Raw genomic sequence first — 70323 nt, forward strand, 5'->3', positions numbered from 1 at the left:
TGGGGGAAAAGAGGAGCGTGAACAGAGAAACTGGCGGTAAGATTACAGTACAGAAAACAAATCATTTTGGTACTTGTTGTGCTGACTGTACATTGTGTGTTGAAACAACACGATCGAAAGGCTAAAGCACGCGGGTCCTGCTTCGAGTCGGAGAGGACAGAGATCAATGGATCATAAATGAAGGACTTCAATCATTTCAAGAACTGCTATTCCTCTGTGTAAAGTAACGGTGAGCCTGAGGACAATGAAGGGGAAATTTTCGAGAGTAATTTCTACTCCTCAGAGTAAGGCCAAGGAGTGATTTTAGAATTGTGTGCAACTAGGGCTGCAGGGCAAAAAAAAGTGCATTTCACAAAAATTAACCGCAGCAATGACACCGGAGGATTTTCTTTTACACAATAAAAATAACATTGCTGGTGAAAACTGTACTTGCTGCATTGACACCGACTACCATCTTTCAAAATCTGTTTTTCTAATAGAATCGTTTGATCTAATGATTAAAGTATAATTTCGAGTAGGGACCATATTGCTCCTGGCAACGCTACAGATACAACATAATGAAGCTCTTGTTTAGAAGGGAGGGGGTGTATTAAAAAGAAACATGATGACTACAAATACAGCCCATGTCGGCCAACCAAATCAACGCTGCATCACAAAGGTTATTTGTGACTCAAAAGTAAAGCAGAATATACAGATCAGATCAAGACGCAAAATTTGTATTGAGAAAGACACTGGTGATGTGCTTGGGTAGTTACTCCTAGCCAATTATTTGAATGCCTAATTCTTCCGCAGTCTTTTCTATGTTGTCAGCCGAGGTTCCCTCAACCTCCATATTAGTCTCTGCATCGGATACCTCGCTTGTATGTGGTGCATTGGTCAGAACATAGTAAACGGTTTCATTTTCTCCGTGCTCGTTTGTCCGATTGACCACCCGGATGATGGGATTTTTATTCAGGTCGGAGGAGTCCAAAGGCGATTGTTGGAGATGTTCTCCACCAGCAACCTCACCATGACTGGCGTGTTCCGTGTATTCGGTTGTGCAATAGTTCAGAGGGTCGGGGCTGTGTTTGTCTGTGCCATGTTCCTCACTGTTTGATTCCTCCACTGGCTCCAGTATAATCCCTCTTAGGTTAGCTTCTGACAAAACCAAACTCTCTGACATGCTGTCCAAGCGGCCTTCCTGCTTTTCCCGGTCTTTCATTAGTTGCTCGGTCAGTTCGACACTCTCGTAACGTACCAACTGCAGCCGCATGTAGCCATCTTCATGCTCTTTGTATCTGGATGAATGAACATTAATGCAAAAGGTGAGAGGGTGCCGTTTGTGCCACACATTTTTTTTCTGCTCCCTAGGTCTACCCACACCATGTGACATTCCTTGGCCAAAAGGGGAGACAGGCAAATTAATCTGCTCCTAGGCCTCTTCAAGCAAGGTACTAGGTCAGGAGAGGTATTTATCAGTCTATGGGTGAAGGGGCTGGGAAAGGCAGGGTAAAAACAAAGACGGGGAGAAAAGAAAACTAGCTTTTTTTCCTCCCTTCATCCCTGCAAGGAAATGGCTGGTAATAGTTAAGACCTAATGAGCTGCTATGTGGGACACGGCAGATGTGAACCCAAGGGAAGTGCATTAACGTGCTGTGCCACTATGCCACAAACATGACCCATGTCAAGAGAATGCCTTTCTGAGTGAGATCGTAAACGATCAGGAGCAGCTGAATGTTTGTCCCAAACATGTCCATGGGTTTAATGTTCTTTTGTGGACGTACTGGTCAGGACCCAACATCAGGTCCTGGGCCTAATACATCGGTCCAGTGCAATACTGCATTTCTGTCGCAAGACGTCCCAAGTGAACAAAGAGCTTCCACCAGTGAGTAGTCAAAAAATAGGTCCTTTTTTTCCCAATTGACCAATCAGACTTTCGGCACATTATCTCCATGTTCCAGCCTTGCATCTCACACTTGTGAAATTTCAAAATAGTTTTCCCCTTCAATCTAACTGGACTTGCACCTCTTCTGCCAAGAGGGTAGGCAAGCTGACTTGATCAGTTGCAAAGAGGCACGAAGGTACTGCCCAGATTGGGTGACCCTCCTTCCAATTCCCTTCATCTCTTCTCCCCACCAGGCAAGGAGATGTCAGCTTCTGCTCACCCACAAAATCAGTAAAGAATAATATCAAGAACTGATCAGAACACAGCAGAACTGAAACTATGCCCGTTGACTGATTACAATGGGTATTGGTGCCCTAAAACTCAGCATCACTCGTGAAACATCCAAATCCTGTGGCTGGTCTATCACATACTCTACTTAGTACAGATTGTAAGAATGGTTGAGGGCAACTGAAGGGAAGGGGGAGAAAATAGGATTTTTTCCTCCCCGGTGACACAACTCTGACCCCTCAATATCATTAGATCATTTTCCCTGCTCCCAAATTAGTAACTGTACATAATTTAAAAAAACATGATATCACATTTTTATATTTCTTTACAGATTTTGTTCAAACCTAAAAGGGACACTTTAAAAAAAAATCTTCATTTCAAGTCTACGCCGGGGAATTTCTGCTTTAGTTGCAGCTGGTGTCGGCATCAAACAGCCTCAGGCTTTGAATAAATTAGATGCATAAGTATAGTTCCCATAACCCATCCCAAGAACATCCCATGCTCCGCCTGTGTAACCAGCTCCGTTTCCCACAGCAGCCACTCTTATATGATCTCTGAAATTGAGCCTGTTAACTCAATGCCAAGCTTTGGGCAATTTTACATCAGTGAGTTGTGCCTGTAGTAACTCATTTCATAGAGATGCATCCCATCAACCCAACGAGAAAGCAGGAAAATAGGACCGTGTAATTTCAGTCCCCGAGGGGGTTCCAAGTTCAATGCAGGTAAGAAAGGACAAATGGTCCCCCTCCTGTGCTCAAAATCTCCACATTTTTAAACCAAGAGAAAGCTGAAAGTGTGTCGACCCAGTTTCCTTGCAGTCATACGATTTTAACCTAGATCAGTAAAGATATACAACTACTTTACAGGATTCTGACACTTCATTAATTTAATAGGACCACAATAATTTTATAACACCCTATTATAAAAGCTCTCAATCTTATCACTCTGTTAGATCTGTGAAGTTTAGCTCCAGATCACATGAGCAATTACCTTTCTGAAGTGAAATTACTTCTTTAAGTAAATTCACTGCCTGTGGACATATATGTGTGCACTTAAGTTACAGTATAATTTCTAATTCAAAAGATCAGGACAAAGTCTCGATCATACTGGATAGAAAAAAAATCATTTTCAAGGACTTGTTTTTGTAAATTAATCATTTCTGGGCACAGGAGCGATGCGGTGGGGTGGGTCGGGGAGAAACAAGAGGTCAGGTGATTTGCCACAGCAAGAACAAACTCTTCCTCCCCCCACCCACCCCCCCAATTCTTGTACATTATCTAGTGGTTAGTTAGAGTGGCAGAGGACCCTGTCCTCTCAGGTAAGGAATTGTATAATGGTGCAATATGAAATAAAGAGTTAGAAAATAAAATGGAAAAATGCACAATATACCAACATACCTGAACCGTGGGTGACCTGAAGGCCACTTAAACTGATGCTTCTTCCTGAGGTGTACAGTCAGATTGTTACCTCTGGTAAAACACTTGTCACAAACATGACATTTGTATCTGGGTTCCAAATCCCCCTGCGAAGGCCAAAGTCCATAATTACACCAAATCAGAAACTTAAAATGGTAAAGCTAAACCAAATCCAGCTGCAGCCACAACTGATCTCAAAGACATAGTGTCTACTCTCAAAAGACAGAATACCTCCCATAAAGTGTTTATAACCACTACAAAAAATTAATGTCCTTTTAATTCTGTTCCTTTTTTTAAAAAAAATGAATTGCAAATGCTATTGACAATCTTGGCAATTGACTTCTGAGGAGTTACTGAGCCTATGTGAAAGAGTCAAATTAATATGCAGTTGAAGCTGACAAATCCAGCGTTAATGATGCGGTGGAAAAGAATTCTAAGAGTATCAGCGGACTGCTGTTATGAGCATGTCCTCGTAGTCTGCTTTAGAACTGTATTGACACAAGCTTGAGAACAAGCTGCTCACCTGTCCTTTCGATTGTGGATAGTGCAGGGAGAGCGGGAAAAGGTGCAAGAAAAAAAAAACCCAGAAATCCCACCCTCACCAACAACAATCACATATAACGGGTGGGTCTGGATAGATGAGTTCAGTCGTCCCCCACTCCCTCCAAAGAACTGGTTGCCATCAAGACGTCAAACTACAGAGTTTCATATAAGGCCTACGTGGTTGTCAAAAGACATCATTGGTCTAGTGCTGTGGCACTAGTTTTACATTTTGTGTAGCTGTTTTACTTGGTGTCAGCAGTGACCAAACATTGCATCACTGCAAGGGCTGCCAAACAATAATCATCTACTCTGTTTTGCCAGTAGCCCTCCTTATATAACAGACCATTCCAGATGCGATACTGTGGTTGGTATCCTTACAGGTAGACTGGCGGTGCAGCTGTTGGGCCTTACAGATTTCACTTTTAAAAAATGAAGCAATATGCTGCACTACCTTCAACTGCTTACCTCATGTACCTTCCTGTAGTGGGACTTGATGGAATATTGGGATCGTGCGCTGAACGTACAACCAGCAAACTCACAGCGATAGGTCGGATCCTCACTGTGTGTATCCAAATGCTTTCTTAGATCCACCAAGTTCTTGCAGCTGGGAGGAAACACATTCCAGCAATGACCTCTCTAAAATACTACTATTTATATTTAAGTCTCCAACCTCCCCAATTAAGTTTGAAAACCCCCAATACAAATGAAAGCACAGAATTTGAGACTTGAAATAAGAATGTTTCTTTGCTTTTTTAAAAAGCAGAAATATTGCTGAGGGGATCATGTAATACAGTGCCTTTAAGTGATGTTGGAACTGTGGCATCAGACACAGATCTGTTCTGTTCAATATCCTCAAGTGAAAATTCAGGGATTCTCCAGCCGCTTTGCATTAAAAAGACACATCCTGTTCTATTTTAATCTTTATTCTTGGGAATAGAGAGGTGATCCAAACAGAAACCTTTTCAATTAAGCTGGGGAATAGCAAGGGATTGGTCACATAACTAGGAGTATATTACAGACGAATGAACAGTGGAAGGGTGAAACTTGTAGACGAATTAGAATGGTGGGTATTATCAATAGTTGTAGTTGTAAAAGATTTTAAGTTATCCAAAACAGGACTGGAGAAAAGGTGAAAAAGGAGGTTTTGTTGTAGGTTAATCAGGATTGTTTTCTCAGTCAGTGTGTCGATACTCCAACAGGGAAGGAAGCAATGCATGACCTGATGTTGCGTAAGGCAAGGAGCAAGTAGGCAACCTGTAAGCAGGGCAGTATTTGGGAAACATTGAGCACAATATAATTAACTTTATAAGAACAGAAAAGAAAAAGTTGAGGACAAGAGTACTTTACAGGATACAATAAAATTGGAGCAAGATATAAAGAGACCTTGCCCAGATTAAATTATCTGCACTAAATGCTTAATCAAAGTTAAAAGTTGGGCAAATATAAAGAGCATAGGAAAGCTACATGAAGTGAGAATAGAAAGGCTAAAAGAAAATATAGCAGAGAAAATGTGCAAAAAAATAGCATTCAATAGACACATTACTAGCAAGAGGATAGCCCAGGTTGAGATAGGGTCAGTACGAAATGAAGGAGGCAAGCTTATAGTGGAGATTGGGGAAATGGCAGAAATACTAAATAAGTACTTTGCTTTATTTTTTTTTAAACAGAGGAGATAAAAATTGGAATTGTGGAATAACCAGTGGAGGTTACTATTTAAAGAGAAATGGCACTAAAGAAGTTATATAAACTTTTAAGATAATCAACGGTTTACACCCAAGTATCCCGAGGGAAGCTAGAGAACAAAGAGGCTCCAACAATAATGTTCGAAAAATTCTGCGAAAGGAACATTGTGTCAGAGGGGGACAAATGTGACACCCTTCTTCAAAAATAACCAAGGAAGTTATAAGCCAGTTCATCTTACTACAAAGTTGGCAACCTACCAGACCCCTCTTATGGGATGAAATTACGGAGCACTTGAAGAAACACGAGTTAACCACGTTTTATCAGCATGGATTTCTAAAAAAGGTCGTGTTTGACCAACATAAAACTCTTTGAAATGAAACAGAGAGGATAAAGGAAATGCAGTTGATGTGGTTTATACTGATTTTTGAGAATTATTTGATAAGCTACCACATAAAATACTTATGGCAAAGTTAATGGAACACAGAATTAAGGGGGACGCGGCCACATGGATAGAAGTTATTGGAGGGCAAAGGGTAGTTGTAAAAGGAATTTTCTTGGACTGGAAAGGTGTGGCGTGCGTTGTCCCACAGGGTTCCTATTGGGGCTGCTGTTACTTACAATATACATTATGATCTAGACTTAAGAATTAAGGAAATAATTTTGAAATTTGCTGATGACACCAACGATGGCAAATTGTGATGAGGATTGTGAAAGACTGAAGGAGAACATAGAAAAGCTGGTAGGATGGACAAATAGGTGGCAATTGCAGTGTATTTTAGAAGAAAGAATAGGTGAAGGAAGTACATCTTAAATGGTACCATTTTAAATGAAGTGTAGGAGCAAAGGGCCCTGCTGTGCAAATACACAGGTTATTAAAGATAGCAGCAAAACTAGGTAAAGTCATGATAAAGCAATCTGAATCCTTGGTTTTGTATGGAGATATAGAATACAGAAGCAAGGAGATAATGTTGAACAAGTACAGTTAGTTAAGCTGCAGTTGGAGCATCGTGTACAGTTTTGGGCACTCCATTATGGGAAGAATGTAAAAGCATTACAAACATTGCACATAGATTTATTAGGATGTTAGCAGGGATGAGGGGGTGAAAGTTATGAAGAGACATTTGAGAGGCTGAAGCTTTTTTCATTGTTGGCGGAGAAGATTAAGGGGTGAGTTCAAAGAGGCCTTCAAGATTATGAAGGGTTACGATAGGGTAAATTGTGATAGATTGTTTCCACTGGTTGATGAAATTGCAGCAAGAGGGTGCAAATTTAAGAGGTATGAAAGTAGATGACCACCTGACCAACAAGTAGTACAGTGTGACCAAAGACAGCCATGGAAAAACCCAAACTGACTCACACTTCCAGCCAGAGAATAATAGAGGTGGAAAAGCAGGAAGAATAGAACAAGATACAATATTTTAACTCTGAAGGGCATACCTGTATTCACAGTATTCACATCTGAATGGCTTCTCGTCGCTATGGCGGAATTTGATGTGGTTCCGCAAGGCAGAAGGTGCTGGACAGGTCATGTCACAAAACGGGCACTTGTAATAGTTCACTAAAAAAACAAACATTCAATGTTCTCTCAAACCCAGCTGAGTATTTTATGTGTGTCTTCATAATGAGGGAGTCAACTGTTTACTGAGACGCAGGATGACTGACTTTTCTTCTGTATACTAGCAGAAGGAACTATAATCACACCAACATCCTATATACAAGTCACACTTGTTTTTATCTTCAATTATTTTGCAAAGTTTTTATTTCTAATCTTGATTCAAGAGAAGTAGTGAGCATTTTGGCCGGGGGGAGGGAGTAATGTACGGTTCCTCCATCTAACTAAAAAGACGATTACAAAGACTCTGTGAAACTTGCTACTTAACTGACATCACAAAGACCATCACTCCAACCATCAAGTCAGGAAATGAGTCATAAATACCCAGCAACACCAGGATTGTAATGAACTTTCCCAACTCTGCTCCGATGTGCATGGAATATTGAAAAGGAGGTTGGTCCATAATACCCTGTATTCACCCTTAAGATTACAGTGACTAAGCAGCTCTCTCTGCTAAGGATGGGAAAACCTAAAATTGCAAAGCCCTGCAGGAAAGTGAAATATATTAAGAATCTCCAAGCAGGGAGGAGGCTGCTTAGACCGTGCTGTTTTATCATTAAAATTGAACGGAAATTATGCTGGTGAAAGTTGGTGTTTCATCCCTATAAAACTGACATCACGGGGGAAAGGGGCCAGAGTTTGTATGAAAAGGTCCCGACTGAAAAGATTAGCGACTGCACAAAACTCTACTCACCGTGATGTCGCATGTGATCCCTGAGTAGCCTTTCAGTGGCAAATCTCTTTGAACAGTGGGAGCACTGAAACCGTTGGTCTATTGAGACAAAGAAATGTGACACATGATTCTTTTAGTAATAGGTTCAGTACGATGTAAAAATAGACATTCACATGCTGCCTTTGTGAAGTTCTGTATCGAGGTCAATAGCATCAAATGGCATGCTCAACCACAACCCAGTTTGAAGTCACTGGCCTTACACCAAAGTCACATTGTAAGTTAACTTTTCCGGGCTATTACCATGCTGGGATGACAATTAATTCAATTAAGGCACCATTTAACAACTCATGATTGCTGTTCACTCCCAAAAAGGTTTGCAGTCTTTATACTGCAGTGGATGGGAGCTGCGGTATGTATATCATTTCTATGTTCTGAACAGGTTGCAGGAAACAAAGATGCCACATTTCAAATACAGGGGTCCTGTCTGGGGAAAGGATTTAAATCAGACAACTTCAAAACCAGATCCCTCGCAACACTCCAAAAGATACTTTACTTACATTCCATGGCTGTCTGTCTCCGGATGTGGTCAAAGAACTTGGTGTTGCTGGCAAACATCCCTCCACAGGTAGGACATGCCACCACTTTCTCCTGCGTGTGGCTACGTAAATGCTCCCGTAGCTTAAATTTCACTTTGAAAGTTGCTTCACAATCTAAAGACACAAAAAAGTAAATCAATCTGTGCCACTCTGCCCTACTGTCCCAGCTTGATTTGATATGGAGTTCTGGATTCACCTTTTCGATGGTTTAGTATGTTATATACCTGTGTGAAGCTCCTTCCTTTTTAAAAGGTGGAAAGGCCCAAGTTTATCCAGCTATTCCTTATCACTCAGTCCTCCCAACTTCAGCAATAATCACTACTTGGGAGAGTTTTGAAGCTGTAATTAATTTCTACATTACCCAAAACTTACCATTGTTGACTGATGGTAAAGACTGCACGATATATTTTACTGCAAGATGCATATCATGTCAAACTTTTGCCACTTTCTTGGCCGAAAAGACAGAAAAGACTCCAAACCTCAAAGCAAAGTTATGCATAGCACCAGCAGGACATTATCATCTCCTCTCATCTAATTACTAGATCTCAAAACACATCACACACATTACAATTAAGGTGACTGCAGCAGATTTCTATCCAACAGGTAACTTGATGAATCACCAATTTTAATGACAGAATTTCATATATAAATTGGATACAATCTGTCAAGGAAAGAGGGAGTCCTACAAACTGATGGCAGAAGGTTTCTTTTAAGGCTCACATAACAAAACTCAGAAAAGCCAAGATTATGTTGATCCACAACTTATATGGAAAGCCTCATCTTCCAAAAGACACTTTGTTCACATTTGGAATTAATGAAACAGGTCAGGAGTCTAGAAAAGGAGAAATCATATTTCTGAAAGTTGAAGATACAAAGCTAAATATGATTTATATAAAAATTAAATCTTTAGTATTGGACCTCAGCAATGGGCACATTCTCTCTAATAACTTCCACCCCAGCTAATTTAAGGTACACTTTTTGTTTTCTGTTTATATGATAACAATTACCATTAACTTGGACAATCACTAAAGATCATTTGAGAAGACCTTTTTCTTCTCCCCATCGAGTGAATGTGAAGCCCAGTCTCAGAGGTGAAAGGGAGTCTTTTTCAGCACGTTTGCTGCATTCTCTCTAACGGGGGCAATTTTCTACCCAGCTACCAAAGTTAAGCTACATAAGGTACTCATTCAAATCAGTCACGAAGGTTCTCTCACGATCTCTTGGCCTGTCATAATTGACTTGTGAAGGAGCCTTCACGTTAAATTTCACCTCATCACGGTCAGTTGGGGTCAGTCTGCAAAATACAGACTGTGGAATTAAGCAGAAAGCTTGTTAGGCAGCACTGGCTCCAGGAAGGACTCACCTTTCCAACAGCAGGGGATTATTAGATTAGTGTCTGTGGTTGCATCACGGTCCGAACACATTCCATGCATGTCCACATGTCTGTAGAACCATTCCGGATTGTCAAAAGTGCTCTAAGGAGAAAATAGCAGCATTCAAAAAAGTGGCACAGAACAACTGGTGTTAAATATAACATGTAATCTGTGCAAGTTTCATCTTTAGTACATAATAGGGGAAACCAGTCTGAATCAGGTCACCTCCCTTCTGGTGAGTGGACTTTCCCCAACAGTTCACAAACAATGTAGCTCCCCACCCCAGGAACGAACACGTCCATCAGTGAAGATGCTTCACAAGTAACAAAGGAGCCGGTAATTTACTGCACGGATGAATGTTTGGGATGTCATTTTCTTCCCTCACTCAACATCAAGTTTTCTGACCACAATATCTCATCTGGAGGATTATTATGCTTTAAACATTGAAACTCGATAGTACATTTTTTTTTAAAAAACCTCATGGCTAAAATTAAAGTCAACAAGAGCGTACAGAGAACCGGATAGGAAAAGTGAGATTCGGATATGAATGGGTGACTCACATCACAGTGCCCCCAGAGACAGACGAAGCTCTCCGGGATTTCTGGAATGATGTTGCGACTCTGTTGGTCCAGCAAACAGTGCTCGAGTTCGGTCTGCGCCTGCAGGGACTGTAGACCCCAGTGCTTCAGTTTCGTGTGGTAGGCGTGAAAGTAAACATGACGGATGAGGTCAGCCGAGCTCTCCACTGAGTAGAAGCCACAGTCTGCCCACAGGCACTGGTGCTCCTCTAGGAAACAAACACACAAAAGGAGAAAATCAAAGCGGCATCACCATGGACACTGGATTAGTTTTCGCTGCCAAAACACATTTTCGTTGTGTCTCATTCCACACCCAACTTTCAAAAAAAGTTTATTCTCCAGTATCCAAGTCAGTGTTATTGACCAGATATACTGACATTTACCTTATTTGAAGCTCTAAGTTGCTACTTGCTTACATTCTAAAGGGAGGAGTGGGCTGGAATAAGTTCTGCTGAATTGCCCCGTCAGTTTTATAACAGGAGATGTCGTTATACTTATGTAGTTCATTAGGTCTTTCCTGCTGTTTTGAACTGCTGGTGAATTTGATTTCGATCAGTGTAGGAGCAACACGAATTGCTGCTCCAGTGAAACCATCAATTTACAATACGATCGCCATCCTATTGCCTCTGATATTCAATGGGTGAGGGGCAAGCACAAAATCTCTGCTCCCAAACTGCCTAACCAACAGTTCGAAAGTATTAAACATTGTAACACGGGCCAGCTGAGACCATCTTAACATTACACGGATCTCCCTTTGTACCATTTGGGATTATGGGCCATTCAGAATAAAATTCCTCTTTGACTCAGCTATATTAACAATATACACGTAACAATGAAAAAGCATGTCCACACAATATACCTTGTAAAGGAAAGATATGTTAAATTTAACATGTGAATTTACCCACATTTAATGACTGAAAAACATTGAAATACTGTTTTCGGAGTGTTTCCAGTAAATAGAGTCCATTGCAGAATCGGGAAACGATTGTGTAAATTCTTAACTTTTCACAAACTCCAACTCATCCAAAGTCCCTCGGCTGTATCCTGCCCTGCATTAAATCCTACTAGCCCATCACCCCATTCTCATCATACTGCAGTGGCTCCCTGTCCCCCAGACCTTGAAGGCCTTGCCCCACCCTACCTCCTCCAGCCCTGCATCCCAGCTCATGCCTTTTAGTCCTCTGGCCACATGTGCACTGCCACCTCCCACTGATCCTCCATCAAGAGTGGCGCTTTCAGCTGCCTCTGTCCTATTTATGAAATCTTTTCTCTGAACCACTTGGTCGTTCTGCTTCTCTCCCCATCCTCAAAACCTATCTTTTCTACTGTGTTTCTGGTCATCTCTTCCAACCGTTTTTCCTTTGTGAAATACCTTGCAACAGTGTTCCATTAGGGGCATTATAAAACTGTACATTATTGCTCTATAACTGCTGTCGGGAAGGTGGGGGGGGTGGGTCAAACACTGACTCACTATCATGCCTCACATGACATCCAACTGGGAAATGTATCTGCAGAAACCTGGATGTGTTAAACAAGACAGAGATAATGCTGAGATCAGGCATGCTCCTATAATAAAACGGGGAAAGAGAGGAATAAAATAAATCAATCTGCAGCAGTTATCTCAAGCTACCCCTGCATACTTTCTACCAGCCAAATCAAAGCAGTAATGCTGGAAACCTGGGAGCTAGCCACTCATCCCTGCCATACATAAATAACATGTCCAAAGAAAAAAGGGGCTGTGTCTATACAGATTTTTTTTTAATTCCAGATATTACTGGCATCACAGAGCAGGGAGAATTCCTCTGCTCTTCTTCGAAATATTGCCATGGGATCTTTTATATCCACCTGAAAGGGCCTCAGTTTAACGTCTCATCCAAAAGACGGCACCTTTGACAGTGCAGCATTCCCTCAGTACTGCACTGGGAGTGCCAGCCTTGGGATTTTGTGCTCAAGTCTCTGGAGTGGGACTTGAACCCACAGCCTTTTGGTTCAGAGGCGAGAGTGCGACCCACTGAGCCACAGCTGACAGTTTAATCAAAAGTTGCCATCACAAATCTCATTTGTGCTGCTCATCAACTGTGACATCGCCCTACCTTGTGGTTCAATGACATTTTCATCCCCCTGGAGTTGGTCCTTTAAATGCTCTGCAATGTGGTTGCTGAAATCTTCCATTCCGGACGCGATGAATCCACACGAGCCCCATTCACACAAAAGCACAAGAGAATCATACTTCAGATTCTTCCCAGCAGCCATTACATCGCATCTAGTCAAATAAGAAAATACACTCAGTACGTTACCAGATTTGGAATACTGTTTATCATATCTTCTGTCCTGTCAGATTGCATTTTCTTCAGGTTTTTAAAAAAAAAATAACAAAACTCGTTATACAAGACTTGGGACAAATTGAAAGATTTTGATTCCCTTCCTAGGATTTGCTAATTCGCTTCTTGGCCGCTGATGACTCATTTATCACAGGGTGAGGAACTCCTTTCCAGGACCTGGCTGTAACCGGTCAGATTTTCCTTCAGTGATGTCACCAAGTGAATGCAGAGTGCATGCTACCAACACGCCGTTGGTAAAACTGCAATGTTGCACCAGGACACTTGTGCGATACTCCCAATTCAACATCTCAAACTGCTCCGGTTACCACCAAAAGCCCTGTATTCAACCTAATGTTATATGGAAAGAAAGGTGCATTTATATAGCACCTTTCATGTGTAATCACTGTTGTTTTGTAGGCAACTCACCTATTCTCCAGATAAAACCTAACATTTGGAAGGATAAAATCTACACGCTAATTGAAATACTGGATGTTTTCAAGTGGACATAGCATGAAACTTTCACAAGCCCACCGTCGTACTTTACAGAAAACCCAGTGGAAGCATCTACAGCACAGCTGGGTAAAAATGTCACCACTGGGCTTTATTTAATCCTAGTAACAAATCTTTGGAACCAGCAACCCCAAAGTAGGCACACATTTCTATTTCATACTTTTTAAAACACTAATATCTATTGTGAAATTGAATCTTTTAAAGTTTACTATTTGTTTCTCTGGATACAAAAATCACTCTGTACTCCCAGCAGGAACGTTTAGTTGATCATGACACCCAAAGACAAAGGGGATGATATTCCTCCTGTTAACAACTTTAATGGAAAGTTATCTCGAGTATAAACAGGAAATCTCATTTTGTACTTCTGACTTTCTTAGTAAAATTGTCAGGAGGAAACTAATACCCACTACATAAAATCCTTAGACGGATGATTAAAATTTAGTATAATCACTAAAAGGCAAGCCATACAACGTTGTCACTAAGATTTCAGTAGGACCTAATGATAAGTCTGAGAGTTTTTTCCACTACATCCACTTGAGCTACGAAAAATCACCCAGCAGTACAATTAGATATTTTGTTGTCTGTGTCTAGAGTGAGTGTTATGAACTGTACAGCAATATGGTAAAATATAGGTGGTTACATGGCTTTCATTGTTGGCGGGGGCGGGGGGGGGTAATTAGAGCCTTACACAAGAACATGTTGGCACTAGTGCAATTTCTCCTATAGCTTATCGATGTCAATATGTTATGTAAGATTAGCGACAACGTTGGAAAAATACATGTCCGAACAGGCCAAACAATTTCTGTCCTATCTATCCAATTGAAATATCTGTTTGTGGCCTAAGGTTGCTAGTGTAATTGGTTCCTGTGCTCATTACCCTTTGGGAGGACTTCACTGTAGATTTTCCTTTTGTGACTATGATAATCAGAAGATCTTACTATTGTGTAACTCCTGATTTTGTAGAAGTAGGGGATACAAGAGTTTGCAATGAGTTCTGTCGTGCTCCACTATGCTGTATACCATCCTCTATTTTTCTAGTGCTGTTGGCCACTCATTTTACGTGGTTTCTTTATTAAGGAGACCGGGTGTGGTGTGAAGAATCATTTACCCTCTCTTCCGTTTTGCCATTTTGCTCCCATCAAATCACATCCCACGTCCAGTTGCTGTCACGTATTTGAGAGCTTGCATCTTCTGAGGCGTGCAGATTCTCAATATACCGGCATGCATAGTTCCATCTTAGTTCTGCCTTGGTTACCCATCACAATCTCTGTGAGGAACTTCAGAAAGTTGTTGGTTTGCTTCGGCAGTTTGCTTGAGGTCTGTCGAGGATATCCAGATTGCCAAAAGTGTTGTGGCGGCTAGACCAATTCCTGAGAATATGATGAGACAGTTAGAGCCACTTATGGTTTGAATGCATTGTGTACTGCCATTGAGTGTAAATACCTGATTCATTGAAGAAAATGGCCTTTAAAACATACAGGCATAAACACCCAGATATGATTAGCAATATGGAGCTATCATCACTATACTGCCTGCACTTATCAAATATAATTTGCAATCGCATTAACTGAAGACATTTAAATTATATCAATCCATTTAAACATTGGCCGCTGATTTTTTTCAGGCAGCAGAAAAATAAAATCACTGAAGATGCGTAAACAGGCCAGGATGTGACATGGTGTTTAAACAGAAAGACGGCTGCAGTTGGGCAGCAATCTTTCCACAAAGACTTCCAAGATTAATAATTTTAGGTCTCATTTTAAAATGGGAATGACCGATATTATAACAAGAATTTATAATTGAAAAATGTCTGCATGCATTTTACAGTACAATGTTTGGAATCAATAAAGCTGCAGTGTGTGCTCCTGCCCCACTTAAAAAAAGCTCTCTCTTTAAATCTATTTGACATAGACTGCAGACCAGAATGTCCACCTACAGAAGGAGGCATCTGGAAATTTCTAACAGCATAAAAGAGAGACCAAAGATTGAATTTTTAAAATAGAAGCCCATTTTCCAATTATTCCACTGGCAGTATTACAATTTTCAAAGATTTCCATCATCAACAAAGCAACGCTGAGAACTCAAGCCACAATCCCACGCCCCTCTGATCCTGCAACCCTGCCATGGATTTGGACTTGGTGAAAGGTGGAAATCCCCACAGCCCGTTTGGATCAGGAGCCCAGGTCACAGGCACCATTGGATTCAATGATGTTACCTTGTGATCACAACTGACCATCTCAGTGGTGGCTTTAACAGGTGAAAAGTGGATGGGGGGGGGGGGGGGGGAGAAATAAGATTCATTCCCCAGATGAAAGTAGGGGGAAAGTTGCATTCAAATATTAAAGGAGCAGTCAGTCAGTCAGTGAGCCCCCTCCCTCTCTCTCTATCTATTCTCCCCTCCCTCTCTCTCCCCTTCTCCCTTCCCCCACTCTCCTCCTTCCGTTCTCCCCTCTCTCACCTTCCTTCTCCCTCCCTCTGTTCTTCTCCTCCTCTCTTTCTTTCCCCCCCTCACCTCCCCCCTCCTCACCTCTCCCTCCCCTCCTCTCCCTCCCCTTCCCTTCCCTCCTCACCTCTCCCTCCCCCCTCCCCTCCTCACCTCTCCCTCCCCTCCTCACCTCTCCCTCCCCTCCTCACCTCTCCCTCCCCTCCTCACCTCTCCCTCCCCTCCTCACCTCTCCCTCCCCCCTCCTCACCTCTCCCTCCCCCCTTCCCTCCTCTCCTCACCTCTCCCTCCCCTTCCCTCCTCCCCTCCTCACCTCTCCCCTCCTCACCTCTCCCTCCCCCCTCCTCACCTCTCCCTCCCCCCTTCCCTCCCCTCCCCTTCTCACCTCTCCCCTCCCCTTCCCTCACCTCTCCCTCCCCCCTCCCCTTCTGACCTCCCCTCCCCTTCTGACCTCCCCTCCTCACCTGTCTCAGCCCCAAGTGACGACTGGAGCCGGAAGTGCGGACCCCCACCGCCTGCGCACCTCCACTTCCGGTGGGCGGGCCGATCTGCTCCCGCCCTCCTGCGCGCGCACCCGCCGCCGATTTAAATCCGTTCCATTTACAACCGCCGGGTTTCAAGCCGCCGCCTCCCGTGTCAGAGTGACCGACCGAAATAAGCACTCCCGGACCGTATTATTATAATTAATTAATTACTTAAAAGTGGCCGAATGGCCACTCCAATCACCTTTAGTTGGGCGACTCTCGGGTATGGAGCGGATCCGCGCGGTGTGATTGACATCGCTTTTCTCCAATCGGAAATCGAGCTGAGGACGCGGCCTGGACAAACTGCCCAATCAGCAGGGGCGGGACCGCCTCTTGGACCTGATTGGCGCAAAACCGCATCCGGCCAGTGCAGTGTCCGGGTGGATCAGTTACAATTCTAACCGCTGAATAAAGGTTCCGCCGCAATAGCCCAGCTCATGGAGGACCGACATCATAGAATTTACAGCAGGCACGGGCCATTCGGCCCAACAAACCCTCTTTCATTCTTGTAAGGAATCTTACACCAGGTTATAGTCCAGCAATTTTAAAACTGTTGGACTATAACCTGATGTGGAGATGCCGGTGATGGACTGGGGTTGACAATTGTAAACAATTTTACAACACCAAGTTATAGTCCAGCAATTTTATTTTAAATTCACAAGCTTTCGGAGACTTCCTCCTTCCTCAGGTAAATGTTTCAGGATCTCCTCGAAGCCTACGCATTTATACATATAGAACAATACATGGTGTTTACAGACTGCCCCTGCAACTGCCTGTTGCCAAGGCAATTACCGTGTTCAGACAGAGAGGTGTCACCTGCAGAACCACCGAATACACATTCAACAAAAAAACAAACAGGGAAAAAAAACAGAGAGAGGCAGAAACATCCGGAAGGCAGAGAGAGCCAGCAAATGACCCATTATATTAAAAACAGATAACATTCGTTCGCTGGTGGGGTAACGTGTAGCGTGACATGAACCCAAGATCCCGGTTGAGGCCGTCCTCATGGGTGCGGAACTTGGCTATCAATTTCTGCTCGACGATTTTGCGTTGTCGTATGTCTCGAAGGCCGCCTTGGAGTACGCTTACCCGAAGGTCGGTGGATGAATGTCCATGACTGCTGAAGTGTTCCCCGACTGGGAGGGAACCCTCCTGTTTGGCGATTGTTGCGCGGTGTCCGTTCATCCGTTGTCGCAGCGTCTGCATGGTCTCGCCAATGTACCATGCTCTGGGGCATCCTTTCCTGCAACGTATGAGGTAGACAATGTTGGCCGAGTCACAGGAGTATGAACCATGCACCTGGTGGGTGGTGTCCTCTCGTGTGATGGTGGTATCTGTGTCGATGATCTGGCATGTCTTGCAGAGGTTACCGTGGCAGGGTTGTGTGGCGTCGTGGACGCTGTTCTCTTGAAAGCTAGGTAATTTGCTGCGAACGATGGTCTGTTTGAGGTTGGGTGGCTGTTTAAAGGCGAGTAGTGGAGGTGTGGGGATGGCCATAGCGAGGTGTTTGTCCTCATTGATGACATGTTGAAGGCTGCGGAGAACATGGCGTAGTTTCTCCGCTCCGGGGAAGTACTGGACGACAAAGGGTACTCTGTTGGTTGCGTCCCGTGTTAGTCTCCTGAGGAGGTCTATGCGATTTTTTGCTGTGGCCCGTCGGAACTGTCGATCGATGAGTCGAGCGTCATGTCCCGTTCTTACTAGGGCGTCTTTCAGCGTCTGTAGGTGTCCATCGCGTTCCTCCTCGTCTGAGCAGACCCTGTGTATTCGCAGGGCCTGTCCATAGGGGATGGCCTCTTTGACGTGGTTAGGGTGGAAGCTGGAAAAGTGGAGCATCGTGAGGTTGTCCGTGGGCTTGCGGTAAAGTGAGGTGCTGAGGTGCCCGTCTTTGATGGAGATTCGTGTGTCCAAGAAAGAAACTGATTCTGAGGAGTAGTCCATGGTGAGCTTGATGGTGGGATGGAACTTGTTGATGTTATCGTGTAGTCTCTTTAGTGATTCCTTGCCGTGGACTATAACCTGGTGTTGTAAGATTCCTTACATTTGTCCACCCCAGTCCATCACCGGCATCTCCACATCTTTCATTCTTGTCTTTGTTACCTCCAGCCTGGACTATTCCAAAGCTCTCCTGGCCGGCCTCCCATCTTCCACCCTCCCTAAACTTGAGCTTATCCAAAACTCTGCTGCCCCGTATCCTAACTCGCACCAAGTCCTGTTCACCCATCACCCCTGTGCTCGCCGACCTACATTGGCTCCCGGTCCGGGAACGCCTCGATTTTAACATTCTCATCCTTGTTTTTAAATCCCTCCACGGCCTTTTCCCCTCCCTATCTAACCTCCTCCAGCCCTACAACCCTCCAAGATCTTTGCACTCCTCCAATTCTTGCCTCTTGCGCATCCCCCGATTTTAACCGCTCTGCCTTCAGCTGCCTGGGTCTTAAGCTCTGGAATTCCCTCCCTAAATCTCTCTGCTTTTCTACCTCTCTCTCCTCCTTAAAACCTACCTCTTTGACCAGTCACCTGTCCTAATATCTCCTTATGTGGCTCGGTGTCAAATTTTGTTTGATTATCACTCCTGTGAAGTGCCTTGGGCTGTTTTACTACGTTAAAGGTGCTATATAAATGCAAGTTGTTGTTGGTCTATGCCGGTGTTTATGCTTATTTCTGTACAGAGACAAACTACACCTTCAACAATTCAAAAAAATTACAGCAACTTTTTTTTTGTTATGACAGTTATACCTCTTACATCACTTGTTACTCCATTTAAAAGAAAAATGATTTTCAGTAGACAAATACATCATCATGTATTTGTAATAATTTGTAACAGAAAATGTTGGAGACACTCAGCAGGTCAGGCAGTATTTGTGGAGAGAGAAACAGAGTTAAAGTTTCATGTTGATGACCTTTTATCTTCCAGTTCTGATGTCAAGCAAGTTTTTTTTAAAACTGAGCCAGGGATAACGGGAGCAGGGAAGGAACAAGAAGGAGAGGACTGATAGGGTGGTGGGCAGGAGACGATTAAATGACAAAAGGAATGATGGTGGCAACTGTGGGGAGGTGGTGAAAGGGCAGGCATTGCATATAACTGAAACATTAACTCTTTTCCATCTCCACAGATGCTGCCTGACCTGCTGAGTATTTCCAACATTTTCTGTTTCAGATTTCCAGCATCCATTGTATTTTGCTGTTTTTAAAAAATGTATTTGTACTTGTTTTTCAAATTGTGTAAACATGCCAGCGTGCAGCAAATCTCTACTTAGATCATGCATCAATACAGTATCGTTGTAAGTTAGTGCTTAGACAGTCGATGACAGCACGTGGATTGGCGCATGGAATGATGAAATGTCATTTGGCTTATCAAACCCTCACTTTCCACAAACCATGGACAATTCAACCTGTCACCTCCTGAGACAACATTCTGCTTAAATACCACCAGATACTCAAAGGCAGTATCACAACACAGTGAAGAATAAAGCAACACCACCTGAACTGTGTCATACCTTTGAAACAAACTGCAGCCTATGTTATTCTGTAAGAAACAAGTTTGAATTTATATAGTACCTTATCAGGTGTGTTAGGATCTCCCAAAATATTTCACAATTTGAAGTACATTTTGCACATATCAGGAATGGGCTAAATGACCTGTTGATCTTTTTTTTTGGTTGCAGGGGGTTAATGGAAGAACATTGGCCAGAAGCATGGGAGAACTCACTGCTTTGCTTTGAGTAATGCCATGGAAGCTTTAACATCAATCTCAATAGGTAAATGGAGCCTCGATTCAATGTCTCTTCTGAAGAGTGGCACCTCTGACAATGCAAGACCTCCTCTGTCCTAAAGTCCATTGTGGGACTTGAACCCACAACTTTCTGTCTCAGAAGGTGAGAGTGCTATCACCTGAGCCAAGCAGACACATTACATAGAAGTGCCATTTACATGGTCTTTTATTTTCCACGTGATGTTTGGAAGCAGCAAGCCTCACGGTGGACAGCAAATACCATTTGGTATTCTACTGTACCATGTGGTGGAACTTAAATTATATGTTTTACTCCACTGTATTAAATAGGAATAGCTGAGTGAGTAAATACAGTAGGGCAAATGAATTTCCAGAATGGGTCCAAAAACAGGCATTAGGCACATTAGCATATTCAAGGGACCTAACTCCTGTTATAGGCGGCCACCAGGGACGCCGCTAGAGCAGCCGAAACAATATAGTGTCCGGTGTGTTTCTGACATTCTGGTATTGGCCCCCTAAATTGGAACTCTATGCCCCATTTTTCACCTGTAAAACGGGTACAAGGTGTAATTTCACCCCCGTGTTCTCCTGCTTATTAGTCCAGGCCTCTGGATTACTAGTCCAGTAACATGACCACTACAGCAACATGCCCGGTTCAGATGACATTGTAAACCAGAATGAAATTCAACTAGTTTGTTGTCATCTGAACCCTGAAATGAGATTCTTTTCATTGTAACCATTCTTGTCAGATAATTTAAAATGTAATGGTGAGTCTAACTGCTAATATGCAAATGAAAAAATCCTTCATATGATCCACTTTAATTCCTTCTTTCCTATAATTCCGAGTTACAATTGCAAAAATCCTAGAATTTTGTTGCCTTGGAAAGAAAATGGGTGCAACAAACTTGCTCGCCACAGGGGAACAAAAAGCATTGTGTAAGAATTCTGCTATATTTTCTCAGTTAGGATTATGCCAGTTATTTGGAGCACTGCACTAGTTTTTTGGCAATGGAGCCTGGGCAGTATCATTACTAATGGCAGTCACAAGCTAATAGCAAGATTAAGTTTGAAGACATAGGTATACTGCACCAGGTGTCTGTTACGGCTCAGTGGGTAACACTTCTGCCTCAGAGTCAGAATGTCGTGGGTTCAGGACCCACTCCAGTTAGACCTGAGCCCAAAATCTAGGCTGATACTTCAGTGCAATACAGAGGAAGTGCTGCATTGCCAGAGGAGATGTTAAATCATGGACCAGTCTGTCCTTGTGAATATAAAAGATCCCACGGCACTATTTCGAAGAAGCGCAGGGACATTCTCCTTGGGATCTTGGCCAATATTTATCCCTCAACCAACATCACTATTGTGAGACCTTGCTGTGCGCAAACTGGTTACTGCGTTTCCTACATTACAGCAGTGACTGCACCTCGATAGTACTTAATTGGCTATAAAGTGCTTTGAAACATACTGAAGTTGTGAAAGGCACTATATAAATGCAAGTCTTTTTGCACCAGAACAAAGCACATACTAAATACTCATTAGCATCACTGCATATAGCACTATAAAAAATCCTATTTTAAATGTTACGTATGCTTGCAATGTTGATATATAGCCAGTGCAATTAATAGTTGTATTCTTTAAAGATTTTATTTAGATGCTGAAGTCACAATTCTTAAACCCAGGTTTTCGTTTATATTATCAAATTAAATTCCAGAGTATCTGTCTCAATTGTACACATATATACACAATGTATATTCTTTTATAAAAAAGCAATATGCTTTTGCACTTCATTTTATTCAATTATTCATTCATTAGTCTTTTCAGTTACCATGCATAGAATCGAGGATGCACCAGGTCAAACGCAATTTAACAAAGAAAGTGTGAACACTTCATACCGAGGATATCTGAACAATCGGTTGCTCAGTGACCACGTGCACAGCCCACAATTTATCCTCGCAGCGGAGAACCTCCTTCTTAGATTCAAAATATCCAGGCAACGGGATTCCTGTTTCTTATCCAATATTAGATTAAAAAAACGCTGCCAAGTTATTAGTGTGTAACTGAGGGAAGTAAAATGATACCAAGATTGACACAAAGCAATATTTTTGTGCAGTTTCAATCAGGACATATCTGTTGGTTGAGTCTTGATTTGAATTCCAAAGTGTTAGAAATAATTTATATCTTTTAAAGCATGCCAACAAATTTCTTAGGGTTTCATGCACGGTGGTTTGCTCTTGTATGCACTCCTAGTCTCCATCTATAGCACTCTCTTTTTAAAAATCAACTTAAGGTGACAGTAATAAAAACAGAAAGTGCTGGAAGCACTCAGCAGGTCAGGTAGCATCTATTGAGAGTGAAGCAAGAGTTAATGTTTCAGGTCGATGACCTTTCATCATAAGGTCTGATGAAAGGTCATCAATCTGAAACGTTAACTCTCGTTTCTCTCTCTCTCCACAGATGCTGCCTGACCTGCCGAGTGTTTCCAGAATTTTCTGTTTTTATTTCAGATTTCCAGCATCCACAGCATTTTGCTTTTGTTTAAGCGACAGTCATTTCTTTGGATTTCTGACCTCGGCAACAGACTGCCAGGGCACCGCTTGCTAATAGCAAGTGACTGGTGGGCTATCTGTACCCTTTGACTGCGGTTACACCTAATTTAGCAAGCACCCTTGGCAGACCATTACGTTTCCCTCACCCACGTTGTGAGAGTTAAACACTCCACCTTGTTCGTTACAGCAAATTTGCATATCCTGGGTGGCCACTGGGCAACGGGTGATCCAACTAGATTGCACTGGAAGCTTTTCCCAAGCACACTTTGATTCTATATTTTATTTACAGCTTTAAAATGCATGTTCCCTATTGCATGCCCTCTGATATCACATGTAGAGTTAATTGGTAAACAAGTCATTTTAACATTCGGTCACACTATTACACCTTATTCAAAGTTTCAAACTGCAGGATCTTTGGGAGAAGGCTCAGGTACGCCAAGGGGCATTCTATTCACTTACTGCCAGTATACACAGTCTGTCTACAAGACAGTGATTCACTGCTCTGATGAGCTCTCAAAATCTTTGTTCCGCCAAAGATCCGGTACAGGAACAATTTCAGACATCGTTCATTATTTGAATTCGAACACGTTACACAGAATTGGAAAGGACATTTTATGGATGAAATCAGATGGGGACACCAAGCTTCCATGTCTACACAATAGGGAATTGGAATGATACAGGAGCTTGAGTGATTTCACGCTGCCGTCAGAATCTGTAGAACTAAAGACATTCAAAGATGTCAAACAATCTTGAAATGAAAATAAGGTTCTCTGTGAATTAAAAGTATTTAAAGGTTTCTACTTACTATTAAAGACAACTGTCCTTAAATATTGTACCAAGGTCGAGAGGAATATACAGCAATGGTGTGTGCAATACAAATCAAGTACATGGTTCAAGGGAAATGTGCATAGAATTTAAATTGTCCCCACACATGGAGGAAACACAGTCATCTTATTACTTCAAGCGAATCCCTTAAAACGTAAAAACAGAAGCTTGACTGTACATTCCCTATTCCAACATTTGATTCCTTGAATTTCTAACGAAATTAAGCCAAAAAAATCTACAAACTTAATCTTCAGTAACATTATTTAACAATGAAGGGCAGAAACAACAGATGTTTTTTTTAAAAGTCTGAAAAAAACAGCACATTTATCCAGGGCAGCGACTGACACTCCAGTGTCCTGTGACCTAGTGGGGGGAAAGAGAAAAATAACCCCATCCCTAATGCAGGAATAATCCATACTGCGCCTCAAGTATTCACGAATGAGAATCAAACATCGTAAAACCAGCGGACCAGGTGATAGCGGACCATGAAAGCAAACACACTTCCGGTGACCTGGGGGGAGGAAGACAAATAGAAGGAGGTTAAAAACACAGCAGAAACAAAAAGTTTGGGCAACATTCTGATTGATTCAATTCCTGTCCTCTATAAATTCTTAATTTACACTGTCTAATTTTTTGTAGATTTGATCCAACACAAAATCCATCTCATTTTGCAACACTCAGTCAAATTGTGAGATTGGATGCATACTGTCCTTCCATTTCGTGACTGGTGGATTCAGTCCAGAGTCAGGAAACAAAAAGCCTTATCTCCGCTGGTTGCAAGCATCCTACATGAAATCAAATTTGGAATAATTTTTGGTACGATCATAGGGGCATGATTCAATAGAACATTACCGTCTAGAGTTTGGGAAACCTGTTCAGAAAGGCCAGAAGATTAGCTGGTGGGAGCAATGGAACAATCCGCAATGGTGGAGAGAGAGCTCTTGAGGTTGGGGCTAAGGGACACTAGAAGAACAGTACAGGAAGATTTGCTCAGCCTATGCTATACCTGGTCCTAGCACTGGAGGCAAAAACATTAAGAACTTCACCTAGCATCACTCACACGACATGTAGTGGTGCTCTATCTAGACAGTATCACCAAGTATTACTGATTCTGCAACAGGTTAATTTTCATCCTCCTGTTCTCTTCTAAAGCCAATTACACTTATGCAAACCCCACTCCACTTACGGTGGCCATGGTGAATAGGAAGCAGTGGGCTTTGTTAGGGATCTCAGGTCATAAAATCGATATTTGTTGAAGCAGACTGCCTCTAGTTTCCCTCTTGCTATTGAAACTCGTAAGGAAATAGTGAAATTGTAAGAACCGTCTACTGTAGTCTAAAGCAACTTAGTACACACAGTGACAATCGATGAGTTACATTATCTTATGTCTCCTCAATTGGTAACAGTTTATTGAGAGTCCAGTTGCAACTGTGTGCAAACGTTTTGCTGCCTGCAGAAAATCTCACCTGGATAAGCAGCAGTATAATGGTCAGGGTTCTCTCGTGTGTTGGGCCTATCAGCTTTATTACAAAGTTGATCAGAGTAAGGTTGTTGCACTCTGTATATTCGTTGCTTTCTCCAATTCCACGGTTCACCTCCACCAGCCAGAATTTGTTAGCCACCTACAAGAAACAGTGTTAGCTTTCATTCCCAAAGTCAACAGTTTCGCTCTGTCCGTAAGCGTGACCTTGATCTCCCATTTTAATTCCCGTCCCACTCCCACTCTGAACTCTCTGTCCTCGGCCTCTAACACTGTTCGATGAAGCTCAACAGAAACTCGAGGAACAGGGCCTCATCTTTTGATTAGGAACTTTACAACCTTCCGGACTCAACACTGATTTCAATAACTTCAGATCATAACCACTGCTCCCAATTTTTCGGACAGCAGGTGCTGGTAATGGTTCTGATGTTGTCATTTACAGCTCCTCTAGTCCCATCTTTTGTTTCTTTACTTGTCCCATTACCATCCCCTTTTGCCTTGCACCATCATCCCTTTTGTCATTTAATCACTCCTGCCCTCCACCTTAATCACAGACCTTCCCTTTTGTTCTTTCCTTTCCTCCCCTCCCCTTCCTTCCCCCCTCTTTCCCTCGCACTGTACTTGCTTAAAAACTGTTTAATCTTCAACTTCTTCCAGTTCTGACGAAGGGTCAGCAACCTGAAACGTTAACTCTGTTTCTCTCTCCACAGATGCTGCCTGACTTGCTGAGTATTTTCAGCATTTTTGATTTTTATTTCAACAGTTTTCATTCTTTCCCAACTTATTTCAAAAAAGTATTTCCCTCTGCATCACCCTGGGATAATGACCTAGTCTCTGTGACTGGCTAGTAAGAGTGGTGCAGAATAGGTTAGATTGACTTGTGCTCCCATTGAGAAAGGTGCCTTGTGTCGCTTTGGTGATTCCCTGACAGAGCATAAACTTCCACTAATTTTAGTAGATTTTTATTTCTTTATTTGCTTCTTTATTTTGAAGACTGATAATTTACAACAAAATCACATTAGTGCAAACAGCCCAGCCATCAGGAGCCGTAACCTTGCCCATCCCATAATAACAAACTCAGTTAAAGACATTCCATTCTGTCCAAGGCTACAGGAATTACAGCACAGAAACAGGCCATTCGGCTCAACTGGGTCTATGCCAGTATTTATGCTCCACACGAGCCTCTTCCTTCCCTACTTCAGCTCACCCTATCAGCATGTTCTCTCATTCCTTTCTCCCTCATGTACTTATCGAGCTTCCCCTTAAGCTCACTAGTTTCAAATAAAATGAGTACCTTTAATATTAAGTCTCCAAGTTTAGGCAAATCCTTAGTTTTGAATTTGGAATAACTCATGACCAGTTTTCCAGTGCTAGGATCTAATCTGGGTGTGGAAACAGAGAAGGGAAAAAAAAACATTACTACTATTTATGGGATGTTTTCTGGCATATAATTACTTATACATGAGATATAAGGACTGGTTTGTAGACAGTATCCAAGACAGTTTCAGGGTTAAACTGACAGAAGGGAGGTTGGAAACCTGTCAACACCCATTCCCCATTCCTCCTTCCTCTCCCCACCACCAGGTTTCAATGTTTTAAGACTAACATTAGACACCGACGATGCTCTTGCATGTGTTTAGTTCTCTTTCAGAAAGTATCTCCCCACTGGGCTCAATTTGCTTTACTTTCAGCAGTTGGTTGACAGAGGTCTGGGAGCAAGCTGCCCATTTGCTCCTTTCACCAGAGATAACACACTGACCTGGAAGAGAAGAGAGTCTCACCCCGAAGAGAAAAAAATATAGTATTTGGTAAATCAGGCATTTAAACGTGGACATACCTCGGTATTCGGTGCCGCGGGCACGGAACGACATGGAAGAGCTGAGGCACCGAGTAAAGGAAGTTGAGCGTCTGAGGGATGAAGAACAGCATCATGGTCTTACTGAAGTGGCCAAGGATCCCGACCACTGCGAAAGTCATTCCCGCAAAGTAACAGAACGTATCGCCCACAAAGGCACGAGACGGATACCTGCAGCACGTGAAGGAGTACAGATCGAAATGGCTTTACCCCAATAAACTGTGGCGCAGCAAAAAAACATCAGCATAGAAAATAAACCCCAGTGGAGTAAGGAATTGAACGGCCTACTCTTTCTACTGAAACTGTGTGCACGCAGTGACCCCACAATCAAGTCTTCTTTGACGTACAATATAGTTTCCAATTTTTGCACAGCAGCTGAATGTCTTCTGGTGTCTTCTAAGTGCTCTGAAGCCACCAATACCCACTTAGCTGAACTTTCTTTGCATTTTGAAAAGGGGATATCTTACCACACTAGAGAGGCTGGAATTGTTCTCCTTTGAGCAGAGAAGGTTAAGGGGAGATTTAATGGAGGTGTTCAAAATTATGAGTAGTTTTGATAGAGTAGAAAGAGAGAAACTGTTTCCACCGGCAGGAGGGTCGGTAACCAGAGGACACAGATAATTGGCAAAAACTCCAAGGGAGAAGTGAAATTTTTTTTTTATGCAGCAAGTTGATATAATCAGGAATGCACTGCCTGAAAAGGTGGTGGAAGCATCTTCAATAGCAACTTCCAAAAGGGAATTGGATAAATACTTGAAAATGAGAAATTTGCAGGGCAATGGGGAAAAAGCAGGGGAATGGGACTAACTGGATAAGCTTGTTCAAAGATCTGGCACAGACATGATGGGCCAAATGTCCTCTTTCTGTGCTGTATGATTCTATGATACTCTGAACCAAATACTCTGAATAATAGGATTGTTGAATAAAAGAGTTTATACTGGGAAATATCCCATAACCCAATAAAACAAAATACACGACTATATTATAAGTCAATAAAACACTTCCCCCCCCCCCCCCACTTAAAAATCTCTTCAAAATATGCAAGAGCACCACACAATTTAATTTTTTAGTTAAAACTCTCTGGTCATTAAAATAAAACTACCATTTTACACAGATATAGTTAAAACTCACTTCTGTATCAGTTGTGGCAACAGTGCGTGCAAGCTCTCACAGTACAATGCATGGAAAATGGGGAGATAGTTATGGAGATGGAAGACTATCTGAATTATTAGAAAAATTAAAGATTGCTGGGACGGTCGAGTACACTGAATGGTACCGTCCGCACTGTCAGGCTTGGTTTCATTGTGATTCTACTCTCATGAATACATTTCAGCCACAACACATCTCAATCTCCTCTTCACAGGGTTTCAAATTGGGGTCCGTGGATTTCAGTGGGGATCGGCAAGGGGGCCCACAAATTTCTGTATTTGTTGATTTAGTAGTATCTTATTTCTCTTCCAGTATCTTTGTGTCCGGGCCAATATTTATCCCTCAACATCATTAAAAAAAAACCCAGATTATCCGGTCATTATCACATTGCTGTTTGTGGGACCTTGCTCTGCGCAAATTGGCTGCCGTGTTTCCTACATTACAACAGTGAATACACTTCAAAAGTACTTCATTGGCTATAAAGCACTTTGGGACATCCTGAGCCACAAAAGGCGCTATATAAATGCAAGTCTTTCTTTGTAAATTATATAATTAAAACCTTATATTCATCAACTGACTGCGGGCATCGCTCTAGGCAATTTACTAGTACCGATAAAGCATGTTTTCTACAAAGACGGCATGGCTGTCCTTCGGGTAGCTGACACCGTTTTTATGATGTTAAGATGGGGGTCCCTCAGGACGGCATTAATAATTACAGAAGCATCCCCACACAAAAAAAAAATTAAAAGCCACTGCTCTATACAATACATTCCTTGTAGCATAGGAGCTATGTATTCTAATGGAATTTTAGGTGCTGGCCACAGTAGCCTTTTTCCACTGAGGACTGTAATAGCTAGTTTCATGTAATAAGATATCGATATAGGAGAACGAGTGAATTGTTTCTGGTCAGATTTTCCCTACATCCCTCTACAGAAGTATTCGGACCTCTGTATGTTGCCCCCTCCTTCCAGCTCATGTCAGCAATTCTATGAATAAGGAATTGCAAGCATCAATCCCCATCCTATTGCTCTGTTGGTCACCAGCTATCACATTTTGATGCAAATGGTTTACCCCTTCTACCTCTTTAAGTTCCCTTCTGAACGGTGTCTGTTTCCTGTATATTTTAATAATAGAGCAGAGATAGGGCACATTCTAAGTAATGCACAGAAAGAAGATAACAACAGTGCAAACCTCAGTACAGCTGACTCCAGGTAAGTCGATACCTGTATGGATCAGGTACACCTGTACCTGGTGTTGACTGCCTGAGGTGAAACAGTAGAAATGTAAAAAGTTATCGTACCAGTTATGGTACAGCAGTCCTAAAGTGGTGAAGAAAAAGGGTATCATGAAGTATAAGGAGAATATGTGATCATCCTTGTAGTCACCTAAAAGAGGAAAAAAACACATTGGTTACCATTTACCATATACGCAAGAGAGGGTACTATTTCCCAGAATAGTTGTACTCTGTTGCCTTATTCCTTCCCTTTAAGTTTATTTTCCTCCCTTATGCTCTAAACCAATTCACAGTTAAAAGGTGCCAGTTCTCTGCCACTCTTTAAAAGAAAATCTGTACTCATTACATTATCAAAAAAACCCTCAATTCCTAGTTCACCACCACCCCCACCCACCCACCCACCCATCCTCTGCTGAAGCTACTAATTCAAAGGAACAGGAGTAGGCCATTCAGCCCCTCGAGCCTGTTCTGCCAACTCATGCTGGGGTGTCGTTTCATGGGTGCCAGATAGACTCCATTAGCTCACCCAAGTGGATAATCTTCAAGCACGAGCCTATACAGGATATTTGGCCATGGGTGGCCTCACACCAAAACTCCATGGCCTTGTCCCATGCCCCCTCAATGACTTCCTCCAGCCCTTTGCCCTTGACACTGGTCTGCTTCTTGTTCCCTGTCCTGTTTGCTCCACCAATGGAGATCAATTCTTTCAGCCACCATACTTCACCTCCCTTCATCTCACTTCCTCCCCCCTGGCTTTTTAGGTCTTCTCAAAACTTTTCTCTTCCACTTTTTTTGGCTCTCACCCGACCTGCACTTTCCAGCAGTTGGCAATCAGGAGTGGGCCTAATTTTGCCCTCCTTGGCCGAAGGTGGCTGAGACCAATTGTAGCAACTTTACTGCTGCCCCGGCTGGGATCGGCTTTTTTTTTTATTCGTTCATGGGATGTGGCATCGCTGGCATTTATTGCCCATCCCTAATTGCCCTTGAGAAGGTGGTGGTGAGCCAACAGCACAAATCAGGGACCAAACCTGTGACAGTTGGTTTTATTGTTTTTCAGGGTTAAGTGAAAAAAGAATGAACTTGGCATTTATATAGTGCCTTATCACACCTCTCGGGACATCCCAAAGCATTTCACGTGCAGTGAACTAATTTTTGAAGTGTTGTGGCTGCTGCTATGTAAGGAAACTAATTAACGTGATGGGATATTGCATCTGATCCTGTGTGATGTGCTGCTTAGTAAATTAAATAATAACAATTTGCATTTATATAGCACTCCTCAAAATTGGAAAGACATGTCAGAATGCTGTACAGTGGGGGAAGACAAGAATGAACACCAAGCAGGATGGAAGAACAAGTAGAGGGGAATTAGCGGATGGGCTGAAGAGTGGGGCAAGGCCATAAAGGTAAATAGAGCTGGGCAGTAACAGAAAAAAACATTTTACCATGAATCTTCAATGTAAATACATTTTACATTAAAATCCCAGTATTAAGATATTTCAAATCCTAAATCGATATTTTCAATTTTATTGGAAATTGATGGTCCCCTCTTTCACTCGAGCATTTCCACTGGATGATGTCCTAAGCTGAACCAATAACATGAGTATAGGGGCTGAGGGTCAAGACATCATCACAACAGTCCACTGAGAACAGGTGAAGCAACGCAAGTGTGAGAAAATCAAAACGTTCAATCTGCAGGAGTATGAGCTGCAAGATCGAAACATCATGGTTGGGTCAACTTACCATTTAACTCTATTAAATTGAAAATGATGATGGACATGGCAATCACCAGAGACTGCCCAGCCTCAATGCCATTGATCCCAGCCAGAATGTTGATGGCATTTGTGCAGAACACTGCCAGCATCCCCATATATGCATAATACAGGATTCCTGAAAGGAACAAAAAAAAGAGACATGGATATTTACACAGGAATGTATCAGGCACACCCAGTACAGCGAGAGTGGATTTGATCAGGTCTTGATTCCACCCTCTCCCCACAACAAATCTAAATCTTGTAACACTGTTTTACACCAAAAGTAGTTTAATCCCCAATGAAAGATACAGATGCATAAAACTGGTTAATGTAGGATCACAATTATTTTTAGGTCCCACTTAAAAAAAGAGAAAATGAAAAGTTTCACTCTTTCATACTGGCTGCCCACCATTTCTTTTGACCATATCAATGCCCAGGTAATCAAAACTAGCAAACAAAAGCTAAATAAAACCTCACCATATACATTACACATCATCATTGCTCTGCATGTTCATTATTTCCTTAATGAGACTAGCGTCCTGTAACTACTCGCTGGGTCCATTTTTCACTATTATACCCTCCTGTGATTCTTACAACAACATTGCTTCCCCATGTTGATACTGCAGAGTCGTCCTCAACACTTGGATTTCAGCCTCCATTTATAACAGTCATTAGTATTTTAAATTCCCAACCACAAATCGCCAACATAAATACATTTTATATTCAGTTAATGGGTTCCCTTAAAATCCCAACATTAAGATATTTCAAATCCTAAATTGATACTTTCAATTTTACTGAAAAACGACAATTCCCATTTTTACATGAGCATTTCTGCTGGATGATCAGAAGCTGAATTCCCCGATCCTGGACAGGTCCACTCTGGTTCACCCAAGGTGAGTTTGATGATGGATCAAATTTCTGATCCTCTACATGCTAGTTAAGATTTATGATTGGCCCAATACACGTATATATTGATAGAAAACTTTACAATACCCACACGTGATAAGAGATTACTAACTTGGGAATTGGCAAGGGAATGTTGCAAGTTGGTCCTCACTTATTTAGGGCTCATGAAGTAAGCCCACGTGTGTTTTACACATGTTAAGGACAGGTAACCACTGTTATTAGGGACTGAGCACCACACATTCCTTAACATAGGAAAAACCATTCTACTTAGTTTGTGTGTAACTATGCCTGCATTACAAGAGGGAAGCAGAGCTGGCTAGGTCCAAGCATAACATTTTATGAAGTTGCTACACTAATTCTGGGTTGTTACGGTGATCAAATTAGCCATAGCATAGAATCTTGGGAGCAGGTATTAATATTAGAAAGTGCTACAGATCAGGCTTAAAGAAATATTTTATATAGAACGTACAGCACAGAAACAGGCCATTCGGTCCAACAGGTCCATGTCGGTCCACATGAGCCTCTTCATCTAACCCCAACATGTCCTTCTATTCCTTTCTCCCTCACGTGTTTATCTAGCTTCCCCTTAAATGCATCTATGCTTGTTTTGATTTGTTTGTTTCTCACCAACTCGCAAAGCCACAGACAGAATAGGATTATAATTCAACCAAACTCCTATTTTGCTTTAGTTAACCAGCAACTATGACAAAGCTGCCAGCAGCAAGTGAACTCCAAGCTCTAGAACTTACCCAAGTCTAAATGGAGACCCAGAACGATGCGAAAGGGCTTTGGGACTACAATCATGGTATTGCCAAAGTTGGTAAAGTACACCATGAGAAGGGGCAGGGATGCCATGGTCGGCAGCAGCAACTTGTGTCTCCATTGCAAGTTCAAGACGTCGTCTGCAAAGCCCAGGAATATCATGCAGCAGATGGCAAGGAGCGCCCCAATCAACTGCACAAACTGAGAGCAAAATTCAAATAAAATTACAGCATAAGCTCAACAAGTTTAATACAAGACTTTTGTACCACACATGCTTTCCACAAAAAAGCTTCCGTCTCTGTCTCCTGTGACACACATCACAACCTCCCTGAAACGGCAGGATCTGGTCACAATGCTGCTGCTCGATGCTCAGGGAGACTGCAAGAAGGTACCTTCTCTCTGTTTTCTGGTTTTCATTCTAGCCCTTTCTGGACAACCCACCTGAGTCTGGAAATTATGCAGGGATGTGAGAAGAGTGTACCTCACATCACTCCACGGCACAGTGCACTGACACACCAATTTACCGCACTTTGGGCAAAATGTGTCTGTTCCACATGCTGTGTTTTTGCATCACGAAAGTTCGCAATTGGTTTGACATTTGTTAAGACCAACGTAAGCTATTATTTTTTTTGGGGGGGGGGGGGTGAAAAGAATGAGCGATTTCAAATGCCATGACTGTAAACTTGATTGAGATTGAGGACAAACCTGTTTTCTCAAAAGCAGCAGCACGGAACATTTTCTCTTATAGGGGTGTGGATATATTGAATAAGACTCCCAGTTAATCCTTTGTTGACTGATGCTTTTAAAAAGCTGCAGCATTTGATTGGGGAAAGGATTGAGAGTTATAAGGGTAAATATGATAGGGGTAATCAAATGTTAGGGGCAACATAATGGTTCCTGAGCCTCTGGGACTGTAGCAGTATCATACCAAGGGAGACAGCTGATCGGGAGGCTTCTGAAGTTTGAGTGTGGGAGAGCAATGTCTGTGTGTCAGCTCCCTGCATGTACATTGCTAATATCAGTTCCGTTATCCCAACATCAGAACTTTGCATCCACAAAACTTACAGGTTAAGGGAGCTGGTTTTAACAATGTATATGCTGGGAACTGGAGACTGATGAACTGCACAGACTCCATGACCTGTGAATGGAGCATACTCAAAGGCCCAAATGATCTTTTCGCATTCCATGTTATTTTTACAGCTACGAAGATTACTGAAGGTCACATCTTACACTCATAGTTTTGGGAAAAACTTAGCAGTTAATCTCACAGTGATAACATTAACGATGGAGGTACCCTGGATCCACCAGTAGTTTTCTTTTTAATTTGTAATGTTAAAGTAATCGTCAATTCAGGTTGGAATGAAAATGCTCAATCATTCTCTCTGTATTTGAGCAGACCGGGGTAGCAGTGTCTGGAGAGACTACACATGAACTCCAGATATCTGTCTCCCCGGCAATCAAGGTGCTCCTCTTAAAGTATGTTACATACAGGGTAACTCTGTTAGAATCAGAACCACAGTGCTGAAACTAGCTGAGGTGTGCACTAGCGGTCCATACAGACAGGGTATAATTTGATATGGAAAGAGATCACTTACCACATCATGAGGAAAGCTGATACATTGCTCCTTCACCCAGCAGTGCAGAAAAGGAACAGGGATGAAACAGAAAAGAATGATGAGGAAGACAACGCCGCTGATTACTCCTTGGGATTCTGGGCTGCAAGGCAAACGGGCAGAAAATTACCATGAATTTGGGACATGCGACAGAATGAAACCAGTCAAGTCTGGACTGAGACATCAAGTTGACCCAAGCATAAGTTCAATTTTACAGAGTGATCTGGGCTGGCTGCCTAACTGTAAAGTGAATTTATAGCATTATGCTCTGGGAAATACTGCAGTTTTTTTTTTAATCGTACCTTGGTTTAGTAGTTTGACAAACAGTATGGCTGCCAGTGGTGTGAAGCTACCATTTCACTGGCCGCGTGATGTTTCTGCTGCAAGGTGTCAGCTGTGGCTCATTGGCAGCATTCTTGCCCGAGTCAGAAGGTTGTAGGTTCAAGTCCCACTCCAGAGTCTTGAGCACAAAGTCTAGGCTGACACTCCCAGTGCAGTACTGAGGGAGTGCTGCACCATCAGAGATGCCGTCTTTCGGATGAGTCGTTAAACCGAGGCCCCGCCTGCCCTCTCAAGTGGACGTAAAAGATCCCATGGCACTATTTCGAAAAAGAGCAGGGGAGTTCTCCCTGGTGTCCAGGCTAATATTTATCCCTCAACCAACATCGCTAAAAACAGAGTAGCTGATCATTATTTCATTGCTGTTTGTGGGATCTTGCTGTGTGCAAATTGGCTGCTGCGTTTCTTACATTTCAACAGTGACTACACTTCAAAAAGTACTTCATTGCCTGTAAAGCGCTTTGGGATGTACTGAGGTTGTAAAAGGCGCTATATAAATGCAAGTTTTGCTTTCTTTCTTTTTCATTGACTTCAAGACAAATTTATACCCCACTGTTTTATTTGCATATACAAGTGTGCTTTAGTTTAATTTTGGCAAATTTAGTGAGTGACTAACCTAGTGCTGTCGTCCTTGTATTTGGCATTGTGTACTGTAATTGTTTATATGTGGTCGCAAGCTCCATGATAAGGAAATAAGTGGCCCAATAAGATAAAAAATTGAAACAACCTTGCAACAAGACAAATACTGGCCATATTGAATGGAACTGTTGTCATCTATATTAAAGTAGGAGCAGCAGTAGGGCAACTGAAGTGACCATATCTAGGAACTTCCTACATTTTACAATTTTGTCAAGAACACAGGTAAAAGAACAAGAAATTCAAAAACTCCTACTTCGACATGCTAGAAATGCCTTGCACCATCATCCTTTTTGTCATTTAATCATTCCTGCCCTCCGCCCTATCATAGACCTTCCCTTTTGTTCTTTCCTCCCCTCCCACTTTCCCTGGCTCTGTACTTGCTTAAAAAATGTTAAATCTTTACTTCTTATAGTTCTGACGAAAGGTCATCGACCTGAAACATTAACTCTGTTTCTCTCTCCAAAGATGCTGCCTGACCTGCTGAGTATTTCCAGCATTTTCTGTTTATATTTCAGATTTCCAACATCCGCATTATTTTGCTTTTGATCTAGAAATGTACAGTTGATTTGCAAAATTGGGGGCAGCACAGGCCACGATTTACTTGCCTTGGACTCTCAAAGACCCCGTCACCTGTCAGCAAGCAGTGGCATCAAATGCCACTCATTAGGAATGAGTCACTCATTTTGTGCAGAAATGTAACCTATTTTAATATAGCTCCTTCTGAAATGTAGACAGTTTATAATCTGCATGATAGTTTATCACCCCTTTTAAATAGCGGATAGAAGAACATAATGGACAGAGAGAAGTCAATCGAGCACGTTGAGTGATTGGCCACTGATAATGCAAACAGTAATTTTTAGAATTCATATACGTTTTAAACAGAATTGCAATCTGACCCACTCTTTCTGATCACAGACCTCGTTCCTAAGTCATGCAAAGGTTGATAACCTTGTGCAGCAGCTGCACACCGAACTCAGATTTTACCATGAGCGAACAAACCCTGTGTTGCTGATTTTGAGGAAGAACCAATTAGAAACACCGGCAGGTCAAAAGAAAAAGGTTTGAGCAGTGAAACATGACAATGCAATTCACTTCATCACACTGAGTGTGACATGATGCAACAGATACACACACCTCCCAGCTCTTCTCTACATCCATCAGTAAACCCAGCACCTATGTAATGTGCAGTTGGTCGGGTTGCCATTTTTTTGCTAATAGGCAAAGTGCAGAATGAAATGGGAAGTGGGAGGTGGGGGGGATGGGACCATAGTTTGATCTCTGATGCTGGCTTTGCTGATAAATCTTACCAACTAATGTCCTGACATCACAAAATAAATAAAACCAAACTTGTAAAAATCCGACTTTTGCTAACGCCATTTTAGAAACATTCAGATATGCCACTTTAAGAAGTAGCAACTCTAGCTTGGTTCCACATAGCCCATCCATGCCAGCCATTTCCACCAGGTAACACACATTACATGATCTGTCCCCATACCAATCATTTCTCACAGTTGACACACCTGGCATTGTGACCTGTCCAAATGCCATTTATTTCTCTGGTAGTTGACATGCCTGACTACCCACATCTGTGCCAGTCTTTTCCCTCATGGTCAACGTGCCTGGTGTTACATGAGCCGTACCAGTCATTTCTCTCACAGTCGACATGCCTGACATTACACGGCCCATCTCCATGGTAGTTGTCTCTCGGTTAACACACCTGGCATCATGTAACCTGTCCCCGTGCCAGTCACTGCTCACAGTTGACACGCCCTTTCCCCGTGCCAGGCACGTCTCTCACAGCTGACACGCCTGGTGTTACACGGCCCTTCCTCGTGCCAATCATTTTTCTAGTGGTTGACGCATCATGTAACCCAATCCATCCCAGTCAGGCTCCCACACTCTGACCCCAGGCTCACACACTCTGACCCCAGGCTCACACACTCTGACCCCAGGCTCACACACTCTGACCCCAGGCTCACACACTCTGACCCCAGGCTCACACACTCTGACCCCAGGCTCACACACTCTGACCCCAGGCTCACACACTCTGACCCCAGGCTCACACACTCTGACCCCAGGCACTCACACTCTGACCCCAGGCACTCACACTCTGACCCCAGGCTCCCACACTCTGACCCCAGGCTCACACACTCTGACCCCAGGCTCACACACTCTGACCCCAGGCTCACACACTCTGACCCCAGGCTCACACACTCTGACCCCAGGCTCACACACTCTGACCCCAGGCACTCACACTCTGACCCCAGGCTCACACACTCTGACCCCAGGCTCCTATACTCACATCTGCTGTTTGGAGGTTTTGTTTAGATCAATCCCATAGAGTCTGGCTGCGATGAAATGCTCCTTGAAGGCCGGGATGAGGGCGACAGTGCCCAGGAAGCCCAGTAGGGAGCAGCTCAGGTTTATCAGCAGCGGGAGGGCGGGCAGGACCGACATCTGAGGGGAAAAAAAAGGAAGTGAAATGAACGAAACTCCCAGTGTATGAAGTACCCGGGGAGAACCCGCCTTCAACGTAATATTCCCATGCAGTGTGAGCCTACCTGCAAACCCCAGGCCGACCGAGTCTCACGGGAGAGAAACGCAGTGCTTTCTGACTCATCCCACAGTCCCGAGTACGGAGAGAGCGCGGACCGAAACGCCGGGGCTAGGTAGGCCCGGGCAGGTGTCTGCGCAGGCGCGCTAGGAGCCAGCGCGCCTGCGTGGTGGCTGTCAGCGTGTGGGGAGCGCGCATGCGCGCTTCTGGAGCAAGCGGCATGCTGGGACCTGTAGTCTTTCTGGTCTCATGGTGGGTGCTGTCACTGGCAGGTTGCCCTGGCTGAGCTGGGTTACCTGAGCAGGACAAGCACAAGGTTTGATGATGTCCGGCTCTACCTCGCCTTGACTCCACAACTCCCTCTGTGCTGTTAGACTGCCTAAAAAAAAGTTGTGGATGAATTAAAATTTCTTCCATTTGAGAAGTCTGAAGCAATCACTTTTGGCTCCCACTATAAACCGCACTCAATTCTGCTTCCAGGTTGTTCACTCAAGTTGAACCAAACCATACAAAACCTTGGTGTTCTGGAGCTGAACTTCAAACCTCACGCTATTCATTGTCACAATGTTGCTCACCCCCACACCCATCTCAGTCCCACCACCACTGAAATCCTTGTCCACCCTTTTGAAACCTCCACACGTGATCTCCAATGTCATTCTTGTCGGCCTCTCATCCTCCACCCTCCGTACACTTCCAACTCATCCAAGACTAAGCAACCCATATCCTGTCCAGCATTAAGTACTGGTCAATCCTATTCCTCCTGCCCTATATTGACTTCCTGTCCCCCAGCACATTGAATCCTTCCATTGCCTCACCACACCCTCTGCAACCTCCTCCAGCCTTATATCCCTTTCTGCATCCTTTAGTCCTCAGACTTTGACTTTTTTTTGCATCCCTCCTCCCTTCACCCCATCATTGGTGGCAGAGTCTTCAGCTGCCTTAACCCTAATCACTGAAAGTCCCTTCCTAAATCTCTCCACATCTCTTTCTACTTTGAATCATATTCTCAAACCTGTCTTTTCAACTAAGCTTTTGGTCACCCCAACAAACTCTTCTGCATCCATTCTTTTACCCTTCTATCTATTTTTCGCTCCCCTCTCTGTAAAGTACCATGGGATGTTTTCAATATTAAAGTGACTGCATAAATACAAGTTGTTATTACTAAATATTTTTGGATGAGATATTAAACTGAGGCCCCACCTGATGGTTCAACATCCCATGGCACCATTTGATGGGCAGAGTTATGCCATTGACCTGGTCAACAGTTGTCGCTCAATCAACACTGCCAAAAACAGATGAACTGGGCATGTATCTCATTTGCAGTTTGTGGAACCTTACAATGGCATGTTTACCTACATAACAACAGTGACTGCAGTGCAAATGTAATTTATCGATTGTGAAGTACTTTCAGATATCCTGAGGACCTGATAACGGTGCTGTATGAATGCAACTTTAATTGAAATGAGGTGAAGATATCTCACAGGAAAGGAAGGATAATTGTATGGGCAGGCTTCTCCTACCCAAACACTTTACTATGTAACAAATGGGTTGGTGCGTTGTTGGACTGGTGTAAGAACAAACTTGCAATTTATATAATGTCTTTCATGTCTTCAGGATTTCCCACTTAACAGCCAAATAAATACTTTTGAAATGCTGTATGGTTTAAGGAGTCTTCTTATGAGAGATATTGAAGATGTAGGATAGATTTCAAGACTCATCAGGAAGGATGGTTCCATTGTTTATGAGCTCTAGCTGCCAGCTTGATTGAAACCCAAAGATTGACTTCCTGCTCCAACACCAAAACACCAGAATCAACAGAGCAGTGGCTTTATTTTCACAGTGTCACAGCTTTGAATGTGGTAGTTCACTTCTATTAAATCAAGTCAAAATTGATCATTCGTAGCACAAGACATTAGAGCGTGGCACTGTGGAGTGATAGGGTCTGGCTTTGCATTCACATTCTTCCACATTGCTCACTTCTTAACACAGAAAATAATAACACAGTAGCAGGTACTTCAATAAATCATTTATCTGCTCCTCCTAGCACTGGTCCAGTGCAACAATGGCAGCGGCAATGGCAGCTGCTTACCTATTTGCTCAGGATCATATCTGGTTTGTAGCCCAGGCAAACAAGGCAGTGGCAGAACACAGAGGGACGAATATTGAATAAAAGGAAAATGATCATTTGTTGCAGTAAATTATCACACAATGTCCAAACTAAATTTAAAAAACACTAATCCCAAATAATGAATAAAACACAGAATTTTCAGTGTTAAAGGCTGCCTTTAATTTATGCGAAACATTTTCATTGGTTTTTCAACGCTTGTGAATTTCAAATATTAACGCATAATCAAAACCTCCTTCTGGTGAAACAGCAACAAACAATACGATAGATCAGTTCATTAATAAATGCACAGTATTTTATAAATTGACATAAAAAGCACTTCACTTTTAGTCATACATTAAAAACACAGGAGAAATGAAAGTGAATTTTCAACTCAACCTGTGCAAATCTGAGTAAAAACTGCCACTTCTCACAAAGCGTCAATACATGCCAACTAAATGAATAAAGTGTTTTCAAACAAAACAGGCAGAAGGGCAAGAGATATATTCATTTAGGTAATGAATGCATGAGAATTTCACAGAACACAGTAACCAAGTAGAGCAACATAATGAAAAATAATGTGCAGACTCATCGAACCGTGCAGTGAGAGAGAAATAATACTTATGGTGACACTTTAGAATAAAAGTTGTCTAACATGATGTCTAAATAAACCCTAGATGTGTCATTTTGCTGATCTCAAGCTTAATTGCTTTGTTTCTGCTGGATGGGTGTTTGTTATTGTATAAACTGGTAGATGAGTGTAATTCACCATTGGGGCTGTAATTAATCACACATTTAGCCAGGGTTTTGGGTCTGTGGAAGAGGGTGACAGAGAATCAGGTGAACAGTTTGGAGTTGGCAGTGATCCAAAGAAGTAGAAATCCTCCAGTCTAATAATTTGTAAATCCTTTGGACGAGTAGCCAATCCTTAAAGGAAAGGGAATAGCAGTGGGGCAAAATCAAATCACCAGGTTAAACAAGCAGATAAGTTGCTTTTGGATGAATCATAGAATCATACTGCATCGTTCTATTGTGTCTGTGCCAGCTCTTCGAAATCCAATTAGTCCCACTTCCCTGCTCTTTCCCCGTAGCCCTGCAAATTTTTCCTTATGAATGTATCATATTATGTTGTACTCAGTGCAGTAGTTACAGCTGTAGTACAGGAGCAAAGAGTTCATTTTTTCATGCTTTCTAATTCTGCTTCCAGTTCTTCGATTTCCTTCAGGAAGGCTCTTTTCTTTGAAACAGTCACCGTGCTGTCCTGTATCTTCTGCTCCGACTCAAAGACTGCGGTGAGCTCCACGGTTATATTATCTATCTTCTCTTCAATGTCCTCCAGTTCCAGTTCTGATTTCGATTCGAAGCAAACTCTGCATGAACAAATATGAAGTTAGTTTTACAGCAGAAATGCATTCCCTTTTTAGCACACATCTACGAAGCTAATCGCCTCAGGGGCCCTACAATTACATCACAGGATACCAACTTACAAACTCTTAATGTGTTTGTCTGATATTCCTTTATTCCCCACATTAGTGGAAATGTAACCCATTTGTTTTAAACCAATAAGCACCTCCAATAAAATAGCGGGGACACAATTTCAGACAAATACATGTGTAATTTCCAACTTGCCTCCTGGGCGTAAAACTGGGGTTATAGAAAAGAAAATGAAAGAGATGAAAGACTTGCATTTAGCTGGCACTTTTCATGACCTCAGGACATTCCAAAATGCTTTACAGCCAATGAAGTACTTTTGAAGTGTAGTCACTGTTGTATTGTAGGAAACACAGCTGCCAATTTACACACAGCAAAATCCCACAAACAGCAATGTGACAATGACCAGATAACCTGTTTTAGGTGTTGGTTGAGGAATAAATATTGGCCAGGACGCTGGGAAGAACTTCCATAATTTTGTTTGGAATAGTCCCATGGGATCTTTTACATCCACCTGAGAGGACAGTTGGGGCTCGGTTTGAGGTCTCATCCAATAGAATTGAAAATCAGGCAGTTTCTATAATGAGCAGCCAATCTGCAATACCAGTTTTATCCCCAGATGGCATGCTGAACATTAACCCTATTATGTTAATTTTCCACTCGGTAATTTCAGGGCTGTGATTGCTCATTTATAACCCCATTTCGGTCTCTTGAATTACAACTCAGAGAGCCAGAGGCACATTGAGAGACAGGAAGACATTACCTTTCAACTCTTTTGTTGCTAAAGATGCCATATAGTGTCATTCGACTGACATTTCAATAAGACAGCATTCATTGTAGCCATGGACTGTGAACATCCACTGTAGCAAGTGGCATTCCAATAGGAAATGGAATGGGTTGTCTACAGGATATTAAAAGATTCATTTCCGGCTCCTTCGATGGCTTATTAGTAAATACATCACATGATATGGCACTGCACTACACAGATCAGCAAAATCAGGCTCAATTCCTGGTCCCTGCTGATTTGGCCGATCTCAGCCAAGGTGACAGCAGCTACTCTACAATTAGCCTCAGGACCCACAGGTTGTGGAGAATAACGTCCAGCCGGGTTCCTGTTCTTCATTGTTATCAGGGGCCTGTGCTGGAAAATCCGTGCTTACGGGCATTGGGCAAGGACAGGATTGGACCCAGCTGTCCCCATCAGACAGCCCGCTGAAATTCAATATCTACACTCAAGGCACCTGACCGGGGAACTGGAGTGCTGCTGTCCCTGTGGAAAATAGACCTCAGCATGAGCCATCACTTTTGGGAAAAGAGGGGAAACTTATCGCAGGGAAAAAGAAAAGATTAATTTTAATTTCAGCACACCTTGAAGTACAAATGGGTATTTGTTTTCTAAATCAATTCAGTTTTAAGGATTTGCATAGATATTTCCCATTCCCTAAGAGATCATGAATCACTATCTGGTTATTATCCATTGTCCCCAAAATCAACTTAGAAAAATTCCCTTACTTCTGGGTGCGTGGGAGGTGGCAATAAAACAAAATGGTGACTCATTAACTGAAAATGGTGGTTATGAACCTTGAGATCCATCCTAAATGCAGCAGGCCAAAACTCAAAATTCAACATTTATATCACCTCAGCGAATCAACCCTGTGTGTTACAGGGGTATACCACAATGCAATGTGTTGCAGGTTTATACTACACGCGGTGTCTTATGTTGTGTTACAGGGGTATACTACAATGCAATGTGTTGCAGGTTTATACTACACGCGGTGTCTTATGTTGTGTTACAGGGGTATGTCACATATGTTGTGATACAGGGGTATAGACAACATCCTATGTTACAGGGGTATCCCACAATCAGCTGTAACTCTCCAGTTGACATTGTACCAAATGATTTACTGTAAGGATATACCTAGAATAAAGGAATGCTGAGTACTTAGCTCTACGTGTTAATATTCATTATTGGACACTTTCTGATGTCATTTCATAGGATGTATGCAGCTTTAAAGCAATAGGACTCAAGTGTCAGTAAATGCAGTTACATCTTACCCCTCGTTCTTCTGTATTTCACTGAGACCCTGCAGATGTTCATTTATCTTTTCAGCTTGCTGGTCTTTCTCCGGGGTCTCGGTTGTGTTGTCGCTCCCAGTTTCTTTGCGCTGCTGCAGGGGCTGAAAAACATGCATGTTGCTCCATTTAGCAAGTCCTCGAAGAATAATTTCCTCATAAGAGCATTTTACTTTGGATCAGTGAAGATTCTGAAGTATGGGCCTCTTTGGATTAACTTACAAAATGTTTCAAGAAGCTTTAATCTGTACATTTAACATTTTCTGCTTACTTGCTGATTCCATTTACTTTATGAAACATCAGGAATTGTTCCTGAAAAGTCCTTCCATCACTCAACCGTGCACTGCCTTAACGTTAAGGAACTTGTTACGAGATGTTACCATGTTGTAATGGGACAGTTCCAAGAGCTATGAATATAGACATTTAACCCTCAACTAGCAGCACCAAAAAACAGACGAACTGGTCATTCATCTCATTGGTGTTTGTGGGATCTTGCTACGTGCAAAATATCTACGTTTGCCAGTCTCTGCAATTCAAAGTAATTTATCATATGCGAGGGGCTTTGAGATGTTTTGGAGGGATGTGATAAGGTCTTTCATCCTTCATACTGACTTCTATAGATGTTTGTGGAGCTCAGAATTTCTTTAAACTCAGGAAGTTGTCAAAATTTTACTGCAGGTCCTGCATTAAAACTACGTCCTGTTGAATTAAAAACACAACCATTACCTCTGCAAAAAACGCCAAGTTTTTTGGCTCCTTCAGCTTGAGCTTCAGTAAATCAGAAATTGTGTCAGTATAAATTTCCGGATCGAGTTCTTTTCGGAATAGGTTGTCCCACGTGGAAGCCCGTGTCTCAAGCGTATGCAAGGCAGGAGGACTCCGCAGTCTGGTGAAGAACATGTCGTTGAACAAGGCCTTCATTGCCTGGCATTAGAACACAATAGGCATTTGATTTCAGATTTTGGCCGCTTAAGAAGAATGTATGAATCAGCAAACTGGCTACCTTTAACTGACCAACTCCTGTTTAGTCTACGTAGAATTTAACGATGTAGCAAGAGTACCTGGTGAAACAGCTTGAGGAACAGAGGATTGGAGTCATCAGTCAGCTCGTCTGCAGTGAGGTGAGCCAAACAGTGCACCAGGAAGAGGGAGAAGTCACCCACAGATGCCAGTCGCTGTCGCCGAATAAACAGCTTTTTCTGAGAATGCTGGAATAAAAAGCTCGAATGTTACTTTTTAACCTCAAAGCTCTTAAGCTACAACATGCAATCAAAAGTAAAAGGTCTAAAATTGGGCCGCGTAGTGCCCATTTTTCAGACATTAAGTGGCCTACTAACACCCCAAAATGGCGGGCAGGAAGCGCACGCAACTCTGGCTGCCATATTGGGAAAGGACAAATTAGAGGCGCCCTTCATCCATGCCTGAAGCAGGTGTTAGGTCCTTTGCATATGTAAATAAGGGGCTTAACGCCTGCTTGGGGGCCCCGCTCCAACACTGGTTTGCCCTGAGGCAGCCAGCGCCATCGCAGGCTGCACTCAAGGTAACCATGCCTACGGGAAGCCTGCAGCAACGACGGTAAATAACTTACTTGAACGAGGAGCTGGGAGAAACAGCAGTGCTCCTCCTGACCCCACATTAAAGGATTGCTGCAGTTCTTTGGCTCTGAGATGCCTTTCCCCCAACCCCCGACCTCCCATCCCCTCTGAGTGGGAAACTTGCTCATCAGAAAATCTTCAGACCTTTTTCTTTGCAGCAAGTTGGGGGCTGATGAGTTTGGCCATGCAGTTTTGTATCAGATAGTGGTGCTTTTTATTTTTAAGTTATTTAACTGGAGAGAGGATTTAACCAAAAAAATAAAATATATGCACCTCTTATGTGATGAGAGGAATCTTTTCTTGAAATATGATACATTCTCGTTTGCTGGGTTATGCTCCTTGTATACATTATGGCTATGTATACATGGGCTGTGATTCCAGTGGCTACGCTGGGTTTTCATCTGCCAGTTCCCTCTGATGCTGATCTGGTTGCAGTTTTTAGGGTCAGTAGGAGGAAACCTCAATTCTATAAGGACCAGTGGGTGATGGCACCACTCCAATGCCCACCCTGCCCCATGCTGCCAAAAACTCTGCTGCCTGGGCATTGTTGGGGAGGGTTGCCCAGACCCCCTCCCCAAGACCTGATAGTATCCCGCTTGTCTCCCTGTGCGAACGGGCCGAAGAAACGGGCCTTTTCTTTAGGGGTCTATCCTGACTCCTCAAGTGGATTCTCCCCCCCCACTGGCTGGAGAGTCTAGAACTAGACAGCACAGTCGCAGGATAAGGGGTCGGCTATTTAAAGCTGAGATGAGGAGAAATTTCTTCACTCAGAGGGTTGTGAATCCTTGGAATTCTCTACCCCAGAGGGCTGTGGATGCTGAGTCGTTGAGTATATTCAAGGCTGAGATAGATAGATTTTTGGACTCTAGGGTAATCAAGGGATATGGGGATCGGATGGCAAAGTGGAGTTGAGGTCGAAGATCAGTTTGGAGTTGGCAGTGATCTACAGAAGTAGAAATCCTCCAGTCTAATAATCTGTAGATCCTTTGGATGAGTACCCAATCCTTAAAGTGAATAGCAGTGGGGCAAAATCAATCACCGGGTTTAACAAGCAGATAAGTTGCTTTTGGATGAATCATAGAATCATACTGCATCGTTCTACTGTGTCTGTGCCAGCTCTTCGAAATCCAATTAGTCCCACTTCCCTGCTCTTTCCCCATAGCCCTGCAAATTTTTCCTTACTAATGTATCATATCCAAATGATCTAATTGAAAGGCGCAACAGGCTCGAGGGGCTGAATGGCCTGCTCCTGCTCCTATTTCTAATGTTTTATATTCACTACCAACCCCCCTCCCCTCCAAACGGACCCACTTGTGCCCATCTGGAAGCTGGTATGTCCCATCTCCGTCAACATACTGGCGTCCAATTGAGCCGGGAAGTGGGAACCTCAGCCTAGCAAGTCCCCGTCCCTGGTTCCACCCCACATCTGGCTCCTGATATCATTGGCTTTGTAAGGGATGGGCTGAGGTTCTGACCCTTCCCAGTTCATTTGCTGATGGAGGAATAAATGGAATGAGTTACATACCTGATAGAAGAAGGAATTGCGGAAAGCATTGCGTGTGTAATTGTTAGTTGGCAAACTGGAGGCAAGAAGTATATTGATCTCTGGAGCCTTTAAAGAAATATGAAAATGTTACTCTTATGTTACGTGACAGACAGTAACAGCTAGATATAAAAGGTTTGGATGCAACTAGTCAATAGGGGTCATTTCTCAGGACTCCAATGCTGGCACCGAGGCTCATTACCACTCGCTCGAACACTGGTTGGACCATCGGGACTAAAGTGTTGAAGCTGGGTCTCTGACCAGTGCTTGTGTCCAGCAAGGGTCTGCACTGGCCTCACGAAATTACCCCTCATGTTCATTTTAACTTGAGGGAAATGAATCTAAAGTTTTTATACCATGGAAATAGCTTTGAGAACCATTAATTACCACTCAGTACTTATCAGGAAGTAGTCATGGAGCCTGCTGTCATTTTGTAATAATGACATTTCTGAACTGTTCAAAATTATTATTCTGAAAATTAAAGAGGGGTCCAGACTGCTAGACTACTGGGGAACCTTGTTATGGCACTGAGGGAGTGTTAAACATGCAAGATGATTTTGCACAATTATACCCATAAACAATAAATTTATTTCTATTCAATTAACGAAAAATATGAAAGGACATTTTTTTATTTAAGGTGAAGGATCAAGGCCAATAATATGGGCCTCAGTATTGAAGAGAATAGAAGATTGCAATGCTCCTGAGGGACTGGACTGTTCACCACAGCGGTTCAAGAAGAAAGCCCACCTCCATCTTCTCAAGGGCAACTAGGGATGGGCAATAAATGCCGGCCTTGCCAGCGACACCCACAATCTGAGAATGAAATAAAAAGATAGAGTCGTGGCTCCTCCCACCCCTGGGGAAAGGGAGGGGGAGTTTGGTATAAATTGCCAAAGCTAGAAAGTTCTGAGGAGTAAGAAAGGGACAGAGAAAGGCAAAAGATCAAGTGTTGATATAGTTTTGGACGTGTATCTTTGTTATTACCAGTTATTATTAAATACACTCTGGTCTACACACATAGCCATATTTGGAGCTTTGTCTGTAAGAGGTTGAAGACCCTGCTATCCAGTGCTTATATGGGTCTTCACAAGAGAAAAGACATGTTAACTCAGGAAGTAGCATTTAAGCAAAGCCAAGGTTATATTTTAAAATCCTGAAATTGTTGTAGGAAAAGAAACAAAGAAATTAAAGCAAAGAAAGAGGCCATTCGGCCCATTCAGTCCAAGCTAGCTCTTCAACTGGAGCTATCTACTATAATTCCATCTCCCTGCTCGATCCTAATTTCCTTTTATGTTCCTGCTTTTCAAATATCCAGTTTCATTTTTCAATTATGCTATAGGCTCTGTCTCAATAGTAACATGTTGTAAAGCATTCCATGTTCTAATAACCCTGTGTATGTGAAAACATTTCTGACTCCCCTTTTGTTCTTCTAGTAATAATCCTCAGTAGATGCCCCCTGGCTACCGATTCACCAACCAATGGAAACAACCTTTCAGCATTTACCGTTTCAAAAACTTTCATAATTTTGAAAACCTTTATTAAACTCCTTCTTAACTCTCCGTTTCAGCGGGGAAAAAACCCATCAATAATTATGAAGGAAGACTGAGGGAGGTTAACAAGTTTCATAGTTTTGAGATCTTAGCAAAGAATGAATGAGAGTAAAGTAGAGACTGATGAATCTTGACTTCAAGACATTGAGGATGCAGGATTCCAGTTATAATTTTCCCCCGTATTATCACTAAAGCCACAAGAAAATCTCACGTTGATCGATCTCTTCACCAGCTGAACAATGAAGATTCCAAAACGATAGATCACAAGCTCGGTCACTGAAATCTTCTCCAGAGTCAGTGGCACCAGCTTCCCTTCACAAGTCCATTGTGCATCCATAATATCTATGAAAGGTCTGTGTGTCTCTGTAATGAAAAGGTACCTCATTTCAATCGACTATCCCAAGAGAGTATCAGATGAAAGATTTCTTTTACCAGAAATTACGGAAGTCAAAGATCAGAATTTTCAGTTTACTCAAAGAATATTCCAGGTAAGTTCTATAGTTTCACTTGCCTCTGGACTGATCAGTTATTAAGTCACTGTACCTTGGTATTTGGCTTCGGTTTGACTTGTGCCCTGTTGATGGTCTTTAGTCGATGAAAGCTCTTCTGCCTCTGGATTTGCTTTCAGGTGTTCATTTATTTCCTTTAGGAGTTTGAAGAGTGGAGATTGTGCCAGAAGATTGGCCCAATCTTCCTCTGCAAGAATGAAAAGATCTACCATTAAGTCAACGGAACGGAAACCCGATTGCACAAAATTCCCATCTTGCTCTTCAAATGCTCATCTGGGCTGGGCAGCTAATTTGAACAGAGGTGTATTCAGATGGGCTGAGCTTTGCATTTGATCCTTTTCCCTGTCAGTACTTCCTTTTGGATGGCATGTCTCACCCTTGTTTCGCCTTCTCCCATGCCAACTTTGTATTTATTATGTGCCATATTCACGTTGGTCACCCTTATTGGGCCATCGAGGTTCTTTGGGCAATTCTCTGCATTGCTTAGGGTTTGAAGACCGTATTAATTTTATGGACTATGTGCCGAGACATTTTGACACTCAATTCCTGTGTGAAATTTACTGTTGGAGCCCATTATGTTTTCATTTATTTTAAATGAAATAACTGCCCTTTAATTGGGGCCTTATCACATACACAAGATGTCCCAAAGTGCTTTACATCCAAGGAGTTGCTTCTGAAATGCAGTCACTGCTGTTACATAGGAAAATGCAACTGTTAATTTGCACACAGCAATGTCCCACAATGGGATGAATGATCAACCTGTTTTTGGGTGGTGCTGGTTGAGGGAGGATCTTTTATGTTCATCTGAAAATGCAGACAGGAGTCTCGGCTAATGTCTCATCTCAAAGGTGGTACCTTTGACAATGCATGACTCCCTCACTGCACTGAAGTGCCAGCCTAGCTTAGATCCTGAGGTGGGTCTTGAAGCCACAATCTTCTGACTCAATATAGCAAGAGTGCTACCAACTGAGCCAAGCTGATATTCTGACACCAAAAGAAACTTCTTTGGTAAAATGGATGGTTTTCGCTTTTGGTTTGGGCAGCCAGTCTGCCATAAACCAGGCTGAGTATCAGAGATCAAATAATTGATTTCCAGTTACTAAAATAACAAGAAAGCTTTGTATAAAGAAAGCACTTCAGCTCACTTGATCCAATTACAATAAGTCCTGGCCTCATCCACCCTTCCTGGCAGCCTGTTCCAACTGTTGAACAAAGGAATCAAATCTACATCATATGAACCAATTTGCCATTGCTCGGCTTGACATACACCCGACAACAAACCAATAGGTGGAAATACAAAAAATTGGTGATTGTGGCTTAGCAATGTATACTTGCTTTTTATTGGCTGCCCAACCTCCTCAACAGCAAAATAGACCCCTAGAAGTCTAAACCACACTGTAAACCTGTGCATCAGTAACACTTGAGTATTGAAAGCTCCACCTGATCGCTGACAATGCTTACCCAAGGGCTGACTGGGTCTTGGCTGAAGCAAAGGAATCTTCAGGGCAACAAAACTTGCTATTTGCTCAAAGGCTCTTGTAGCTAAGGGGGAGTAAAAGGGAAGAAAAAAAAACTTTTCATTATGAAATATTAAAATCATATAATAGATTTACCATTGGTTTTATTGAGGTTGCGATGTTTGCTAATTTTGGAATTTCAAGTATTTTTTAAGTCAGAAAAGACAGTGTTTGAAGTGATGAACCAAATGAAGGAAAACAAATCTCCCTGCATGGTTACCTCTGCCTGAGGATAGTCTTAGAGTCTGAAGAGCCATTAAACAGGTCATTGATCTGGAAATATAAACTGAACGTTCCAGTGAGAGCGTATTAAAGAAAAATTTAGTCTTTGCTTTATTTTGCGCCAGTTCCTCATGATTTCTGAAGTCACTTTTATGCTGCTCTTCAGGCACCGGCTCCTGTAGCTTTGATGTCTTGGAGCTAACGGCCCCGTCAATGTAAATCTGCCAGACTGTTTTTGACCAGTTTTTCACTGGGCCTTCCTGGCTGTTGCCAATCTTACCAGGGGGGTCGTAGGGCGCAATGGTGATGACATCATCATGCATCACGACGTCTTCATGCACGCACATATCTATTACCTCTATCGTGATGTCTAACATTTAACAAGCTATACATATAAACAAGAAAATGCAGGGGAGGGGGGGATTACAAGCAAAACTTTATTTGGTGGCTGAACACGATGGAACATCGGTGCACGGTGTCAGAAGATAGGTTGGAACAATTCCCCGTGCCCCTCCCCATCATTGAGATGCCAATCTTGGTTTGAATGGACATCATTCTTACAGAAATTGGCGGATCATTTCGAGGACACCATTATCCATCACCCTGTAACCAGTTCATTGACATTAGCAAAAGCCTGGGAGCAGGTCCCCCCCTCACCCCCTCCATTTTCCAGGGAACAGTTGGCGTGCGGCCCCTTGAGCAAAGAAAAGTACTTTGACACAAAAAACAATCCAGTCCCTCTCACACCTTCATTCAGAATCTGTTGAACCTGTTGAGAATGTCTCGCCTCTTCCTCCTGCTCCTCCGCTGCTAATTTTCCTGTGATTCTTCGGCGATCGTCAGCTCGTTTCTTTTCCCTCTTCACTTCCTGATCCTTCTTCACTTGCGTGATCTCTTGCTGAAGTGTGTCCTCCAGGAGACGCTGCCTTTCGCTGTGCTCTTTAGTGAGCTTCTGCAAGAAAGAAGTTTTTAAACTCGTGAAGAATTTTCATCCTTTTACTGTTGTGGAGAGCTTTCACCTCAGTGAGTGGCACTTTAAAACTAAAGCCCAACTGAAGTGTTGTCAAATCTAACATTTCAGAACCTAGAAGAACGTGCAATTAAAGCAGGTGGCAGAACTCATGCCTGATGTAGACAGATCTATAACAGTGCAAGATACTTATCTTGTGATCTTATGAATAGGTCAATCAAAATGGCAATCCAGTACCTCTTTGAGTATGTGAGTTAGCTCCCCTCGTTCCAGTTGGTCCTGTAATTTGACTTTTTCCTCCATCATCTGCAGGTTCTGCCGTCTTTCCTTCTTCAACTGCTTCTGCATGACTATCTCTTCGTCTACCTTCTGTTCCTTCTCTATCTCTGCCTCAAGTTCCTTAATCTGCACAGAAAAACCATCGACAGAAAAACCATGAACAGAATGTTTGGATTTCGGGGTATTGAGGTAGAAAGACGCCTGTTATAGCTAACAAAATGGCGGAGTAGGTTCAATGGGCCAAATGACCTACTCCTGCTTCTATGATTGGACAGAAAGCCTGGTGATCAAAGTGAAAATGACCTCTTGTGTATCTCAAAGTAGTACTGCACGAACTAAAGCGATGTTGCCCTGCCACGCTTTCAGAATGTAACTGTGTCTTATTGCTCATCCTCAAGTGAGCAATGAAAAGGTTTTGCTAAATTTCTATTTAATGAAGCAAGTAAGTGGAGATTAATGAGGAAAACCAATTCCACCATAAAAAGTCTTATCAAGTCCAAGCTTTTTTTTTTGCTTACCCCAATAATTGTGATGTTGGTTGAGGGATAAATGTTGGTCAAGAGAGAACTTTCTTGCTATTCTTCAAATAGTGCCATGGGATCTTTTACATCCAACTGAGAGGGTGGATGGAGCCTTGGTTTATGAGCATACAAAGTTGACGGGCAGGAAAAGACCAGTTGGTCCATCAAGCCTGCTCCACACACCACGATGGCTGGAGTATCATGATTAGACACTTCCCACTACCTCACCCCCCCCTGCCACGTAATCTCCTGGGAGAGGCAAAAAAAAAAGCAAAAACCCAGGGCCAATAAGGGAAAAAATATTCTGGAAAATTCCTCTCCGAAACGTAACATCGTATCTGAAAGTTGGCACACCCTCAGTACTGCACTGAAGTGTCAGCCTGGATTGTGAGACGTACATTGAGATTTGCTGTTCACTTTTCTCAAAGTCATGCGGCTACCAGTAATTCACTCTCCCTCTCTCCCAGCTAAACGAGTGTGTGTATACAGGAAGCACCTTAGCAGGAAGATGGGAAGAGAATCTGAAACAGATACGAAGAATTACACACTCATTAAACGCTCATTTTTTTTAATGGCTTAGTTTCACCTTTTTTCTGAACGCCATTTCCCTTTCTTCCTGGTTCAGTCTTTTCTTGCTGTTCATATTCTCCAGCTGTTTCTGTAGTTCGTTCATCCTTGCCTGCCTGAATCTTTTCAGCTCATTTGCAATGCGTTCAGCTTCTTCAACACACTGCAAAACAACAGCAGACTGTGATGCCAAGTTTTTTGTCCATAGAATGGTTACAGCACAGAAGGAGGCCATTCGGCCCATCGAGCCCATACTGGCTCTTTGTAAGAGTTAATCCCAGTTAATCCCATTCCCCCGCTCTTTCTCCGTAGCCCTGCAAATTTTTTACCCTTCCAGTATTTATCCAATTCCTTTTTGAAAGCCACGATTGAATCTGCTTCCACCGCCCTTTCAGGCAGCGCATTCCAGATCATAGCAACTCGCTGCGTAAAAAAGATTTTCCTCATGTCGCCTTTGGTTTTTTTGCCAATCACCTTAAATCCGTGTCCTCTGGTTCTCGACCCTTCCACCAATGGAAACAGTTTCTCTTTATTTACTTTATCTAAACCCTTCCAAGAGGTGACCAGACTCTGCAATAATCGCTTTGCCATCCAGGCCTTCGCTTTATTAGATATCTCAATATATTCTAGGTCTACAAAAGATCCAGAAAAAGCCTCACCCTTTAAACATCCTACCAGCAAATTGCTCAGATGTTTCAATGAATAATAATGTTACAAACCTTATCTGAGATGAATGGTTTCAAGCTGTCAGCAAACTCCTGAAGCCTTTCTTCTCTTAGCTCCAATAAGGCAGCAATAGATTTCAGCTCCATCACAGCTAACGCATGGCCTTCTGCTTTTTCACACAAGATTTTCATCTCTTTGTCTTCATCTTCCGTCAGCACTTGCTGGAATGCAAATCATTATTCTAGGGTTGCCATATAAACCAAAGATCTATCCACAAACATACACAGGCCAGCAGCAGAGCAGTCATATAACAGTATACTGTACTCGCTGCTCACGATGCGGTCTCCTCTATGTTGGGAAGACAAACACGGATTGGGTGATGGCTTTGCTGAACAACTCCGTTCAGTCCGTAAACGTGACCCTGAGCCTCCGGTCGCTCGTTACTTTAGTTCTCCGCCCCACTCTAACCTCACTGTCCTCGGCCTCCTACACTGTTCCAATGAAGCTCAACGCAAGCTTGAAGAACACCACCTCATCTTTCGATTAGGCACTTTGCAATCGTCCGGCCTCAACAATGAATTCACCGACTTTAGATCATAATCACCGCTCCCATTTTCTCGGACATAAGGTGCTGTGACCATTTACATCTCCTCTGGACCCATCTTTTGTTTTTTTTACTTGTCCCATTACCACCCACTTTTGACTTGCACCATCATCCTTTTTGTCATTTAATTACTCCTGCCCTCCACCCTATCACAGGCCGTTTCCCCTTTGTTCTTTCCTGCTCCCTCCCCCCCCTTTTCCCTAGGCTCTGTACTCGCTTAAAAACAGTTAAATCTCTAACTTCTTCCAGTTCTGATGAAAGGTCATCAGCCTGAAACATTAACTTTGTTTCTCTCTCCACAGATACTGCTGAGTGTTTCCATCATTTTCTGTGTTTATTGCAGTTAGTATGTCTACTTCACACCGCTATACTGACTTGATTCCCATCTGTGGTGAACTCTGGATTCAGACTGGTTACCCGATGAGGTCAGCTCACTGACACGCAGGTGCATCCAGTCCTTGGATAACTCTGGTATTGGCAGCCATGTGTTTGGGGGGTGGGGTATATTGGGCCCATACACTATTGAGGACTGTTTTGAGCTCAGTCCAGTACTTTGCAAACCAATGGACATCGGGAATGATGACATGGAGGAAGGAAAAGTGAGGAAAGTGCCTTTGTAGGTCCGGTGTCTCCGTGCAAAGGTTGCTCTCCCAGTACTTTAGCTTCTACATTAAAACAGCATTACACTGCTGAACCTAGAGAATGATATCTCTAGATCGGAAATGAGATTCCATAAATTAAACCCACCATCACCTCGTCCTCCCATAATCATTTAAAAAAAACCAGAAAATCCAGGCCATTCAACCAATGGAAATCAGCCTTCAGCAGACTTTAATAGGTTCAGAATTTATTTTGGGTTGCTGAGTGGATTATAATTTTTAAAAGTTATGGAAAACTAAGGCCAGTGAGATATACCAACCGCTATACTGCAGTGTGGTGCTGCTGCCCGGAGATCCTGCTGTTGTTGCTCGAGCTTCTGCTCCAGCAGGATGTACTGGCGAAGGTGACGGTGTAATTGGATATGGTAAACCACGCTCCCGACATCACTTCTCCCGTCTCCCGTCCTTGCTTCCGTGATTGCTTGTTCCTCCTGCAACTGCAACTAAACATTTGGAAGAAATTGAAAATCAGAATCAGAATCAGAAAAGGGAAAGATCATTAGGCCCAACAAGCCTGTCCCCTCTTAATAGAGCTCGGTCCTGCCAACATGTCTTCTCACCACAGCCCTCAGTTCCTTCTCTCTCTAGAAATACATCTAATTATCTTTTGAACCCTTTTACACTGTCTGCTTCCATATTAGCCTATTCCAGTAGTCTATTACCTTTTGGGTGAAAATGTTTTGCCTGATGTCACATCTTTCTCCTAACTTCTAACTTGTGTCCACTGGTATTTCGAACTCTTCACCACAGTGAACAATATACCTGGATCAACTTTGTCGATTCCCTTCATAATCGTGAAAGCATCAATTAGGTCACCTTAAGGCCTCTTTACCAAAGAAAACAAGCCCAACAAGCCTCCAGTGATGTTACCTGAAGTGTCTATTGACACCACTGTGTCAGCCAATGAGTTGGAGGTGGGGCTGGACTCATGGCAGTTCTCACAGCAAACAGTCTATTTTACGGCAAACAAAGTCTATTATACTCAGCAAACAGAGTCTATTTAAAAAGAGCCTCTACGAACTATAGCAAATAGAACTCGTGATTGAAACTACGGCAACTTCTCCTGATAAAAGCAGGGTTATTTCTCCAGCAAAATACAGTGAGTGAAGGATAGTTACATAATACAAATTGGTTATTTTTCCAGCAAAGCTAAGTCTGAACAAAACACCATGTCATTAAATACAGAAACTGCTCCCTAAATCTTCCAGGATACTTTATATTGAAACTGGAACTCAGTTCTCTTTCAAAGTGGCAAATCCCAATTGGAATCCTAGTGCAACGACAGCTACATTCTACAGGGTAACACATAGGCCCTGAATTCCCTTGGATATTTCTGCTGCTGTGCCAGCGTAGTTTCGGTGGAGTGCGGCGGAATCCCTGTGGACGTACGTGAACGGCGTTTCCGCTGCATTTAAGGCAAAGTAGACTCAAACATTACAAGGAAATTCAGGGCCAATGGACAGTTTGTTGCCTGAAAGTATAAAAGATACATTTTCTACAGGTACCTTTTACACACATGTTAAGAAAGTACCTGTTCCTCTATGAGATGCTCCCGTTCCTTGATTTGAAGGACGAGCTCTTTCCTCAGCCCCACCTTGTAGTTTCTGTCCATTTGCAGCGATGGATCCTCTCCACTGATTCTCTGAGGAGCAGGGAGGTCTTCGTTTTCCATCTACATTTAAAACAGAATGAAGGGTGATTAAAAGTTTTTGCATCACGCAAGTTGTGTATTTGTGCCATTTTCCACTTATAGAATCATAGAAGTTACAACATGGAAACAGGCCCTTCGGCCCAACATGTCCATGTCGCCCAGTTTATACCACTAAGCTAGTCCCAATTGCCTGCACTTGGCCCATATCCCTCGATACCCATCTTACCCATGTAACTGTCCAAATGCTTTTTAAAAGACAAAATTGTACCCGCCTCTACTACTGCCTCTGGCAGCTCGTTCCAGACACTCACCACCCTTTGAGTGAAAAAATTGCCCCTCTGGATCCTTTTGTATCTCTCCCCTCTCACCTTAAATCTGTGCCCCCTCGTTATAGACTCCCCTACCTTTGGGAAAAGATTTTGACTATCGACCTTATCTATGCCCCTCATTATTTTATAGACTTCGATAAGATCACCCCGAAACCTCCTACTCTCCAGGGAATAAAGTCCCAGTCTGTCTAACCTCTCCCTGTAAGTCAAACCATTCAGACTTCTTAAAAAAAATTCAGATTTCCAGTGTTTGTAGTTTTTTCTTTCTATCTCATACATTAATGCTATTTATTACTCTTGGACGCAGGCAGGCAGCATTACGCGAGTACTATCTATAGTAATAGTTATCGAAATGAAGAATGACTTTGTTTGTGGAGGGGGTGCACCTTTTGACGGGTTAACGGATAATCATTCTTACGTGTAGCATCTTCCTCCTCCGTTTCTCCGCTGCCATTTTCTGCTCCTTTCTCTCTTCACTCTGCACCCGCAGGAGATTCGAGAGCCTTCCTACGTGATCCTCCTTCAGACACTTCCCTACAGTAAAAGCCATTTGCTCCCCAGTCACCTGACCTCGTCTCCTGAGAAGTTGGGAAACAGCTTCACCTGAGTTCTGCTCCTGAGAGTGGACAAAACAACATGAAGAGAAACCTGCAGACAAAAGTGCTGCACACGTAAGAGGTGCAAAATAATTTTTAAAAATTCAATCTTGGGATGTGGGTGTCGCTGGCAAGGCCGGCATTTATTGCCCATCCCTGGTGGCCCTGAGAATGTGGTGGTGGTCCTTCTTCTTGAACTGCTGGTGGCGGTTTGGTATGACTGAATGGCTTGCCAGGCCCCTTCAGAGGGCAGTTAAGAGTCAACTAGGTTGGTGTGGGACTGGAGTCACTCCAGTGGAAACCAGGCGCAATGGGAGTTAAGATCCAAGCAGTAAACTTACCGTTCATTTCCCACCCTGCAGCTATATTAACATTGCTGTTTATTTGGGTAGATGAGGCATCTGTCTGACTCAAATATATGCCCTTCGATAGGACCCTGATGCTATTTTAACTGCCTACTGTGCGGGGCACTCACTGAGGATTCCCTGCTCAATAAAACTTGGCGGTCACCCAGCAGAGGCCTTGGAAGGTAAGTGAAAACTTATTTTTGTGTGGCTTAGAGGAGCAGGAGTGCCCCTCCACACCCTGCAAAGAAAGTTAGGGACGCTGCCGCCCTGGGCTATCCTCCACCTACGTAACCCTCCTGAACCCTCCACATACAGGGCTGGGAATGCACATGGTCAAACACTGGATGAGTACAGGGGGGTACATGTGGTCAAACACTGGATGAGTACAGGGGGGTACATGTGGTCAAACACTGGATGAGTACAGGGCTGGGGATCCATGTGGTCAAACACTGGATGATTTCAGGGCTGGGGCTACATGTGGTCAAACACTGGATGAGTACAGGGCTGGGGATCCATGTGGTCAAACACTGGATGATTTCAGGGCTGGGGCTACATGTGGTCAAACACTGGATGAGTACAGGGCTGGGGGTACGTGGTCAAACACTGGATGAGTACAGGGCTAGGGGTACATGTGGTCAAACACTGGATGAGTACAGGGGGGTACATGTGGTCAAACACTGGATGAGTACAGGGCAGGGGATCCATGTGGTCAAACACTGGATGAGTACAGGGCTGGGGGTACATGTGGTCAAACACTGGATGAGTACAGGGCTGGGGGTACATGTGGTCAAACACTGGATGAGTACAGGGCTGGGGGTACGTGGTCAAACACTGGATGAGTACAGGGCTGGGGGTACGTGGTCAAACACTGGATGAGTACAGGGCTGGGAGGACACGTGATCGAACACTGACAGCCTGATCTTCGTCGGCCCAATGAAGATGAGCTGCCTCTGAACTCCTGCTTCATGTGGGCAGCTGGCTGACGAGGTGTTAATGAGGCCCAGCTGTTAAAATGGACCCGGCCTCTCAATGCAGCTCCCAGGTGGGCCTCTCACTGGCTTCCTGCCCGGGAGTTAAAATTTCCCCTCAGAAAAAATCTTCCTCTATACGTTTTAAAAAATCTTTCGGTTATATTTTTGAGTGCAAAGTATTCTGTAAGGAGAAAACCTTATGTCTAACTGTGTAATTGTACCTGTAACGTATTGTAGATATCTATGCTTTTATACACATTGGCGTGCTTCCTGATTTCCTGCAGCACTATCTTTGAGGCCTCCAATCGGAACAGTGGCCATTCACTGCTTTGCTCCGTCTCAGCTTTTTGGGTCGAAACTCCCGCCTCTGAGTCCATACACTGCGCAACAGGATTTTCCATCTGGCTCTCATTTGGCACAGACTCCAAGGGTACATCCTGTGGAGAGATCACAGGGTAATTCACAGACCTGCCCATTGTATTATGATTCCACTCCAGCTTTAGTACATGCAAGGCTGCTGTCAGCAGGGATGATCAAGTGTCGTCAGTTTAGCTTGGTTAGTGGAACTCTTGCCTCTGATTCAGAAGATTGCAGGTTCAAGCACAGGTACAGACTTGATCACGTAACCTAGGCTGAGATATCAGTGCGGTGCTGAGGGAGTGCTGCATTGTCGTAGGTGCCACCTTTCAGCTGAGCCATTAAACTGAGGGCCAGTTCAGGTGCATGTAAAAGATTCCATGACACTTTTTGAAGAAGAGCAGGGAGTTCTTCCAGTGTCCCAGCCCTGACATTCCTCCCTCAACTAATACCATCAAAAAACAGATGAACTCTTCATTCATCTCATTTGCGCTTTTTAGGACCTTGCTGTGTGCAAATTGGTCACCGTTTGCCTACTTAGCAACAATGACTGCTCTTCAAAAGTAATTCATTGGCTGTGAAGCACTTTGGTACTTCCCAAGGATCATCCTTGAGAACAAAGATAAGCACTGGCTTCTTTTCCACAACCCTTAAACCCCTCTCTCCTGCCCCCCTCCACCCTCACCTTCAACAAGTGGGAGGAGCTCATGGACTAGGATTGAGACTTTCTGTTCATCTGCCTCTGCTTCCCCTGTTGTTTTGCCCACCGAGCCAAACCTTCCCAAGTCTCCCCCCATCCCTAGCCCCAAACCCACGTATCTCTCTAGTTACTGTCCCATCTCGCCTCATGCCCTTTCCAAGTTCATCTTGCCCAAGAGACCCACCTCTGGCTCCCTTGACCCCCACCTCTGGCTCCCTTGACCCCCACCTCTGGCTCCCTTGACCCCCATTCCCACTAAACTGCTGACAATGCAAATTCCCTCCCTGGCCCCTTTGCTGGCTGATATTATACATGTTTTTGTCTCAAGTGCAATCCCCCGCCTTTTCAAAACTTCTGTCATCTTCCCTCTCCTCAAAAAAACCCACTCTCAACTCCTCGGTCCTTGCTAGCTACTGCCCCATGTCCAATCTCCGTTTCCTCTTCAAAGGCCTTGAACATGTTGTCACCTCCCAAATCTGTGCTTATCTTTCCCACAACTCCATGTTTGAAATCTTTCCAGTCAGAATTCCGCCCTTGCCACAAAGTGACCCTACTCGTCCTGGCTCAACCTCTCCGCAACCACACCTTTCTCTTCCAATGTCTCTCCTTCGTTGTCCAGTTCAGTGGGACTACCCTCACGTCACCATTTCTCCGGAGTTCCCGCTGATCTTCCACCAAAGTTGCAGCGGGAGAACCCCTGTGGAAATTTAACCCCAGGAAGTCCGAAGTATAGTTGAACCCCCAGGACTGTCCCTATACCCACTAATTTATTTTGCAATTCTTTGACCTGTTTGTGCTCGATCTCTCCATAGACTTCTTGGAAATCAGTGACCAACCGCTTCAAGCTGCTCATTATGTCTTCCTCTGTTTCTAGAATGTTCTTGGGTGTCACCAGAACAGGGTCCAGTCCCAGTTCCATTAGCTCTGCGACATGCCGGACATGCAGTGCCTGCTTTGACATTCTGCGCTGTTTGGCCAAATCTGTCAGCACTTCCTTCATCTGGTCAGACTTTCCTCCATCCTCTTCTCTCTGTTGCTCTTGTAACTAGTTGAACAGCAAGAAACATCTTTAAGTTCTTTGTTTACCTTAATGGCCCCTAATTTTATTTTACGGTAAGTGATATTAAAGAAACTGAGTGAAATATTTTATAACTTTTGCTTCTGAGGTCGCACCATCGCCGAATCCCCCACCATCAACATCCTGGGGGTCACCATTGACCAGAAACTTAACTGGACCAGCCATATAAATACTGTGGCTACAAGAGCAGGTCAGAGGTGGGTATTCTGCGGTGAGTGACTCACCTCCTGACTCCCCAAAGCCTTTCCACCATCTACAAGGCACAAGTCAGGAGAGTGATGGAATACTCTCCACTTGCCTGGATGAGTGCAGCTCCAACAACACTCAAGAAGCTCCACACCATCCAGGACAAAGCAGCCCGCTTGATTGGCACCCCATCCACCACCCTAAACATTCACTCCCTTCACCACAGGCGCACTGTGGCTGCAGTGTGTACCATCCACAGGATGCACTGCAGCAACTCACCAAGGCTTCTTCGACAGCACCTCCCAAACCCGCGACCTCTACCACCTAGAAGGACAAGAGCAGCAGGCACATGGGAACAACACCACCTGCACGTTCCCCTCCAAGTCACACACCATCCCAACTTGGAAATATATCACCGTTCCTTCATCGTCGCTGGGTCAAAATCCTGGAACTCCCTTCCTAACAGCACTGTGGGAGAACCGTCACCACACGGACTGTAGCGGTTCAAGAAGGCGGCTCACCACCACCTTCTCAAGGGCAATTAGGGATGGGCAATAAATGCCGGCCTCGCCAGCGACGCCCACATCCCATGAACGAATAAAAAAGTTTAAAAAGATTCTTTTATACTTGTTCTCAGGATGTGGGCGACACTCGTCAGGCCGCAATTATTGCCTGTCCCTACTTGTCCTGACAACCATGTAGTGTTGGGACTGAAGTCTTGAAGTAACGTGTAGGTCAGACTGAGTAGGGACAGCAGATTCCCTTTCCTGATGGGTATTAGTACGAACTCAAGATGGCTCCTCTCCTGGCAGCTCCCTAGGGAACTTCATTGCTGTGCAACTCTATCCATTGGCCATCCTTGAGACCTACCTCCTTGACCAAGCTTTTGGTCACCTGTCCTAATAACTCCTTATGTGGCTCGGTGTCAAACTTTGTTTGTTAATCGCTCCTGTGAAGCGCCTTGGGACATTTTACTGCATTAAAGGCGCTACATAAATGCAAGTTGTTGTTGTAGTGAAGCAGTTGGTTTTTTTTACGGCAATCTGGCGGCTTCATGATCATTTTTCTGGTGCCAGCCCACAAATTACCAGATTTGTTGAAATCAATTTCACAACTTGCCATGGTGGGATTTGAACTCATGACCTCTGGGTTGCTAATCCAGGACCATAACTGCTACACTACAGTACCCAAATTAAAATAACTAAAATCTGTGTATCATTTTAATCTGTTATGGACGGTGAATTGGATTCCATCGGGGTAGATTTTAAACTTGCCACCCCAGGTGTAAAACCGGCCTGGATTTTACCTCCTGTTATAAGAACCTCCTGATTTTTATTTCTGTTGAAATCAATGGAACTTCAATCAGGCGGTTTCGATGACGGGCGGCTGATCCGCAAAGCCAGTTCAATGCTCTGGCAGCAAGTTGAACATCCACCCCATTGTGTTGTAGTATGAATGCGGCGTTACATTTGGTGGCATGATACCGTGGTTCAGAATGATAAAGCCGGTTTTGAGGGTTACATTTTGAGGACAGGTTGCATAAACTTGGCTTGTATTCCCTTGAGTTTAGAAGATTAAGGCGTGATCTGATCGAGGTGTTTAAAGTGTTAAAAGGATTTGATAGGGTAGATAACGAGAATCTATTTCTTCTGATGAGGAAATCAAGAACTAGGGGGATATAATCTTAAAGTTAAAGTTTAGGCCATTTAGGAGGGAAATCAGGAAGTACTTTTTCCACACAAAGGGTAGTGGAAATCTGGAATTCTCTCCTCCCAAAAGGCTGTGGATGTTGGGACAATTGGAGCTTTCAAGACTGAGATCAATAGATTTTTGTTGGGTAAGGGTATCAAGGGATATGGAGCAAAGGCAGGTAAATAGAGTTGAGGTGCAGATCAGCCATGATCTAATTGAGGGGCTGAATGGCCTACTCCTGCTCCTATGTATAATAGCAGCCTAAGGTAACCCCTTTCAACTTAGCAGATTTAGAAAACACAATTCTTCCTCAACTGCACAGAGAGAATACTTTACATGGAAATACTCCCCCCTACTCCTACCCTCTCCTTTAAGGCGAGTGCTGCGAGAAGACGGATAGGAACTAAAATACAATCAGGGAAAATAACCAGAAAATAAGAGAAATACAAGGTCATCAAATAAAATGAGCCGCAACTGTTTTGTGTATCTTCAGAGTTTGCACAAGTGGGAAATGACAAGAGCAGAACAAGTGGGCAGAGTTTCGTTTATTGGCTGTAGCAGGTGCTTTGTTTTATACATACGGTTGAGTCTTGAACGGCTTGAGTTTCTGGCCTCTGTTGGTGTACTGATTTGGAAACACAGTGAAGTATACATTTGACTTAAGCTCCAAGCATGCATCTCACACGCTCTTCAACCTCCCTGAATCCTCACTGTGTTGAAATCAAGGATCATTGTATTAACTCCCTTCATTCCTCATTCATCCCCAGTTCTTCAAAATGGTGCAATTCCTTATCTCAGTCCATGATTCCACCATTAATCCACAGGCTTTTATAACTCAAGCTTGGTATCATTGGTGTCTCCTCTTGTGTCATACTCCTTTCCGACTTGGTGGTGTCCTGCACTATGACCCTTACCCTTCACTTAGGTTTTTGCAGCTAAAAGAAACAAAGTTTTAAGCCTGGAATGTTCCCTCTGTCCCCATCTTTCGAACACACCTCTTCCATAATCCAGCAGATTCTCTTCATTTCATCTGTCAGCAAAGTCACCTCCAGATGGATTGTTTCGGCTGCGTGTTTCTCGATGTAAAACCTGACGTTATCAACAGAATTAAATGGAACAATTAGGAAAGTGGTTACTTCATGTGGAAATAATAGCCTGTGCTTTCTTTTTTTATATGTGACAGCAATTACTAAAATGGTTGTACATGTGATGAGGAGTGAGGAACACCAAGAGAAGCTGGGGTATCAGTGCACAGCTCCATAGAGTGCTAGGGTGCAGTCTTGAGCCTGGGGTGGGAGCTGTGGGTTTGTATCTGGGGGGCGGGCTGTGGGTTTGTAACTGTAATCCTCTATATGCCGAGAGAAACATTGAAGGGATAGTGTCTCTAGGCCACCATTGCACAACTCGAGGTAGTTGGTTTTTTGAAGTGTTGTTGGAGGCCTCAGGGTAGGTCACCTGATCACATCTTAGCTGTAGATGATTTGAAAGAACTCAGGAGGAGTAGAGGAAAACAGCACCATAAAAAGGAGTCCCATTTTAAAAATAATAGGACATAGGGACTCAACTCAATGTTAGGCACGTCCAAACTTTCTTGGATATTTTTCTCAATGTGTAAGAGATTCACACTGGGATAAGGTTTGACAAGTAATGCCCGCCCTCCAGCACCTAACCCAAAAGACCATTCTTCACAAGTGAGCCTAGCCAGTAAAAGTCAGCAGGCTGCTCAACCATAGAAGGCAATTTGACTGAATCTAATCCTTTCTATGGCCACCATCCACTCACACGTGCTTTCCAGCGTGGATCACCTGATAATGATCAGGAGTCAAAACCCTGGCTGATTTTTCAGCCCTCCTCAGTCAGGATGATGAGGCTGATTGCGATGCTTTACCACGGCCATAGCTAAGATCAGCTAACTCAGCTTGGACCAGGAATCAAACCTCCCTAGTTCATATTGCTCAGTTCCACACCAAATGGAGGGCATTTAGTCAACTGAACCATCAGAGGACTCCCTCTGTAATGGAAACAAGGAAACTGCTGTTAGAACGGCAATACCATCATTTCAGGTATCAGCGACATCATTATGGGAGCAGCGGTACCAAAGACCACTGATATTATCACCAGAAACAGAAAATAGACTAAAAACACAACAGGCAAAGGTGGGGATTAGATAGTTGAAATGACAAAACTACAACTAAAAACAAAACCACAAACTTCATCAAAAGAAGAGAAAGTTATGAGGGGTTTTGATAGAGTAAGTAGGGGGGGGAAACTTTCCCCTGGCAAGTGGGTCAGTAACCACAGGTCACAGATTTAAAATAATTGGCAAAAGAACTGGACGGGAAATGAGGAGAAGTTTTTTCACACAGAGGGTCGTTAAGATCTGGAACGTGCGACCGAACGGAATATTTTGTTCAAAGCACTCCCCATTCTATTTATAGAATCATAGAATCATAGAAGTTACAACATGGAAACAGGCCCTTCGGCCCAACATGTCCATGTCGCCCAGTTTATACTCAGCTAGTCCCAATTGCCTGCACTTGGCCCATATCCCTCTATACCCATCTTACCCATGTAACTGTCCAAATGCTTTTTAAAAGACAAAATTGTACCCGCCTCTACTACTGCCTCTGGCAGCTCGTTCCAGACACTCAACACCCTTTGAGAGAAAAAATTGCCCCTCTGGACCCTTTTGTATCTCTCCCCTCTCACCTTAAATCTATGCCCCCTCGTTACAGACTCCCCTACCTTTGGGAAAAGATTTTGACTATCTACCTTATCTATGCCCCTCATTATTTTATAGACTTCGATAAGATCACCCCTTAACCTCCTACTCTCCAGGGAAAAAAGTCCCAGTCTATCTAACCTCTCCCTATAAGTCAAACCATCAAGTCCCGGTAGCATCCTAGTAAATCTTTTCTGCACTCTTTCTAGTTTAATAATATCCTTTCTATAATAGGGTGACCAGAACTGTACACAGTACTCCAAGTGTGGCCTCACCAATGCCCTGTACAACTTCAACAAGACATCCCAACTCCTGCATTCAATGTTCTGACCAATGAAACCAAGCATGCCGAATGCCTTCTTCACCACCCTATCCACCTGTGACTCCACTTTCAAGGAGCTTTGAACCTGTACTCCTAGATCTCTTTGTTCTATAACTCTCCCCAACGCCCTACCATTAACGGAGTAGGTCCTGGCCCGATTCGATCTACCAAAATAATACTCACCGCTATTTGATTTGAGGCTTTTGTAGAAATACCAGTTTTATTGCTGACTTGGAGGCTCTCGGGCCTTGCAGAGCTGATCGCACAATCGGGCACTCCCAACGAGGGGCTGCGCTAGCAGACGGGGCTGCTGGCAGCCTTTGGGTTTCTGTCCATTAGTTTAATCGGGAGCACCCACTCGGGGATCGGTGACTTCAGACCGAGCCGGATGCCAACACAGGAGCCACTTGAGCACAGGATAACAGCACTCCCAATCGGGGAATCTGCATCCTCAGCCTGGGATTTCCTGGGCCCGGGAGGCTCCCTATCAGCTCTCTATTGAAGCCTTCCAGGACACACAGGGACACTCCAGCCGACCCGTCCTATCGCCAGGGCAGCCTAGCAAAATTGAGTCAAGACTCGGGGGGGGGGAATCCGCATTTGGTAATAAAATGTACATTGAGGAAAACGGCAAATCAAACAGTGGGGTGGAAATTAGTCTGGTCCCGTTTTCGGACCTGAGCGACCAAAGCAAGAGGGCCTGAGAACCAATAAAAAAAATGGTCCTCGGGCCTCATCGGCGCACAGAGCTGCCGGCGCTGGTCACGTCTCCACAGGCAACTCGCCCGAGCGAAGACTTCAATCTTGGGCCACCTGCCCCACCGACAGCAGCTCTCAGATAAGTCCAGGGTGGGGGAGTTGGAGTGGGCTACGGAGGGGAGGGGGCGTGGGGGGAGCTACGATCATGACTGCTATGGAGTCGAGGGGAACACTCCTGCTCCCCTGGCTCCATAGGAATGTTTTAAAAAAAACCCACATTTTTCAAAACCCACCTTTGGTCGGTAGCAGACGGGGATCACTGAGGATTCCTGAGCAGGGTGGGGAAAACGCCTGCTCCGCTCGTCTGAGACAAATTTCTAAAAGGGGCCCTTAACAGGCATTAGGCCCCTCATTTACATATTTAAGGGGCCCTAAAATACGGGTCCTGAATTTAGCAGTGGAACCAACGCCTGCGCAGATTGGGCACAGTCCATCCCATTGCTAAATTGGTCCGCTCTGGTCCTGTTTTATGCCTGAAAAACAGGCACGATGCATACCAATTTCTACCCCAATGTCTTTCCCCCACCCCCCAAAAATGGAGGAATAGTTGGAATGCCAAATAATCCCCCTAGACTCTCCTTCCTTTTAAATGAATCCAGGCTGCTCCTCTCAAAGAAAGCTTACCTGGTTAATGCCTGCCTCTGTGGGCATACTCTTTTAGTCGCAGGTGATGGCCCACAGACTGGTGCTTTGGGAGGGGCTGTGAGGAGCTTGCTGGGAATTCTCGAAGGCTCCGGACATGGCGTAGGGCCTGCTTGCGGCCTACTGCTAATCCCAGGGCCTGTTTAGAAAGTATTGCAAATCATGTATTTTTAAAGTAGAATCAACCTTTTGAGGTCGACAGCAAAATCAAAGAAAGAACTTGCATTTATTATCATGTGTCTCAGGACGTCCCGCAGCACTTTACATGCAATGGATTAGTTTTGAAATGCAGTTACTGGAGCCTCGATTTAACATCTTATCCAAAGGTGCAGCACCTTCAACCGTGCAGCATTCCCTCGATACTGTGTAACACTGAGGTTTCAGCCTAGACTTTGGGCTGTAGCCAGGGAGTTGATCTTGAGCCATCTACTCAGAGGTGAGAGTGCTACCAACTAAGCCAAGCTATTGGAACAGGCAATCTGAACCTCTGAAACAATTGGCCAAATCTTGCTGGAAAAAAAATGGCATGTTAACGACGCACGCCATTATTAATGTATAAATCGGCAAGCAAGTTCAGGGGGATTAAGAGATAAGCCGTGAGTAGCGAATCTTCAGAACTTGCTGGTTGTTTTACGCCGTTTGCTTCACTCAAATGGCATCTTGCCATTATTTTTTTTTTTTAAGAACTTACTGGATTTGCACATTAATTGCCCATTAAACTCACCGCAGAAAGTTAGGGCTGGAACTTAACAGCGTAAGTACCTTTTTAATGCGTAATAATTGTTACTGCAATACCAATGAACCTTTCCAGCCCAGAAAGGGAACAATTTAAACTGTTCAATCTCATTCCTGCATGTAGTAAATTATTATAAGAGATTTTAAAAATGTCAAACTTTTAAATTTTATTCTTACTTTTCCTTTCTTTTTGCTTTCTCTTAATCCAATCTGTCATTCCCTCTCTCTATTTCTCCTTCTACGCCTGATTCGACTCTAACTCACCCTCCTTCTCCGTCGTTCCTCCGTTTCTTTCTCAATCCTTAAATCTCACTGGTTAAGGTGATAGACTGTTGGTCCCGCCGTTCACTAAGGTCCCAGATGCCCTGTTTCCCTCGTCACACCGTTATCAGCTCGCACTTCCAGCAAGTTACAGCGCAAAAAAATTTCAAGCTGAAGGGCTCAGGAAAAAATCTGACTAATGGCGTACGCTCCAAGATGCCTCAATCCAGTAGGATCTGGCCCAATTTCTTTTTGTACATTTACTCACTAAGGTGAAAAATAACAGTACACTGAGAATGTGATATTTGTCCAAATATAAAACAGCAGGAGCCGACGTGTGTGAGTCCTATAAATGAAAATTCAAATGTAGCGACCTACATGTTTACCGTATGTAATTTGCAAGCATTGAGTACTTTCACAAACCACAGGTGAATCATGAGTGTTAGCCAAGCTGGAGCAAGAGATCATTTAGAAACTCGGAGTCCTCTTTTTATAATCCTTCTTTAATCTGGTTTTATTTCATTATAAAAAATAGAAAATACTGGATCAGCATCTGAACGATAAAAATAACATCTTCGGTGGGACTCATCTTGCAGAATTCATCGTTTTTCTCTTTCTCAATATATTTCAGTAGCTTTGATAATGTAGCTATGTAACTCAACCACAGCATTGTATTAAAGTCTACAGCACAGAAAAAGGCCATTCGGCCCATTGGTCCATGCTCCACACAAGCCTCCTCCCTCCCTACTTCATCCAACCCTATCAGCATATCCTTCCATTCCTTTTTCTCCTCATGTGCTTATCTAGCTTCCCCTTAAATGCACTGAAGGTTTATTCAGTCCTGGGAAAGACATGTGTGTCACATCCACACCTCAATACACTACTTTTCTTCATGCCATCCTTTTTCCATATGCCTCTGCTGTTGGCTTGACAAAAAGTGGATGAACCTACCAACTGTTTGTTTGATCCAGGTGCTACGGAGGAAGAGGAGCTGGAGCTGCCTGGTACCATTTTTGTTTCATTGACAACACACGCAAGTGACTTGTGTCATCGCACTGCGTTTGGATGTTTCTCTGTGTTAAAGGCACTATTAAAATGCAGGTTATTGTTGAGAGGTTATACTTATCAGGAAAGATTGAGCAGGCTGGGGTCTTCTCTCTAGAAAAAAGACTGAGGGATGACCTTATAGAGGTCTTTAAGATTATGAAAGGGTTTGATGGGGTAGACGTGGAGAAGATGTTTCCACTTGTGGGGGAGACCAGAATTAGGGGCCATAAATATAAGATAGTCACTAATAAATCCAATAGGGAATTCAGGAGAAACCTCTTTACCCAGAGAGTGGTGAGAATGTGGAACTCATTACCACATGGAGTGGTTGAGGCGACTAGCATAGATGCATTTAAGGGGAAGCTAGATAAGTACATGAGGGAGAAAGGAATAGAAGGTTAAATGAAGTAGGGAGGGAGGAGGCTGGTGTGGAGCATAAACACTGGCATGGACCTGTTGGGCCTGTTTCTGTGCTGTAAATTCAATGCAATTCTATGTAATTCTATTTGACAAGCCTTTTGTTTTGACCCATATTTGTACTTGGCAAAATTTTTAACCCCCTGTTGCTGAGCACAAGACAACACAAGTCAAGAAACTGAACCTATTCTCACTGACAGTCACTAAAGTTACAAACTAATTGAATTTAAACTTTCACATTGTGCATGCAAGTTAGTAGCACCCAGTTTGATGGTCTCAACTGTGAGAATGTCCAAGATTGATAGTACGGAGACTGGATGTGTCATGCTGGAGTGGAAAGGAATGGCATATTCAAACCTGAGTGAAGGTATGTGATAGGGCAATAGGTGGGCAGGGGATTGGTGGATTTAGAGAACCATACCGGACAAAAAGCAACTCATGAGCACCACAAGAGCATTCAACGCTGAATTACTGAAGGTAAAGAAATGAAAAACCAATAGAAGCTGAGATAAGGAACAACGGTTACCTTTGTGCGATACGAGATTCAGAGTGTCTGGAGATAGGACGATGTTCCTGTCAGACTCCAACAGGCTTATCACCTGTTTCAGAAGAGGAAGCATTTCTCGGTTGGTAGAATCTGGAGTCCCATGAAAACGACCAGCAGCTCGGTTCCAGATCAGCTGATAGTCTCCAAAACAGTAGATACCCCCAAAGAGAATACCCTGAAACGGAAAGTTACATAAAGTGAGAGCAACTACTTACTGTTCTTAATGGTCGTTCTCCACGGCAGAGCTGGGGAAGGTGAGCTGGTGAGTTTGAATTATCCAGCACTGGTTAGCAACATTCCTCTTCCAGACAATGTTAGAAAAAACTCATCCCAATAATATATTTT

At 43.3% G+C, this 70323-nt stretch overlaps 3 protein-coding genes and 1 long non-coding RNA gene across 4 annotated transcripts; all 4 read right to left on the minus strand.

The window, feature by feature from the left end:
- Positions 1 to 566: 566 nt before the first annotated feature.
- Positions 567 to 16455, minus strand: hinfp (histone H4 transcription factor). The gene is made up of 11 exons (XM_067970944.1): positions 16364 to 16455; positions 14565 to 14826; positions 12719 to 12888; positions 10608 to 10834; positions 10038 to 10149; positions 8636 to 8788; positions 8100 to 8177; positions 7231 to 7351; positions 4576 to 4714; positions 3550 to 3674; positions 567 to 1277 (listed from the first exon to the last, which is right to left on the minus strand). Exons 2-11 carry the CDS (start codon positions 14582 to 14584, stop codon positions 758 to 760), a joined length of 1665 nt encoding a protein of 554 aa, XP_067827045.1. The 5' UTR covers positions 14585 to 14826; positions 16364 to 16455; the 3' UTR covers positions 567 to 757.
- A 5326-nt stretch (positions 16456 to 21781) lies between these two features.
- On the minus strand, positions 21782 to 37956 carry dpagt1 (dolichyl-phosphate (UDP-N-acetylglucosamine) N-acetylglucosaminephosphotransferase 1 (GlcNAc-1-P transferase)). Its single transcript, XM_067970945.1, has 10 exons — positions 37817 to 37956; positions 37558 to 37712; positions 34260 to 34380; positions 32652 to 32865; positions 30986 to 31132; positions 29312 to 29396; positions 26845 to 27033; positions 26302 to 26389; positions 24994 to 25149; positions 21782 to 24038 (listed from the first exon to the last, which is right to left on the minus strand). Exons 2-10 carry the CDS (start codon positions 37710 to 37712, stop codon positions 23973 to 23975), a joined length of 1221 nt encoding a protein of 406 aa, XP_067827046.1. The 5' UTR covers positions 37817 to 37956; the 3' UTR covers positions 21782 to 23972.
- A 2452-nt stretch (positions 37957 to 40408) lies between these two features.
- On the minus strand, positions 40409 to 44232 carry LOC137301295 (uncharacterized). The gene is made up of 3 exons (XR_010958262.1): positions 44144 to 44232; positions 43400 to 43521; positions 40409 to 41283 (listed from the first exon to the last, which is right to left on the minus strand). It is a non-coding gene; the product is annotated as an uncharacterized lncRNA (long non-coding RNA).
- A 4-nt stretch (positions 44233 to 44236) lies between these two features.
- Positions 44237 to 52796, minus strand: si:dkey-103g5.4 (uncharacterized; the record flags this gene model as incomplete). Its single annotated transcript, XM_067970717.1, has 9 exons — positions 52710 to 52796; positions 51561 to 51728; positions 51101 to 51305; positions 50076 to 50156; positions 48649 to 48801; positions 48317 to 48468; positions 46538 to 46624; positions 44479 to 44625; positions 44237 to 44341 (listed from the first exon to the last, which is right to left on the minus strand). Coding segments are annotated over exons 1-9 (1185 nt in total), but the record flags the coding sequence as incomplete, so codon positions are not given.
- Positions 52797 to 70323: the final 17527 nt, after the last annotated feature.

This window comes from Heptranchias perlo, chromosome 33 (genome assembly GCF_035084215.1).
Source record: "Heptranchias perlo isolate sHepPer1 chromosome 33, sHepPer1.hap1, whole genome shotgun sequence".
NCBI classification, from domain to species: Eukaryota; Metazoa; Chordata; class Chondrichthyes; order Hexanchiformes; family Hexanchidae; genus Heptranchias; species Heptranchias perlo.

What these genes read in the sequence shown, in the direction of transcription:
- dpagt1 (XM_067970945.1), bottom strand. Translation starts at nt 37,712, where the DNA reads ATGTCGGTCCTGCCCGCCCTCCCGCTGCTGATAAACCTGAGCTGCTCC. An exon ending in GGACTGCTGTACCATAACTG is followed by an intron (nt 27,034 to 29,311) that starts GTACGATAACTT and finishes CACGTGCTGCAG; the next exon opens with GTATCCGTCTCGTGCCTTTG. An exon ending in TTGGAGACTTAATATTAAAG is followed by an intron (nt 25,150 to 26,301) that starts GTACTCATTTTA and finishes TGTTTCTTGTAG; the next exon opens with GTGGCTAACAAATTCTGGCT.
- hinfp (XM_067970944.1), bottom strand. Translation starts at nt 14,584, where the DNA reads ATGGCAAAACGGAAGAGAGG. An exon ending in AATCCCCTGCTGTTGGAAAG is followed by an intron (nt 8,789 to 10,037) that starts GTGAGTCCTTCC and finishes TTGTGTCTTTAG; the next exon opens with ATTGTGAAGCAACTTTCAAA. An exon ending in TCAGGTCACCCACGGTTCAG is followed by an intron (nt 1,278 to 3,549) that starts GTATGTTGGTAT and finishes TCATTCATCCAG; the next exon opens with ATACAAAGAGCATGAAGATG.